This window comes from Nelumbo nucifera, chromosome 1 (assembly GCF_055504915.1).
Source record: "Nelumbo nucifera cultivar China Antique chromosome 1, China Antique-T2T, whole genome shotgun sequence".
Taxonomy (NCBI): Eukaryota; Viridiplantae; Streptophyta; class Magnoliopsida; order Proteales; family Nelumbonaceae; genus Nelumbo; species Nelumbo nucifera.
The window spans coordinates 140,365,855-140,437,943 of NC_142649.1; the positions used below are offsets into that span (position 1 = coordinate 140,365,855).

Consider the following 72,089-nt stretch of genomic DNA (forward strand, 5'->3'; position numbering starts at 1 on the left):
CCACAAAGCTAAAGGAAGCACAACGGACACGAACTAAATAGGGACTACACTACAGACTATCCCTACAAATTATTAAGGCAAACAAAAGGATTAAGCACCAATAAACAACCAGAGTTCTGGTTCTGGATATCAGTAGACAAAGGTGGTGTTTGGTGAGTCTTATTGGCGCATCTTTTGGTTTGTGAGAATCTCAAAAGACCAAAAAAGGTTTTTTTCCATTTGGTATTCTGTAAACGAAAGATGTGAAGACAAGTGCATGGAAAATAGTCTTTCCAACTGTTTTTAACAGCCTAATAGATCATGACATGAACCAAACAGTCTTGATAATACTCCAAAAGCTCATTGAGTCTCCTTGTTTACTGGGCTGTTGAAAGATCTAACTAGAAAGATATGCCAAATCGGTATATAGTCTAAAAATGTAGTATACTCAAGGTCTCTACTCTATGGAATGCCATGTTTGCGTCCCTTCCTACCCAGCTAAAAGAAACATCCAAAACTCTGCACAGAAACTCAATATCCTTTAGACCACTGTTTTGAAAATCGGACTGGACCAGATGATTGAACCACTTGGCCCAGGAACTGATCAAGTCATCCGTTTCATTTTGGCCTTGAACTGTTATTTTGCAAAAAAAAAAAAATTGCTGAAATGGCCAGAGAACTATTGCAAAAAACCATGGTGTGAATCAGTCCACGGGGTTTTGTTATGAAAGAAAACTTATGATATTTTGTGTTTCAAAATCTTTCACAAATAGTTTAAAAACACTCCACACTCCTAAAAGAACACAATATGGAGTGCAGTTACTTTTTGACACATCAATGATTTCTAAGTTGGACAGAGCATGTGACCAGCACCAGTTTCTTTTGTAACAATGTTTTAAAAGGCTTAAGCCTTTGAGGCGAGACACACAAATTTTGCCTCAATGATGTGAGACTTAAGCCTTTATCAGAATAAAGTGTAAGTCTCAAGCCTCAGGGCGTGAGGTGTAAAAAGGTATAAGTCTCAAGTATCAATGATTATTTAGCGATTTAATGCAAAAAAATATATTTTATGTATTTTTATAGTTAAAAATATATGGAAGAAGCACTTCAATAATTATGAGCCGAACAAAAATGAAAAACAAATAGGGGAAATCAAGTGCTATTAATTTCTGAGGAGTTTAACAACTGTCAAATTTGTAAAACTTAAACTGGCTTTTATACCCATTTACACTTTGCTGTGTTTGAATGATCAGTGTAAGAGTAACGTTAGACTTTTGTATGCGTTTGGAGAATACCTATCATGTAAATCTCCACCCCTCTAACTAAGTTCCAACTCTCTCTCCTCTCAAAGACGAGACAACTCAGAACTTAGAAGTCTGAACTTTGAGAAGTCGACAAAAGCATTTCTCTGGACAATCAACATTAAATGAAAAATAAAATTATTAAATTTTTCAGATTTTTCCATACATCACACGGGTAGCATAGTATTGCATAAAAAGGTAAGTCGTAAACGCTTAAAATCTGAATCCGCGCGCGCCTTGACATTATCACCAATTCACCATTACATTACATCTTTCCTCCTCGTTTATATCATCTTTCCATGCGTTTGTGAATTGTGATACTCCTCTGACCGGAACTCTTCATTCACTTGATACACCTCAACCTCATATAGCATTCATCAACACTTTCTTGCTCACACTTCACATATATACGATAATATTTAATTCACTTTCAGCAATTAATTAAAATATATATGGTCTTCTTTGCTAATTATATTTATATATACCTAATACATCATGAGTCGTGAGACGATATGTAGATTTGACAACCCAACCCAATCAAAGGCCTCACTGCCAATGCTGACTAAGGCCACATCCTTATACTGCTCAACGATGACAATTTATCATTTTCAACAAGTTAACAAATTTGACATCTAGCTAGGCGACCCTTAATTAGGCTGTGTTTGGTTTTAATGGAGAAGAGAGAAACAGATCGAAAGTGGAAAGTATAATATATACATGTATGTATTAACATGCATACCGATTGTTTTGCATAAGAGACACACTAACATCTTCCTTCCCTGTTCATTTATTCCTCCATTTCATTCTAAACATCTAATAGTGCAAAATATATCGCTTTCATGTATTCCGGTAGTTGATCAGTTTCATCCATCGACATCCCACCTGAATAGATCAGGTGATCACTAATATAAAATGAACAAGAAGGGATAGAGTAAAACTCGTAAGGCTTAGTTTGCAAGGAGTACAAATATAAATAGAATGCAAAACCATATCTTTTGTATTATTTTGTATGTATTTGCACAGTATATATTTGTATTTGTACTCATTTCAAACTGAGCCTAACTATTGAATAAGTTAATAGAAACTCAGTCGACAAATGATAATTCTTTTTTTTTAAATACCATTAGATATGTAACAAACCTTTCAATTGCATTTGTAAAGAGTTGGAGTTCTTCGAGTGTACCATATATATATGCAAAATCTAAATCTTCCCCTCCCCCCTGGAGGGATGAGAGATCCATTATATGGATAGCCAAACCCTGTAGGTAGGTAGGGCGAAATTTAAAAAATTTCTCTCTCTCCCATGTGGGAATCACATTCTCTGTTTTAGAAAATCTACATTTTCAAGGATCAATCTTGAACCTAAACCGAACCAGATCTGAAACCAAAAGGTAGAAGAGGGATATACCTGATAAAGAGTAGCAGTAACTCCCAATGAAGGTGTTCACACTCAAGGAATGCTCTAAAGACTGCTTCCACTAAAAATGACACAGCGTAGGGTGGAGCAGAATCAGCAAGTGGTTCTTCACAAGAACAGAATCCTTCAGTAAGAATTCAATGGAGGGTATGTGAGCACAACTTCATATCAGTTTTTCACCAAAAATGATATCAAGAACCCTTCTTGATCGTTCCTACAATGGAGAACGAATTGGCAATGGTGGCAGCAGGAGGAGGGCGCAAGAGCAGAAGATGGCGCAGTCTTATTGTTGCTGTCTTCTCTCTTTCTGTGATCTGAGATCTGATTGAGTTGAGTGACTGGAGGTTCGCCCTCCTCCTCCTTTTATAGCCTTAAAGAAAGCTCCTAATCTCATTAGGAGTTTCCTAATCCAAATCCTTATTTGGATCTGGACTTTCTTTAAGAGATAAGGATGAGCCCTTATCTTATCTGTAGATTAGATCAACCCTCCTAATCTCATTAGGAGCTTCTTGATCCAAATCTCTATTTGGATCTGGACTCTCTGAGTGAATAGGGATAACTCCCTATCCTATCTGCTGATCTAAATCCCAGAACCGCCCCTCTTTAAATAATCTAATTATACTAGTTCGAATTGGGCTTTACGCCCATTAAGTCAATGTGCTCACTAACCTTCCAAACTGTTGCCCAGTTGGGTTTTCTTGTATGGGTTCAGCCTAGCCTCTGTTACAAGGCTTGTCCGAATTCACTGTAATGGATAGTGAACCCCTAAGCCCATCACTATAGACTCTTAATGGGCCCAACACTTACACTAAGTGGTCCCTGGGCCAAGCCACCTTATAAAAACCCACGGACTATGGGCAGGTATTACCCTCAATGGTCTTATACTTAACCTCTCAGCCCATAATGATCAAACACTACCCGATAAGAGAGGACCTCTCCCTCGGCTGCAAGGAACAGTGTTGCACTCTCTACTCACATGGATCCCAGGAATTAAAACCTTTTGCAAACAATTTTGAAACCATAATATATATATCTCTATATAAATATATTTTGCAAAACAAATTTCAACGATTGAAATCAACTGCCGACAGTTTAGGTTTCCATCAGAGAGAGTGCATCCCCGATCATTACCTTTGTCCGACAAAGGGGCTGATCCTGTCACTATGATCACCCACTCAGATGAATTCTCGGACTGTCCCAACATACCCAGGTTTTGACCCCCTTTAAGGCTCTCAGTAATTGGCATATCAATGACAACCCAATCCGACACCTAGTGCAGTATCATAATCGAGTATAGGGGTCAGGTGTAACATTCCAGTTTTGCCCATCAATCTCCAAGGTCCAGGGCAATACTAGAATTTTAGTCCGGTTCAAGGTTTCAAGAAAACCCACACTGCATGTACCTTGGGTCTCACCCTGGCAGTTGAGACAAGCCACCCCAACCAACTTGGCGGCACATCAGTGTTAGCCTTGGCAAGATAAATCTCCCCAGATCTATCCAATGGCTGTGAAGATTCTAAACTAACACGAGTCTCATATGTGTCCAGTTTAAGGGTATTATACAGAAACACACCACAATAACATGATTCAAATATGTACTTTATTCATTTACAGTAAATATCATAATGTACATCATTCTGATTGGAGCTAAGGGCATACACTGTCTAACACCTCCCACACCTTTATTAAAGACATAGACAAACCCAGATTATATTAGTTGAAACATACATACATGCAACTAGAAGGAATAGATTGGGGAGTCGGAATTAGGAGTCTAGAATTAGAATCAGAATGGGCCATTCGGATCCCAACTATTTGGTTAATTGGCAGGAATTGGAATTCTACTCCCATTCTTATCTGAACCAAACAGGCTATGGGAATAGACCATTCTCATTTCGATTCTAATGAATTCCGAATCCATTTCTAACTGTGAACTAAATAGACCCTAAGAAACTTACTTTGATATTTGGCTAAGGTCCTTGAGATGTAATGACTGTAATCGATTGAAATTTAGGTTTGCCAACTGTAGCAAAACTTCATTATGTGTTTTTTCTTCTTGGTATATAGAAAGATATGTAATGCCTACGCCATGCCTCTAACTTCAGCATACCCCTGTGTAGGGGTGCCAATTGGACTGGTTTTGATTCAATTAATTCGGTCCAATCCAATTTGAGTCCATTACAAATAGACCAGATCCAATCCAATCAAATGAATAATTTGGACCAGTCCAATTCAATGTCTAGACCATCCAATCTGTTCAAATTTGTTTTAATTTAGATTGGTTTTAACCCAAATTCGGTCCATTGACACTTATATTCTTATCTTATATCAATGAACCAGATATTGACTTAATCCAACCGAATGCTATATAAATTTATTATGGACGGACTAAATCCAATCCACATTGATTTTTGACTGGATGGGGTCCAATTCAAAACCGATCCGGTCACTTGTTTCACAAGAGAAGAGAGGAACTCGTATTGGTGACCATGCATGCACATACGACAAGGGTGAGCTCTGCAAGGGCTTCATCTACAACTTCTTCTCCACGTAGTCCCAACTCCCAAGATGTGCAGCTTCATACAAACTCAGCATGCATCGTGTATCTCTAGTTAAGCAGCTATCTTTGAATTTGTTAAAGATATCTGCTTGACCACATTAGTTGTCAAGGGTTGGGGTCTTGGAGATTAAACTGAACCTGACCCAAGTGGGTTGACCCGGGTGGTTTTGGAGGCGAGATAATATATGAAAAACATTAATTAAATGAATTAAAAATGTAAAAAAAAATAGTATAGAAGAAAACTCAAAGCTTTATATGTACATAATTATATATTATTAATTTCTATATATATATAAAAAAATACCTAATGGCAATCCATGAATTGAATACTAACTCTCGAAGACATGAATTGAATCCCCACTTTTCTTTTTTTCGCTTTCTTTAAGTTACAAATTTTAAATATTGTATTATAAAAACTTAATAGAAAAACTCACCGTTCAGTTTTCTCCGCACATGTGAGGTGCCTATGTATCTGATTCTGATCGGAAGTACACCTCTGCAGGAAATCCAGATTCTCACAAACGGCAACCGACTACCCAATCCAACCGTGCATCGGGAGCATTTCCGGTTCCCCATGACAACTTAGGGAGATGATCCCAATGGACGGGTAGATTGGGCCGTGTGGCGCGTGTAAGGCGCGCTCTATGGTGAATTCGTGCGTTCTCGGTGAAGTAGCATCGTTTTCTCCATGGGCATGGATACTAAATGTAAAACGAGGTTGATTCACCCTGAGCCGTCGGATGGGGATTACACTATTTATTTAGAAATCGAACGTCGGAAGTCGGAACAACTCCAAACGCAAGCTCTCGCGTCTGATGAGGTGGTTTACTTTTACGTGAAATCAATAACGGAAGGGAAGCAGCAATAAGAGGGGAGAGAGTGGGGCACGGGGCACCGCCCCCTGTCCTGCTGTCCTCCTGTCCATCGCCATCTAGCCAGGCGATTGGTACGATCCAATCGTTCTGGATCGTGCAGCAGCCTTTAGACAGAGCGGGGCCTGCAGTGGTGGGACCAGGCACAACTATCAGCACGCTCACACTCACCTGGAGTACAAATGCGAGAGCTACACGTGTTAGGGAGATCACAATACGACAATACAGAGAGAGAGTGATGCGATAGCATAAAGATCGCCGCCGCCTAGGGTTTTATTTATTTATTTCTTGTGTGTTTGTGCTCTCTTTAATCTCGACTGTGAATACGATTGGAAGGAATATCCCTTGTTCATCTCTTCATTTTATTTGCCAAGGTTTCTGTATTTTCGGTTTTGTTGTCTATAACAACTGCGAACTGTGTGAAGTGTGAATAAGAAACATGGAGAAAGATATTTCATCAAATTCTGTTGTTACTAAAGCATCTGACCTTCTTTTTTCTACCGCCTTCACTGGACCGGGAAACGAAGATGGTTTCTTCAACCTCAACCTCTCAGGGGCGGCGGATTTCCATTTCTCCGCTTCATCTGGCATAAATCAAGGAATTACTCCATTTGATATCGGAATTCCGCTAATTTCGACGTCAGATCCTGTGGCTTTCAACTTCTACGGTGACTCTCTTACGCCTCCTCGAAACAAAAATATGATTGATTGCGATGCAGACGGAGATCAACCACCGAAATGCTCTATCAGCTTCATCAACTCCCAGAAGATAATACTCCCCAAACCCGAGCCATTCGATGAGCAACTGATGATGGACAATCCCATCGAAATGTGCAGCTTCAGATCAGGAAGCCTCGATCAGACTCTGCCTCTTTGCGACTGGAGATTTCGTCAGTTACCGGAGCTTCGTTCTATCGAACAAGCTTCTAATGATCTCGGAATTTCGATTAGTTCTCATATGCAGCAAAACGAGCTCGCCATCGTCGAATCTTCTTCTCAGGTAAATCTCCAGTCGTCGTCATCAACCGACTCTTATACACTGGAAGCTATAGTGAGAAACTTCGCGTTACCGAACCCTAGTTCCGTCGCTTGGCTACAGGCGCCAAAGCGAAGCCCTCCGTCATCGGCTGCAGTGCACATGAGCACATTGGCTAGGCAGCGACGGAAGAAGATTGGCGACAGGACGAGGTGCCTGCAGAAGCTGATGCCATGGGACAAGAAGATGAGCATGGCGACGTTGCTGGAAGAGGCGTACAAGTACATAGAATTCCTGAAGGCGCAGCTTAGAGCACTGCAGACCATGCCATGTCAGTCGAGCATCGAGTGGGAGGTGCTACCAGGAAATGTCGGTTTGGAGCTAGGCGGGTTGGAGAAACTGAACCGACAACAACTGCTGCAGGTGCTGGTGAATTCTCCCGTGGCACAGACCATGCTGTACTCCAAAAGACAATGTGTTTTTTCATGGGAGCAGCTGCTTTTGCTGAATAAAATCACTGAGAACAAACAGCAGACGTTATTGTTAGGTTCTTCTTCCTCTTCTCGAGATCCTTGAAGCGGCAGTGTTTCCAAACCGATATGCTCTCTCTCTCTTACCTATGTAGGAATAGTACAATATGACCCATTTGCATCCGAGTGTGCAATTATGACTTCGTAGGAGCTTATTAGTGTAACCATAATGGACTGCAACAGTTCATTGGAAGTTGTAAGAATTTGATCTCTTTCTTCCTTTCGTCCTTACTTTGCAATGTTCTGTTCATTATAAACATTAGAAGTTGGAAATTATCCTTTTCTCTGGTTATGTTTTTGATGCTTCAGAAAGAAATCCACTAAGAGAAGCAAGCTGGAAGGAATAAATAATTAAGATTAAGTAGAATTTGTTTGGATTTAAGGTATACTTATTTCACTGAAGTAAATCAAAGACAATAATTGTTTAAGGAATTAAGAAATGTTTTCATTCCGTATTCTTAATTATTTCACTGTGTTTTGGACGGGAACAAACAAGAAACAGTCCACCTCCTATCCATTCCAGGCCTGGAAAGCTTGCTCTCCGAGCTAGACTGGGAATCTGAAGGTTGATCAGTGGAACAGAAATTTTAAGCCTGGTTATAGTTTCCAGGTTAGAATAAGCCATGTCATTCCCTGGATCAAAATTTGAGTCTGTTCTATGTATGTGGGAGAGATCGATTCACAATTTTCTCCTTTATTTGCTTGCCGAGATTTGATGTTAATTGCAATTTGCCGGACAATTAAACATTATCAGAATTCGTGCAAAAAATACCACTTCCCGTCCTCTCTCAGAGCTAAAAGGAGGTATTAAATGCGATTGCAAGGAGACGAGAGTATCTATTGCGTCATGTTTTATTATGTAAGCTAAGCCAAATAGGGTACAATCCACAAGGGCGATATATGCCTTACAAACTAGACTATAGCTGTCAATGGGTCGGATTCACCTGACAGAACCGAACAGATCGAATCAATTATGTCGATTCTGGTGCTCTATTTTGTGTTCCAATTAATAACTGGACTCGGGACTCGGGAATGATTTTTGCTCTTGCAAACCGATTAACACCTCAGCTGATTACATAGTTAACAAATAGTGGTTTCCTGTAATTTTGTTATATTTAATGTCTAAAAGTGTAACTTACAGTATCTATATTCTATATAAAAGTGTGAATTCACTGTGACTTTTTATTAGATTAAAATTATTTTTTATTTTTTTGTTTGAGAAATGGTATAAAAGTTATTTTATTATATCTTTTGTTTAATTTTTTTTTATTATATCTTTAATGAGTAATAAAATAACCATATTTGTGTATTTAATTCATCTCTAATTGCAAGAGTTGAAAGTGTAATTTTAATTATTACTTTCCATCTCAATTAATCCCCTCTCGTTAAGTCTTATACTCAAGGTTTCAAATATCATTTTCTCTTATCAAATTATATATAATAAGTTATTTTTCACTAATAAATGCTACTAATTAAATTTATGTCAATATTTTTAATAGTAATATAAACCCATATATTTTAAAATTGGCCCAATTAATGAAAATGAAATACATAATTTAGAACTGACCAAAAATGAAATATAAAATAAGCAATTCAACTTTTGGGTTAAATGTGTTAACCTTTTATGTCATAAATAAATAATAAAAATTAATAAAATATAAAATACATAAATTTTGTAAAAAAAAAACATTCAGAAACATGTATAATATCATATATTTATCATATGAAAAAAAAGTAAGTATGCCATATCATAATTATTTTTACACAAAAAATACTAAAAAAAGTTATAGAAAAAATTGAACACATCTATAATTCTATATTTACATTACTATTAAAAATATGAATAAAATTGTGGAATTTTCTTTTGACTAAAATCAAGGTTTTAAAAATCGACCAGGAAATAAAATCGCTTTGGCTTTTGATTTTTGGGTTAATGGTTCAACCGTCCAGTTTGAGCAGGTCAAACCGATAAGATGTAAAATATATATATATATACATTATCATAAGAGGGGAATGTGAGCCTTGGAGAATGAGGCAACTAGTTAAAGTTGAGAAGTGAGAAAAAAAAAAGATAAGAAGAAGAAGAATAAGTAAAAGAAGAAACCGCCATTAGTGGCTATCTCTACATTCATCATCACTACCGCTACAACACCACTTGTCCTTTTTTTTACATTTCTCTAAATCTTTCTCAGATCCTAGATTGTTTGCTTTATTACTGTATTTTGTATTCCTAATATAAGATCGGTGTTTAATCTCTCATCTCTTGCATTGATTTTTTGATTTTTTTATTAGAGTTGTAATTTTTATGTTGTTACAACTTTAAAAGAATCATATAAATGAGAAAACTCAAAATCAAAATGAAAAAACTAAAAATCCTAACTAATTTTGGCCATTAGGAATAACCGAACAACATTATGAGATATGAAAGTTTATTTTTTTTTTCAAATTTTTATTTTCTATTTTATATTTTAAAATAAATAAAAAAATTGGAATTAATTTGAAAGCAACTTGATAACCATTAACTAGGTTAAACATTTTAACAGTTAAACCATCCTAGTAAGCGATTCTCTGACCATTTCAACATTTCTTTTTCTTTTTTTTTTGTAAAATAGTGGTTCATGGTCAAAATGGAACCATTGACCTAACCATTTCCTGAGCCAAAGAATTCAATCGTCTAGTCTGGTCCGGTTTTTAAAATAATGACTAAAATACTCATTTTTGAATTTAGTTTCTATTTAATTGTAAGGTTTAAATTGTAATTTGAATAACTACTTTTCACCTCATTCAATTTTCTCTATTTAAATATTATACTTTTTTGATAAATGAACAAAAGAAAAAAGATACACCAAAAAGATAAAACACTACAAAAAGAAGAGTCTATCTAAGCAAATTGGCCTATCAATGATACTTAAAACTTTACAATTTCATATGATTATAACATTTTTGGATGGGGTGTTTATGTAACCAGATTCGAATGTTGCAATCTGCATCTGATTAATAATGTGAAAAGAAAAAATAAAAAATGCATAAAGTTTATAGAAAATTTTTAAAATATTAATTATTACTATAATTATCATCATCTAGAATGATGATAAAAGCCATTTGGATGTTGCAATCTACAATGTGAAACTTTTTTAGACTAAAATTACCCTCTACATTTTTTGTTTGAGAAAGGGTAAAAAGCCATTTTATTACAATTTTCATGGCTACTAAAATGCTCATAAATGTGTATTTAGTCCATTTCTAATGGTAAGGTTGAAAATGTAACTTCAATTATTACTTTCTACCTCATTTAATCCCCTCTCATTAAGTCTTATACTTAAATTATTAACTCTCATTTTCTCTTATTAAATTAGATATGTGTCAATATTTTTAACATATAAACCCATATATTTTAAAATTGACTAAAAAACAAAACCATTTTTAATCCAAGTGGTGGCTAAGCAATTCAACCATCCGAATTGATCAACCTACAAAGTCATAGTTAGGTAATAAAATTTTTAAAATAGAAATAAATATAGACTTACAAAAATGTAGAAAAAATTAGACACATTTATGATATTTTTATTAATCAAATTAAAAAAAAATAGGTGTAATAAACAAAAATTATTTTACTGGTAATGAAAATGAAATACATAATTTACAACTAACTAAAAATGAAATTACTTTATTGTTTGAAAAAGATCAATAGTTCAAATTTTGGGTCAAACATGTTAACCTTTAATGTCATAAATAAATAATAAAAGTTAATAAAATATAAAAATACATAAATTTTGCAAAAAAAAAAACATTTAGGCACATGTGTAAAATCATATAATTATCATATTAAACAAAAAGTAAGTGTGAAATGTTAGAATTATTTTTACACACAAAAATATAGAAAAATTGAACACATCTATAATTCTATATTTACACTACTATTAAAAATATGAATTAGATTGTGGAACTTTCTTTTGACTAAAATACTCATTTTGGAATCTATTTCCTATTTAATTATGAGGTTTAAATTGTAAACTAAACTACTACTTTTCACCCCATTCAATTCCCTCTATTTAAAACTTACATTTTTTGATAAATGCACAAAAAAAGAGATGCACCAAAATATTACAAAAATAAGAATCTAGCCAAGCATGTATACCTATCAATGATACTTGAAACTTCATAACTCGATCCAATTATCATATATTTGGATGAGGTGTTTATGTAATCAAATTTGGAATTGCAATCTGCATCCGATTAATAATAAAAAACAAAAATAAAAAATACATAAAGTTTATAAAAAATTTTGGGTACATTATTACTATCATTATCATTATCTAGAATTACCTCGTGCAAAGCACGTGTAAGTTACTAGTATAAAGATAAGGGAAAATTATGGATACCTTGTAGTTTTGGGGTAGTCATGACACTTTAGGCTCGGTTTGGAAGGAGTGCAAATGCAAATATGTAGAGTGTAAAACCTTGTATTTTGTATTGTTTTGTATGTATTTGTAATGTACATATTTGTATTTGTACTCCTTCCAAACTGAGCCTTAGGGAATGTTGTTTTTTGGATTTTGAGAAGGGAAAGTTGGTCAATGGGATTTTGATTTCCATTCACCAAGATACTCATGTTTTTTTTTTTCAAATTTATGTGGGGTCTATGGAAAATTTATTTTCCTTTAGGGTAAGTGATATCCATTTCCTAGGTGGGTTATAAGTAACTTTTCCACCTAGGGCCCCGAGGAAAGTTGCCAACATTTGGATGGAACAAAATTGTCCATTTTAATAATGACTTCTTATTGCTAAAATAGTCATTTTCTTATTTACCTGGGGAATAAAAGAATACAGGTAAATGCACTTACCTGAGTAAGTAACTTCCTGAAAAGTGAATGAGGTGTTAAGGCCCTCAACCTTCAAGAGTGATAATTATTAATTACGTACTCTAATCTGTCATAAATCAATATTCAAGTCCAAAACCATTAATCAACGTTATGTGAACAGTAAAATTATCAAGTTGCTCATTTTAATTTCCTTTTATTAGGGTTGTCAATGGGTCGAGTTTGGGCCGGGACTAGCTAGAACCAGAACTGACCCGACATGAAATATTGAGTAGGGCTGTTCACGGGTCGGGTTGGGTCGGTTTACTGAGGTTTTTCCAACCGACCCGACCTGGTCGGGTTACCTGAGATGGAAACCGAAACTGACCCAGTGTTAAGCAAAACCGACCTGGTCGGTTAGAGCCGGGTTGGGTCGGTTTGGGTCGGTTTCGGCTCTAAGTTCATCCATGCCCCCCATGACCCATGTGCCTGTGTGGTGCAAGTTTGGGTTGTCAGATATTTCAGTTTTTATGTAAAACTGAAATATCTTTATTTAACAGTTTTAAATATAAAATATATTTAAATTAAAATTGAAATATATATTTAAAAATTTAATTTAAAATCAAAATATATATTCAGATAGATTATATTTAAATAGTTAAGTAGGAACTAAGTCGGTTTGGTTCGACCCGAACCATCGGTTTATGAATTTGTACAACCCGAAACCGACCGGTGCTGATGAAAACCCGGCCGGCTCGGGTTGGGTCGGTCCGGGTTGGTCAGTTTGGTCGGGTTGGGCCTTCTTATGAACAACCCTAATATTGAGGACACAAAACTGAGCTAGACTCGATAGGGTTTGTATTTTTTAGACCCAGAACTGAACCAATCGGTTCTCGGGACAATTGGGTCTGATCCAATGGACTCGATTATAGTATATATATATACACAACTCAGATTGGGTCTGAATCAGTTCAGAACTAGATGGAACCGGTTCTGAATCAATAATAATCGAGACACTATATTAGGACCTAGAACCGACCCACCAGTTCCAATTCCTAGAACCAGAACTGACCCAATCAGTTCGAGTCCATCAGGTTGTCGGACTCCACCTATTAACAGCCCTACCTTTTATCAGGTTGTCGGACTCCACCTATTAACAGCCCTACCTTTTATACAATCCTAATAATGATTTTGTTGAGCTGGTTTAAGAAAATGGCCAGATTCTGATGCAAGGTCAATCTTATAGAACTCTAAAAAGTCTCTTTGAAATTGTCTCAAAAATATGTGAAGGGTAGTTTTTGGATTTTGAAATGTTTAAAGGCACACTTGACATCACGTGCTGTCAAGTGAATGCTAACGATTAGATTTTGAGTGTTGATTTAATTTTTTGAAAATTCAGGGTACTTGATTGTTGCATTTGAAAGTTGAAACCGTTTAAGTGTCATTACCCCAAAATATAGGGTACTATTTTGTAATTTTATTAAGGTGACATTATCAAAAGTGAAGTTTTAAGTCATTATATATCTATCTATCTATCTATCTCTATATATAAAGTTATTAACATAGGCAATTCTAGATGTCAAGCATAATTGGGTCTAATCAGGTTAGACCCTATTACCTTGGGGGGTGTTTGGTATACAATGTTATTGCATTTTAGGTTGATCAAGAAAGATGTGTTGTTTTGCCATATATGAGTCATTTCATTAAGAGAAAATGCATCTGTGCTGAGACAAGAAATAATTTGGTGGGAATGGTGAAGAAATTGATATTTGGGAAAACTTGGTTGCCAAGCCTTCTCCTATTCGAAAGTTGAATCTGAAAAACCAACAAACTCTACAATTTCAAAGGCCTCCTAGTTGATTAATAGCTGTTCTAGAACTTGGATCATGAATATCATTCATTGCCTCTTCTTAGAAGAAGTTAGATGCATTCTACAGGTCCCTTGGAGTTGATCAATCTCTTAAGACCGAGTTGCATGGGGGTTAACAAAGACGGGAGGTTGATGGTAAGGTTCGCATATATACCATTTGGTAATTAGAGAAGTTATGAACAGAAGCATAGTAGAATCCCAAATATGGATCGTTACATTTGGAAAAGAGTTTGGAAGTCCAAAAGCTATCTGGAGAGTTAAATACTTCATATGGAGATGCCTTCAAAATTTGGTTCCTACCTTCACCAAACTGAAAGAGAGGCATGTATAGTATAGATCAATGAAGAATGCCCAAGATGCGCTTCCTTTGAAACCATAAGATCTTGTTTTCTTGTTCTAGAACTTCTAATATATATAATACAATTTCTAATTTTAGAAATATGATGAGAAATCGTATTTAAAGTGTCTTGATCACATAAATTTAAAATGTGACATGTACATCTAATATGAAATAATTTATCATTTAAATATGGTTTAATTGAGATTTAAAAATATTTATTATTGAATCATTATTACTAACATTATCAAAACTAATAGAAAAAAAGTTTATTTTCAATTTCATAAGTATGTAAAGCATTTAAAATAATTGTAACAATTGTGGGGCCAGTATGTGGTCATTCAAGTCTAGTAAAACTTAAAATTATTTTTAATAAAATTCAATTTCCATCAATAAAATGTCTAATAACACAAATATAACTTGTAATATATTTAGAGGTTCAAATATTAGAAGTTAGTGCAACTTTAGAATTAAGTGTTGATAAAGTAGAAATTAAATTATGTTTATATGTATAAAAAAATTTAAAGCATCTACTCTAATAGTATTTCTAGAAACTTTTATAAATTTGAGATTTACAAATTATTGTAAAAATCTTTCTAACCTAGTGTCTTCGGTTAAAAAAATGATTATTCGGCATATACAATATATACTTTCCTAATTCTTGTATCATTTTTTCTTGAGAATATTGAAAACTACCAAAAAAAACTACATCTAATTTGTGTTTGTGATGATTATTTACCATCTTCTACATTTTTCATGAGTGGCCATATGTCTGCCTAAATGGCAATAAACCTGTTAATGGGCCGAGTAGCCCGACGGATTGGCCTAGCCCATCCTACTATTTTTTAGGCTTAGACAAAATTTCAGGTTCATGAGCTCAAGCTTGGGCTTTAAATACCAAGCCTAACAAATATATATATATGTTTATTAATTTATTATTAAATACTAATTTACTATTCAAGAAATACGAATTAGTTTATTAATTTATTAAATTATTACCAAATTAGTATAATATAACATTAGCCATAGAATCAATAGCAACCAATGTTGTTGTATTGTGATTGAACATCATTGAAATTAAACATGTTGAGAAATTGATTTTTAAGAACAACCATTTTTAAAAATAATAGTATTAAAACTAAAAAAATAAAAAATAATTTAATTGTGATTTAACACGTTTGCATGCTTAGAATCTCAACTTGATTTCAACTGTTGAATCCTCCAAACCTCCCAAATTGCTAACTTGAGATACTTAAACAAACCTTCTTGTTGAAACTTGAATAAAGTTGAGAATTAGAGAAGTATGAGAGTGTATGTATATGAGTATTTGAGAGCGTGAGAAAGTATGGGTGTATGAGAGAGTATGAGAATTGGTGTAATGAGAATGATGGAGGATAAGGGTATTTATAGGAGTTGGAGTTAATTCAATGGACCAAAATACCCTAAAAATTAGTCATTTTTAGTTGTTGGGGAGGGTATTTTAGTTATTATAAAGCTAATTATCACTTTATCCAAATATTTCTCAAATTAGCTGTTGTATAGCTAATGGGGGCATTATTGTCATTTTATTTTTCCCTATAAAGCCAAAATACATAAATACCCCCCTCAAATGACTAATTAGGGGATATTTATGTAAAAAAATCCAAAAAAGCAAAAGCTAGCCGTTGGGACGATCCCAATGGCTATATTAAGCAGATAAGTCGATGCGGCCCACTACAGACCAGGTTGTACTGTGGGCCCATGCCAACACTACTTGCTTTATTGTATTGTTCCATATCGGCCCGCAAACCTAAAAGCCCAAACCTGACACTAAAGCTGTAAATTGGGCTGTGCTGGGCCAGCACGACACGACCCGCCAACGGCCAACGCAAAGAGTAGGCCATGCTTCCCATCCCTGGGATAAGTTGGTGGACCAGCCTAGCACGACCCATGGCCCGGGCCCATGTGGGCCTGCGTCGTACAGGGTTGTAGGAATGGGCTGAGCGGGCTGCAAACCATGCTGTGGGCCTGGCCCATACCATTCTAGGCTACGAGCTAAGTATGGGCCTGGGATGAATCGGGCTAGGCTGTTTTTTTTTTTTGTTTTGTTTTTTTTTTGACATTTTGATTTTGTTGTTAAGTAAAACTAAAATACTTAACTTTCCTTTGGGAACAATTGAACAAATTGAAAAAATAAAAATTCTAACAAAGAAATGAAAAACATACTTAACAAAATAAAAAATGTCAAATGGACAACAAATTGGAAAAAAATAGGAATTTTATTTCATTTAAATTTGAAAATTGAATAATACAATGGTAAAATATACTTAACAAAATGGAATAAAATATAAAAAATATAATAAAACTACAAATTGAAAATTAAAAATTACATTGTTGAAAAAATAACATATAATTTAAATAAAATAACAAACTTTACAATAATTTTAAAAAATGCTACGAAATTATTGAGTATACAAAAAGAATATTATCTTCATCATTTTTCTTCAAGTTCTACCTCCATCTTTATCTTGATTTTGATCATCTATTTCAGGTGAATCATCATGTGTAATGCCATGCCCTCCTTTGTCTTGTAATCTATTCTTAACATCTAGCCAATCTTTGAAGCAGATGCATATCTCCAAACTTTTATCATTCACACAACTTCTCTTGTCATCCAGCACCCTATTACCTGCATTAAAACAACACTCTGATGGAACTGTAAACACCAGAGGGGTTAGTAGATCGTGTGCCATGGTGGCAAAGACTAAATAATTTTTTTCATGTCCATTCCACCAAGATAAAATATCAAAAGTATTCATTCCTTTCGAGTCGAAGGAATCACTTAAAATAGAAAAAAAATATTTGTAAATAAAAATTAAGTTCAATAAATGAACGTGTTGATGAGGTGGCAACAAATTTATACCTCTCACTTATTAAAGACCAAAGTCTATCTTTTGCATTATTGGAACCAGTTGTTTCAGAAGTGGAAGTTGCACTTGAACAAGTTGTAGATTTTTTATACCCTACCATATTAGATTCATTTATGCTATACATTTCAAATAATAAACTATTAATTTTTTTCTTTTTGATTTCCAATTTCAATATTCATATTTTCAGAATATGATTCAAATAAAATATCTACACATCTTTTCTAATCTTAGGATCTAATATTGCAGTTAAACAATAAAGAGTTGAAATGTTCTCCTAATATATATATATTTTTTAAATTTATTTTCCATTATTTCAACAATACCATTAAATTGTGGTTTTTTCTATATTTTGCAAAACATGCACTAATCATGAATAATTGGTTAACTAAAAGACGACTAGTTGGGTAATAAACACCAAAAAATTCCTTAGTTGCATCATAAAAATTGTGTAAAAAATCCCGTATACAAATGGCCATTTCCCAATCTTCATCAAGTATAATATCATGTGGCATTTTTTAATTATAAAAATCAGAAAAGAATTGTTTATATGGAATACAACTCTCTAACATAAACTAAGTAGAATAACATCTATGTTGAACACCTAACATAAAATGTTTAGATTTTAAACCATAATTATGACAAAAATATTTAAATTCTTGTTTTCTTGCTATATATATAATACATCAATTTCTAATTTTAGAAACATGATGAGAAATAATATTTAAAGCATCTTGAATACATAAATTTAAGATATGACATGCACACCTAATATGAAATAATTTACCATTAAAATAAGGTTTTAATCGAGATTTTACAATATTTGTTATTGAATCATTATTATTGGCATTATCAAAACTAATAGAAAAAAGTTTATTGTCAATTCCACAAGCATGGAAAGTATTTAAAATACTTGCAACAATAGCTAGGTCAGTATGTGATCATTCAAGCCTAGTAAAATTTCAAATTCTTTTTTGTAAAAGCTAGTTTTCATCAATATATAAAATGACTAGTAACACAAATATAATTTATATTAAATTTAGAGGTCCAAATATCAGAAGTAATTGCAATTCTAGAATTAGGATTTGATAAAATAGAAATTAAATTTTGTTTATATGAATAAAAATTTTTCAATGCCTATGCTCTAATAGTATTTCTAAAATTTTTTAAATTGAAGATTGTTCAGCATGTACAATATATTTTGCCAATTCTTGCCTCATTTTTTCTTGTAAATATTTAAAAGTACCAAACCCCCTCCCAATTTGTGTTTGGGATGTTTTCCCTTCTTCTTGTTTCTCATGGGTGAGCAAATGTTTACCCAAGTGGCTAATACCACCTTTACTACACTAGCTAAAGTCACTCCTATATTTTTGGGATACAACCCTTTTTCCCTTCCCCTCAACCTCATCTATTTTAAATAGTTTTCAAATTGAGCTAGTCAATTTAGTTCTCTTCTTTTTCCTACCCCCCAGTAGTTGTACTAGTACTAGGGGTGGGAACTTCAGCAATTTCAGTAGCATCAATATCAATGCTAATGCTATCATGTTGTTATTGAATATCTCCGGCATTAAACATGCTAAGGAATTGGTTTTGAGAGGAGTCGATCATTTTTTTTTTAATTCTAAAGAATAAAAATTAATTTAATTGCACTCACCTGGATTGCCAGTTTAGAATCTCAACTTGATTTCAATGGTTGAAGCCTCTAAGCCTCACAAATTGCTAACTTGAGATACTTGGGCAAGCTTCTTGTTGAAACTTGAAAAAAGTCAAGACTTAAGAATTAGAAAGTAGAGAGAGAGATAGAGAGAGCATTCAGAGTATGATAGCTTGAGAAAGTATGAGAAGAGAATTACTGAATTGGTGCGGTGAGAATGCTGGAGAATTGGTCTATTTATTATAGCAATTAAGAATAATTCAATTGTCCAAAAATACCCTAAAAACTAGCCATTGTTTAGTTGTTGGGAGGGGTATTTTGGTCATTGTAAAGTCATTTTTCATTTTACCCAAAATACCCTATAAACTAGCTATTATATAGCTATTGGGGGGCATTTTTGTCATTTTTCTTCCCTAAAGCCAAAATACATAAATACATAGTTGTTTATAGCTGTTAGGGATATTTCTATAATCCCCGCCCCAAAAAAAAGCTAAAGTGTACCTCAAGTGGGCTATGTTTAGCCCGTTGCGGGCCCGTGGACCATACCGTGTCGTATGGACTCATGGACCTAAAATCCTTGGCTCAACATGAAACATGACCCACACGATCATGTTATACTTGGCACAACCCATATGCCATCGTTCTAGGCCACAGGCGGCGCAACTTGATTTACAATGGTCTGATTTATAGCTCTACCCAACACAAACCATACCCCCGGGTCGTGCCCCACGTGATATATAATAGGCCGATTTACAACTCTACTCACTTAACACTTGAATATCTCCCATGCCTTCAAAAAAAATCTCCCATGAATAACAATACACATGTACGGGAGATGTTCTCATAGCAAATCCGTTGCTTATCCGAACCAGAATTTGCTCTTCACGGGAAATTTTCTCAATGTACGACTGTGATTCGTCGCTGGTTTGAATTCCGCGTTTTTCAACTCAAGATTAGCATTAGTGTTAGTTAGGGGTGTCAGTGGTATTCAAAAATCCAATTTCGAATTTGATATTCAATATAATCAAATCGAATTCGGATATGAACTAATTCGATTCGATAAATATCCGAATTCGATCGATTATTTAATTCTTATATATAATATATAAAATATTTTATATAATTTATTTATAATAATTAAGTTATATAAATAATTTATATATTTATACATTTTATATTAATAAAATATTTATTTTATATATTTATTAATTATCTAAAATAATTAATTAATCGAATCGAATATTCAAATATTTAATCAGATTCGAATTCGGATATTAATTTTCAATACCTGTTAGATATCAAATCAAATATGGATATCGGAATTTCTAATTAGATTCGATTTCAGATATTGCCTGATCTAATTCGAATTTGATCCATTTACACCCCTAGTGTTAGTGTATGACTATTTGTTACGTAAATGTTAGCACGCTAGGAGGATAAGATGCACTTCGTGTAGTTTAGATTACATATGGATTGTACGTGCTATGATGCGCCGAATCTCAGTTTACAAGCAGGAAGGGAATGTTCAATTTTCGATGTACATATAGCATATTTCTATCAAATTGGGATCTACTACTCACAGATAGCGCCTCACACCGACTTCACACCCACATTCCATTCGGTACGAAAACATCTCCTATCTATATAATTTAATTAACTATTGGTATTTTTTCATTATTATTCAATAATTTGTGCAATAAAATACTGTTAATAAAATGGGTTCTGCATTTTAAATTTTCATTAAGGTCTCAACACATAAGTTATCTAATAATATTATTAAAACTATCAATTAATATTTTTATATTTAAATTTCTTATTTTTATTAGTGTTTATTAAGTTTGATTAAATAACAAATTTTATATTAATATATATATATATATATATATATATATATATAAATGTTATATATTTTTTATACTAGACTAGATTTAAATAAAAAAAATTAATTTGTATAAATATCATAGTCTTATAATTAACACAAGCCTCTTTATCAATAGAAAATGTGCAAGCCCGAGCCCGATCCGACCATCAGGCCTAGATCTTGAGCCCGAGCCCAACCCTTATATAAAGCCCGAAGCTCGATTTGTACACAAAAGTCTAAGTTCAGTATACTTTTATAAACTAATATTATATTAATTTAGTAATAATTTAATAAATTAATAAAGTAATTTATATTTCCTAATAGTAACAGCATATATATATTATTTATTACATATAACATAAGTACTTTTTTATATATGTAATAGTATCGGGCCATTCTAGGGATGAGGTGGGGAAATTTGAGGATTCCCCATCCTTGATCAGGAATGGGGTGCCTTGCCCATGAACTCACCCGACATTGAGGTGCGGTTGCCTTGCCTTGAACTCGCCTGACGTTGGGGATGGGGTAGGGATGGAGTAGAGTGTCTTGACTATGGGGCCAGGGACAAGGATGGGGTGCCCCACCCTGAACCCACCCCACTGTCATTCCTATGTAATTGTTAATTATTAGAGAAATTAATAAAAATGTTAGCTTTTGTAATTACTTTTATTTATTTAAAGTTAATCAAATTCATTTAAAAATAATAAAAATAATAACAATTATTAAAATTACTATAAATTATTAATAAAAATAAATTTATTAAGAAACATTTGTTCATATTAAATTAACAATAATTATTTTCTATAAATTAATATTAAATAAATATATATTTTATTAAAATTTTAGATATTAACATTAACTTTAAATACTTTTAATTAATTAACAATAAATTTTAATTATTAATTTAATATAAACTAATAGTAAATAAAATATTAAATAATTAAATCTTTCGGATTTTCTCATACATCACATTATAAGATGTTACCGATGTACGGCCAAAATATGCTATTAGTCCGGATTCAGTTATATTTACCAACTGAGCACGATTCCCTTTTATAAAACACGGACAACGTGCTATGAATCAGAGGTCCCACTTTTATGAACTAAGATGCCTGTGCTTGGTTGGTTATAAAATTTTTCGGTATCATAATCAACCCGAGATTCGAAAACATATTGACGTGTCCGATTCATATATTGAATGATGTAAAAGATTGAGCCAAGACCGTCGTTGATATGGCGTCTTCGGTCTTTCTCTTCAATGATGTTGATCGGTTGATCCTCAGTAACGCGGACGGCGAGTCAACGACCTTCTTTCTAGAAGGTAAGACGTAAGACTTAATAGCCTGTCTGGCGGCTCTGTCTCACTCTCTCTCACTCACACACAGTCTTACTCGGTCTCTGTATTTATAAAATCGTTCTCAGTTGGTAGTTCTTTTCGACCTCTGTCGTCTGACTTTGCCCCAAACAACCTGAAGGCTGAAGAATTTGAAGAAGTCCGACTCTGACCCTACCTGAAGAATTTGAAGAAGAAGAAGAAGAACACAACAAAAACTAGAAATTACGGGTAAATTTTCGATTGATTTCTTATATTCGTTTGAACATTTCTTTTAGAGATTCCTGGAATTTGGTCTTCAGTGATTTCCAATTTCGGTTTCAATTCATATAGTGGGGACTGGGAAGAAGATTTTCTTGTTTATGTGACGAAATTTTGTTTTTATTAGAAAAATCTGTTGCTTTGCGTGAATTGTATCTCTGAATCACAATTTCATTGTCTTGTTTGATGGTGGTTTAAGGTTTTTTCTTTCTATGCTTTTGGAGGGACATAATGTTTCTTTTTTTCATTTTCCTTTGCTACAAAGGGATTTTTCTTTCAGCATTTTTTTGTGTGAAAGGTTGGAGTTTTGACATTTCTGGAAGGGGGAGAATCTCTGAATTTGTTTATTGTGCCTGAAGGTTAGTACCTGTTGCATCCGCACAGTGCGCTTGAAAATTTTAGTCTTAGATTGTCAAAAGCTTCGGGAGATTTCCCCCCTTTTTGATCTGCTAGAGCTTCTGGAAATTTTAATGCCCAATTACAAAAAAAAAAAGATAAATAAGAAAATCGCTTTTGTATCATGATGCCCCCAAAAATGCTAGAAAAAATATCTACGTTCTTCTAATTTGGAGTATCATCTTCACTTTCTCAATTCCTTGTATTGCGCTGTTGCAGGTTGAACCTTCTCTTTCCAAGAACTCGAGAAGGTAGGCATACTCCGCATTTTTCATAATATTAGAGAACTGACCATAGTTCTTTACCTACATCCGTATTAGTCATCAGTAGAGAGAATTTCTCAAGCAAACAACCAATGGAAGACTCAAAGCCTGAACTCATACCAGCTTTTCAGATACAGTGTCAATGGTGCCCATATATCCTAAGATTTTTCTCATGCCACTACTGTAGCGCATTCTGAACACATGGTTGGGTCCGTGAAGTTCAACCTAGATAGCTCCCCTGATTCCCCAATTTCAATTCACTCTGACTGTGATACTTTTACTTCATTGAGCAATAGCCTGGAGCAGTACAGTTCAACAGAGAACCTTTCAGGGAATATTAGTCCTTCCCGTAATTCCTCACTTGAAATCAACAGCTCTTTTCCCAGGATTATCCCTTCTCCTGTCCATCTTCCAGACAGTGCAGAGCTCTATTCTGGTGGGAGTTCACTTTCAAAGGATGCAAACCGTGATCACAGTATGAAAAACACCTTACAGGAACTAGAGAACGTTCTAATGTGTGATGCTTATGAAGATGAGTTAACCACTTCCGGGAATAAGTGGTTGCAAATCTCGACTCAGAGATCAAAGGACTGGAGCTGGGAATCTCTCCAGAGATCGCATGTGATTCAACCTCAACCCTACCTTGCTTCCAGGAATCTGAGGTTGGGTGCTGGAGTTGATGCTGAGAAACGTCATAGGGCAACTGAGACATCCTATCAGGAAATTGTGCAGACTGATGTGAAGCAATTGTTAATCAAGTGCGCAAGGGCTCTCAATGAAAAGAGAACAGATTATTTCATGAGGTTGGTCCAACATACCAGGGGTGTTGTATCCATCTCTGGAGAACCAATCCAGCGTCTTGGTGCTTACATGTTAGAAGGGCTGGTGGCGAGAAAGGAGGCATCAGGCACAAACATCTACCGTGCATTGAAGTGTAGAGAGCCAGAGAGCCAAGATTTGCTCTCATACATGCAAATTCTGTATGAAATCTGCCCATACCTTAAGTTTGGTTACATGGCAGCCAATGGGGCAATAGCAGAAGCATTCAGAACTGAAGATCGGGTTCACATCATAGACTTTCATATTGCTCAGGGAACACAGTGGCTGACTCTGATACAAGCACTGGCAGCAAGGCCAAGTGGACCTCCTCATGTGCGGATCACTGGGATTGATGATGCAGTATCTAAGTATGCCCGTGGAGGCAGTTTAGAGTCAGTTGGGAAGAAGTTTGCAGCTATTTCTCAGAAATTGAAAATTCCTGTTGAATTCCATGCTGTGCCAGTCTTTGCAGCAGATGTAACACGAGATATGCTTGATGTGAGAGCTGGGGAAGCAGTGGCTGTGAACTTCAACCTGCAGCTCCACCACACACCTGATGAGAGTGTTGATGTGAATAATCCAAGGGATGCACTACTGAGAGTGTTGAAGTCACTTTCTCCCAAGGTAGTCACCTTGGTTGAGCAGGAGTCCAACACAAACACGACCCCATTCTTAACAAGGTTTGTGGAGACCTTGAATTTTTACTCAGCAATGTTTGAGTCAATTGATGTGACTCTTCCAAGGGATAGAAAGGATCGGATCAGGGTGGAACAGCACTGCTTAGCCAGAGACATTGTCAACATAATTGCTTGTGAGGGGAAGGAGAGGGTGGAGCGGCATGAACTTCTTGGTAAGTGGAAATCTAGGTTTATGATGGCAGGGTTCCAGCCATATCCCCTGAGTTCTTACGTCAACTCTGTCATAAGGGATTTTCTGAGGAGCTACTCAGAGCACTATACACTAGTGGAAAAGGATGGGGCCATGCTCTTGGGCTCGAAGGCTAGGAACTTGATCTCGGCTTCTGCCTGGCATTGATGACTTGAACAATTTACTATGGTCGAGTCGACTGTTAGACAAACTAATACGGAATTATAGATTAATTAGCCTATTTTTTATTAGATATATCTATGCTTCTTCCCTAATTAGTGATTCAGATTTTTATTTTTATTTTTTTTTGTCGTTACAATTTCAGGTATAGGAGGAGTTCATGCTTTTTATGTATTACTTAATTTGTCTAGAATACTTGCATTTTTGTAAAATAAATGTTGGTTTTGTATGAAATTTTTGGGTTAAGTATTTCATTGTTCTTTTCTTTGTGATGCATATATATTTATTTAAGTCTTGATGGATAATTGTCACGGGGCTAATCGGCAAGGCCCTGTGCGGCACTCGGATGGGGTGAGTAAGCCTATGCAACAAAGCAAACACATACAAAAGGCAACAAGAAGGCACATGAATTAGCAAAAGGCTACTTGTATTGCATTAATAGGCGGCAAGCACAAATACACAGTTCAGTGTCGAGGGGATCTCGTGCTTAACCTTTACACGCTTATGAACTCACTCGACTACCTACCACCCCTCAAAGAGTACGTTAAGCTTTTGGGAGAGTGACATAAAGATACATCAAAAGGATGACAAATCATACTAGGTAATTACAGAAATGCCATTGGCAATCCCCCCATACAAAATACATGCAATGTTCCACCCAAGACACACACTTAGACACTCGGATGGCATGTTGTGGGCGTGATGATGGCACTTGAAGGCGCGGCAAAATGGTCCCTTGTGACATTCTCCCCCATTCAATTTCGTCTTCGTCCAGCTTCTGCTTGAGGCTTGAACTTGTTGTTGGTGAAGGAAGGTTCTTCGACTGCTCCACGAATAGGGTTTCTTCCAAGGCCCGGATAGGAGGTTGGGTAGATGGCTAGTGGATGTTCTTGATGGTGGGAAAACCTATGGCTAGTCCCTGCCTGGCTGCTTCAAGGTAGGATTTTGGATGTTCCCCGATGGTGGCCAAGGCTGGGTCAAAATGATATTTTGGATTATTAGGGTATTGGTTCCCATGCATTTTTCCCCAAGGGTGACTTACAGGGCTACTACGGGATTTATCTTGAGGGATGATGTGAATGTGGTCCCTAAATGGCTTGGGTGGCACTTGCTCTCCCCGATGGTCGTGGTAGTAGATGTGAGCAAAGTTTGACACGACCTTGGGTCTTCTGTTGGGCCCATCAGTTGTGGGCGCGTGCGACTTCTGTTGCAAAGGTGGCTTCCGCTGCTGTTGCTGTGGCGGCATTGGCACTAACGCTGGCACTGACTTCTTCTTGGAGTTGCTACGATCACTTCTGGTTGCACTGGTGGTGGTTGTAGATCTCTCTGCCATCAATGGTTGAGGGTGGTGTTCGAGTTGCAAGGCTGAGACTTGCTTCTTCTTGGTGCTGGCTGTGGCGATCATGTTGACCATGCAAGGTGACTGCTCGTCCAAGATCATCAGGGTGTCAAGGTGAGGCACCAACGCCGCTTTTGCATGTATCATGAAGTCCATTCCAAGGACAACATCAAAATCATCTATGTGGATGACGGAGAGGTCAATCTCTCCAGCCCAGGTGTCGAGTTGTAGTCTTACTCGGCGAGCCATGTCTTCAGTAGGTTTGGCACCTGTGTTAATTGCTTTGAGCCAACCAGGCTCTTTGGAAACAACCAAATTAAGTCTCTTGGCCTCTGTAATAGATATGAAGTTGTGAGTGGCCCCCGTGTCAACTAGGGCCCTGGTTGGCCTCCCGCCAATGGTTACATCAACATACCTCAGTCCTCTCTTGATTGAGGTGGGCTGTTTGGAGGTAGCCCCTTTCTTCATCATGGCATTGAAAAGTTGGAGGGCACCCACTCTTGGCGCATGGGTACTTTGTTCCCCATCACTCTGCTCATCATCACTTAGCTTGGCAATGAGGGCATTCAACTTTGCTCGCTTTGGGCAATTCTTGGTCAAGTGCTCCTCCCACAAATGTAGCAAGTGGGAGGACGGCTGGGTCTCCCTTGATATCTGTTGTTGTAGTAGCTTTGACTTCCTTGTGGCTGCTTCCCTTTGTGGTGCTCGACTGGTTTGTGGTTGAAGGGTGACTTCTCCTTCGGGGGACTTGGTTGTCTATCTCCCCCACTCGAATGTGTGGTACGCAGGCTGACTGGTCTGCTTCCTTCGTCATCTGACAGTCTCCGTTCACTAAGTTGTTCAGCCATGGCCATGGCGGAGGCAAGGTCCTAAACATTGCGTCATTGGAGCCCAAGCTCGTTCCAAGGCTTTAAGCCATCCATGAAGTTGAACAATAAGTCTTTGTCTGACATATTGGTGACTTTTAATGTGAGGGCTGAAAACTCTTTGACATAGTCATGGAGAGAGTCGTCGTGCTTGAGAGTCTTCATCTTGCGACGAGCGAGGTACTACACGTTGTCTGGGTAGAACTATCTCTTCAGCTCTCTTTTAAAGTTAGCCCAGGTACGGATAACACACATACCACGTTCTATATCAACACACCTTCTACACCACCACAACATAGCGGCATCAGTCAAATACATAGTAGTAGTACGCACCTGAGTCATTTCATCAATCACATTGGCGGCGGCAAGGTACTGCTCCATTTGCCACATGAAGTTGTCAAACTCTCGTGCATTGCGGGTACCCGAATAGGGAGTTGGCTCCCTAATCTTGATGTGGGAGGGAGTATGTGCAAATGAAGTGTTGGCTGGATTAGCAACGACCCTCTTCAGGATTGCACATTTGGCTTTGAGTTCCTCTAGTTGAGCTTGGATGTCGGAGGAGGAGGCACATGCGGCGGACTTCATTGAGGCCCACTCCACTCTCATTTCATCTAGTTGGGCTTGGACGACCATTGATGTGGAGATGGTTCTTCTCCACGTTGCCCACTCTTTCTTCATCTCATCGAGCTGGGCTTGAAAACTGTCAAGCCTGTCTTGGACCTACGAGTTGGAGGAACTTGCTTCTTGTTGGCGTGTAGTGCTGCAAATTTCCTTGAGCGTGCCATTGATTATGTCATGGACCTTGTCCACGACTCCACTCAAGCGACCTTCAATCTCGACCAGTGTACTGTCCATGGCTTCCATATTTTGATGCAACTCGTCTATTGAGTCTCGCATCTCACCTACGGTGGCTTCGCAACGTAGCATGCACAACTCAATGGTTGCATGCTTGTTGGAAGATTTCTCACGTTTGCTGGGCTTCGGTGCCTTGTCCTTGTCGATGTCGTCAGCGGGCGCATCATCGGCCTCATGGGCTGTGGAGAGTCCATGCTCGATCTCCTCCACAATGTCCCTGTTGTGCTTCATGTTGTCACTCACGTCGCGGGTCAAATGGCTTATAAGGAGCTCTTGCTCTGATACCAATTGTCACAGAGCTAATTGACGAGGCCTCGTGCGGCACTCGGATGGGGCGAGTAAGCCTAAGCAACAAAGCAAACACACACAAAAGGCAATAAGAAGGCACATGAATTAGCAAAAGGCTACTTGTATTGCATTAATAGGCGGCAAGCACAAGCACACAGTTCAGTGTCGAGGGGATCTCGTGCTTAACCTTTACACGCTTATGAACTCACTCGACTACCTACCTCCCCTCAAAGAGTACGTTAAGCTTTTGGGGGAGTGACATAAAGATACATCAAAAGGATGAAAAATCATACTAGGTAATTACAGAAATGCTATTGGCAATCCTCCCATACAAAATACATGTAATGTCCCACCCAAGATACACACTCAAACACTCAGATGGCATGTGTGGGCGTGATGATGGCACTTGAAGGCACGGCAAAATGGTCCCTTGTGACATAATGCTAACTATAGAGGGGGAAAAATTCAATGTGCGATTGGATGGGTTCATTCATATTTGTGCGCACTTCATGCTTGAGGTCTTTGGGAGGACCAGAAAATAAAAAATAAAAACACCAACCTAGCTTGGGCTTGGGGTCTTTGGTGCATTGTCCAATATAAAGTCATTTTCTGGATGGGCCACAATTAAAACACGGGACGGCAGGAAGGCACACATAGGCCGGGCCATTCATTAAGGCTATATTTGGTTTGAAGAAAAAAGTAGTGAAAGGAAGGAAAAGACAGGAAAACCAATACAAGGGTTGTAAAGGTTTTTTTACCTTTCCCTTTCTTTCCCTACATTTTCTTTCAAACCAAACATAGCCAAATGGGCCTTAACATTAGACCCACAGGTGCGGAGAAATTCCAACTACTCCGTACTCCTCGATTAGTCCATCTACTCTGAATTTACGTTTGCATTTGAATCTGAGCACAGCTAACTTCTTGGAAACCACCTGTTTCAGCCCCAAACAGTTATCTTCTTATCAGAGATTAGACGGTCATCCAAACCGCTACTGCTGAAACTGATTCTTATTCAGCTGAGGTTGTGGAAACGGAAACGGAAAGCTTTTCGTTTATTCGATCGGTTCTTTGCGTGTTCCATTAAAACCATGGTTTTTAAAACTGATCCGGAGATTGAATCGTTCAGGGGTCAGGTTATCGGGTCGAACAGTCCGATTGTTCAAACCGAACGATGGCCTATTCTAACAAACAAAATAAAAAAATTAAAAAATAAAAAACGATTAAAACTGTTCGAACGATTAACTGTCCAGTTCAACAATTTACTGACCAAAATAAATGTTTTTTTTTGAGAAAATCTGGATTTTCCGGTCCGACCGTCCAGTCCAGTCCGGTTTTGAAAACCATGATTAAAACTGTTTAAAACCATGCTAGGTCATCTTCTTTAGCATAAATTGAGAATGGTTTTTAAGTCGTAATACAGTTTAAAATATCCATAATATTGCTTCAAAGTGTGTTTTTGGGGACGTGCTACTCCCGTGTTGTGGAGCCCTTTTGATTTTATCAAAAAAAAAAAAAAACACAAAATTAAACAACCCACGTTTGCTACGCCAGTATTGTAGCCCTATGCTTAAACAAGTAAATTAAAGTCTTTGATATGCTGTGATGGCTTCACCTTGAATTAATTGAAGTGACTTTTTGGTGGGCCACTGCAGTAGATCAAAGGCTATGATTTTCTATTTTAGCCCTGCGCCACGACAGTGTCGTTAACACAAGTAAACTCAAAATTAAGTAACGGATGCAAGAGGGGCCGAGTAGGTCGGGTTTGAAGTCAACCCTAACCCAACATGAGGTTCTCAAGCCCCAAACCCTAAACTTTTATGAGAATATTTTTTGTTAGTATTTTCTTTTTCAATTTTTATTGGTCATTTTAATACCGAAATAAAACATGAATGTTTTAAATGATTAGAGTCTATTATGAATTGTGATAGATTTAGCCTACGTTTGACTTGAAGGAAAAGATAAGGAAAGGAAGGGAAAGACAAGAAAACTTATACAAGGTTTGTAAAGGTTTTCCTACTTTTCCCTTCCGTTCCTTGCATTTTCCTTCAAACCAAACATAGCAATTGAATGGTAAAATTGAGTTTGGGTTAAGTCGAGTTGTCCGAGGGATTAATCCTAACCCAACCTGAAGTGAAGTTAGTTGGCAAAAGTCAGCCTGACTTAATCCAACCTGAAATGCAGCCGTTATTGGACTTATGTTTCTTGTTCATTCATAATATCCAGGGGTATTCATTATATGGTCCAAAATGCCAAAGCAAACTGAACCAAACTGAAATTGGCAGTTTGATCTAGTCATTCTTGAAAAATGGTCTAGTTTGCCCGAAAATTTTTCAGACCATAATTTTCTTACCAAGTTTAGTATTTTTGGAAACCAAACCAAAACCATAGAACCAATAATTAATAATAGGGCAAATTTTTTTAAAGTATCCCTATGGTTTAGGTAATTGAGTAACTCTACCCTTACTGTTTATGTATTGCCTAAAAGTACCCCAAGTTTGTTGACAATTGACATCATTATTAAGCACTAATAGAAATAAAGCCTGAACGGTTACCAATTGCTTTAGTTCTGTCTCCAAATAACTGACGAACAAAAATAAGGGAGAGAGAGAGATAAAGAGAATACAGGTCAAAGAGAGCTGCACAACCACTGATGGATGGTGAAACAAGGGAGAGTGGAGGCAGAAAGAACAAGATAAAGTAAGGAAAGAACCTCTAGAGTCCATACAAAATTAGAAAAACTAGACTGTTAGAAGTTAGAACAGAGTCTGCCCCCATGGGTGGTGCTGCTGGTGGCCTTCTTGACGCACCACACAAACTGTGAGCCACTTGCCTCCAAAACGGCTAGTGCCTCCACCTGCGAGTCCAGATCTGCGCCCCACAAGGTCCCACAGCAAATCTCTGCCATGTATTAGAAACATCTCCAGATGATGACATCATCAATTCTGGTACTATCATCAGGAGATGTTACCAATACACGATGAGATGTGCTGTGGGACGTTGTAGGGCACCTCCTTGTGGGGCGCAGATGTGAATTCTCCACCTGCTAATTATTCAACATGATTCGACTCCCAAAGCACATGTAAACCACGGTATAATACTCACTTCTATCCAGCCAAGTCATCACATCGCCAGCTGCAACAGTGTTGGATCCACCCCTTTCATTCGGTCGGTGAATCATCATCAGGAGGGAGCATAGGCTCCACTGCCCAAATCCAATGGTGGCTTAACTCCTCTTTGGTGTGATTCAACATTCAAGTAGATCCCTCTAACTCGCTGAACGAGTTGAAAACGATTCCCCAACTAGCCAATTTGGCTAGAAAGCCATCTTTTATGAATTCTAAATCTGGATCAGGATCGTAAAGCTTCTCCAAAGTGCAGTACAGCACCATCGAGGAGCTGAGTGGAAGGTCCTTGACGTTCTCGACGCCAACGGGTATAGTCTATAGAGGGGTACGGTGAGGCGGAAGAGGTAAGAAGGTGTCACTAGTATGGTGATGGTTAAGCCCCAAATTGCAAGTTGATGCATAAAATCAAGTAGCAGTAATATGAATTCCTATGTAGACCCCATTTTTTTGGCTTTTGTCGTAAGACTCCCAAACTATAGAAGAAGTTGCCGACAACAAGAGATTTATTGTGCACTCAAACGGTCAGACCCCATTTTCTGTGGCAGGCATTAGAGATAAGTCGAGATGAGCACTCAGTTTGCTCGATTGAGTTTCTGATGATGGTCCAACTGAGATAGAAAATTTCTTATGAGAAGACTTTAGATCGACGGAAAGTTATTTGGGCAAAATGATGTTTTTATCTCCATCAGGATATTTGTCTATAGAAGAAGAGGTGCCTAAATTGGTATTCCTCCTTAGTGTGCTAGTTATGATTTATGCCTTGAATTCAACAACCTAGCACTGACAATTGATAAGTGTTTGGTATTCAAACTTTGTGAATGCAGGGATCTCAAGCTTTCTGGAAAGAAAATGGAGGATTAGAGACAAAATTGCAAGGTCAGAATCACTAATTGCTGACCGCAGTCATGAACATGGAATTGGAGATGGATAAGGAATTGGAGTCGGAGTCGGAATCAGAGAAGGAGATGAAGATAGAGTAAGAATCGAAGAAGGAGACGGAAACGGAGTCAGAGTCGGTGAGGGACAGGAACACCGAGTAGAAGTGGATTTCATTGTAAAGGGAGTGTGATAGTTTTCAAAAGGGTATTTTAAGAATTTTTGAAAAATACATCAGTCACGTGATGTCACATGTAAACTAAGTGTGATGAAAAGTTAACGGCAAGGGAGATTTTTTAAGAAAAAATAATATTTTGGAAGATAAAATATAATTTTTTGTACTTTTCAAAAATTTATTAGATTTTTCCAATTCTGAATGAATTATTTGTGTAATTTCCATTGTAAATTACTGAAACTTATTTTTTGAAATTAATAACCAAATTATTTATTTCATCCAATACTTAAAATATTTTTTTCTGTTATTAAGATAGATTAGTATAATTTTAGTGTAATTTTGGAAATAATTTTTTAATAAAAATTTTATTTAAGTGTAACTTAATAATAATTTTATTTAACCGTAGGTATTCCAAAAGTTTACTTCTGATTACATTATTTTAATAATTAATTTCCAGTACTTTTGCAGCATTTTACTTATGAAAATAATACTATTTAATGAATTTAATTAACAGTATTTATTAATAAATTTATCTGTATTTATTAAATACATCAATTATGGTATTTATTAATTGATTTTTGATTATTGAAATACCATATTAGTTAAAAATAAATTACTGTATCAAATATTAGTAATTCATAAATTAACAGTATTTATTAATAATTATGGTATTTATTTAATTGATAGTATTTATTAAAATATTGTATTTTAATAGTACAATATTTTGAAATATTACAGTGTTATTAATTAATCAATAGTACTTTATTAAACTCTTGAATTATTCAAAACAATATTTTGAAAAATTACAAAATTTTAACAAATATTGTATTTTCAATAAATATAGTATTTTCGTAAATACCATGTTTTTAATATTTACTGTATTTTTAATAAATACATTATTTTTAGTAATTACTGTATGATTAGTTAATTAATTAACAGTATTTATTAACAAAATATAGAGAAAAATATAATATTATTCCAAATGTACCCCTAATACTTTTTTTTTGTATAGAAAACAAAGTTTACCAAATAGAGAAAAATAGAGTGTGCATTATTGTTTTATTAGGAGCACAAATGGTATTTTTATTTTTAGTTTATTTTGATTACATTAATAAAGTCTATTGTTTTGCTACATTATTTTATTTCACATTTTCTTAATAATAATAATAATAATAATAATAATAATAATAGTAATAATAATAATAATAATAATAGTAATAAAAATAATAACAATAATAATTATATAACACCTGCTATAGTTTCACAGATTTACTTAAACTGAACCTATAGTTTGCATTTTACTAAAACACACCTTATAGTTTGCAACCTATTTACTTAATGAACTTTCATTAATAACTATTTGATTTGCCATCTGAAAAAAGTATAATGATCACCTAAGATAAGTGGAAGATGTTCAAGGGCATGGACCCATGGTTGTTTATTCTAAAAGTGCCCATAAACTAAATGGAAAATGTTCAAGGGTTAGTCCATGATTGTTTATTCCAAAAGTTCCCTTAATACTTTTTTTGTATAAAAAACAAAATTGACCAAATAGAGAAAAAGAGAGGGGACATTAGTGTTTTATTAGGGGTAAAAATGATATTTTATTTTATTTTGATTACATTAATAAAGTCTATTATTTTGCTACATTATTTTATTTCACTTTTTTATAACAAATCCCATGCATCGCACGGGTCCCCGCTAGTATATAATATAAGGTATAAACCTATACAATATGATTATATATACAACATAGGTATTCATTAAACATTTTAACATATTATGTAACTCTTAATTGTATAAGTATTTTATACATGTTGTTGATTATTTTATTTTTTAATTTGTAATTTGGTTAAGTCTAATAGAATGATCCAAAATATATCAGAAATCAAACCAAACTATAATAAAACGGTTTGATTTCAATACTAGAATGGTTTGATAATTTACTGGTTTGGTCTGAAATCTTCCCCAAATTGAACCATGAACACCGTTAAGATTGATATTAGCATTTTGTGTATTTAATCTTGCAATGTTCTAGTCTCACATGAAGTCTGATTGCATGTATGATGAACTAAAACATTAAAGAGATAGAATTGGAAATAGCACTTACACATCTTGTGGAAAACATGTCAAACTGACAAGTTCCCATTCTTTAATGGCTTGCCATGTAGCACACCAAAGCTGAACATATGTGATTTATCTGCAAAGCTATTTCGAATAAACATCAAAGGTTGCAATAACAACACATATTAAGAGGATTTGTTTGACAACCAAAAAGGGTAGAGGATTTATAGGTGGAGATATTTAAATAGTTTTTTTACCAACGTTTATAGAACTAGACCAGACATAAAACCAGAAAGGGTAGAGGTTTACATGTTAGGGGTTTATTCATGGTCATATCGGATATTAAATCATAACAACATATATATATATATATATATATATATATATATATATATATATATCACAAATCACATAAATATTATAATAATATACTAGCGGGGACCTGTGCAATGCACGGGATTTATTAAACGAAAGCTAAATAATAGAAAGAGTAATTTACTAAAATACCTCTTATAGTTTCATGGATTTACTAAAATTTATTCTATAGTTAGCATTTTACTAAAATGCCACTTATAATTTGCAATGGATTTAATCAATCTTCTATTAGATGACAGTGGAAAATGACAATGTTGACCCTAATGTTCATTTAAAAAAAATTAATCAAAAGAAAATAAAAATAAAAATATCATTTTTGCCCTTAATAAGACATGGGCAACCACTCTATTGGCTATATTTGGTCAATTTTGTTTTTTTGTGCAAAAAAAGTGTTAAGGGTATTTTTGGAATATAAAATCATGGGCCTAATGGCAAAACAAACACTTCTTAATGAAAGGTTGATTAAGTAAATAAGTTGTAAAATATATGGGATGTTTTAGTAAAATGAAAATTATAAGGTAGTTTTAAGTAAATATGTAAAACTATAAGGTGTGTTCTAGTAAATGACCCTAATAGAGACACATAAGAGTATACAATTGTTTTATATTTTCAACTTTTTAAATAATTAATAATTATTCATATTTTATATACTACTTTTAATAAATTTTTTATAATACAAAAATAACAACAATTAATTTGAGTTAGGTTTATTCATCAAATTGATGAAATTGACCAATCCGATCAATTCGACGTGAGGTGGTCGGTTTTCAAGTATTTTAGGTCGGCTTTGATTAAAAATTTCCCAATTCGACCAAGTTAGATCAGTTTCACTTTGGCCATTTGTAAATCGATCAAAATCGAATGACCTAATTATGGATATATAATATTTTATATTTTAAATATAATTTTTAATATGGAAAAGTGAGAAATTTCCCATATTTCTTAGCCTAAAATGTTTTATATCATAAATCTAATTTTTAAATTTATTTTTTAATAATTGCACTGTAATTTTTAAAATTAAATTTTATTTGTAATTTTAAATCTTTTGAACCGAGTGACTAAACAAAAAAATTGACCCAGACAGATACAACTTGAGTGGGTCAGTTTTCACAAAAGGTTAGTCGGTTTTAGCTGACCAACTCCCCAACCTGACAGATCAATTTGGTTGGCCAAATAGCATACGACTGAACCGAACCAACTAATGAACACATAAATTAAGCTAAATTAATAGTCTCATCTCTGATATATAACAATAGTTTAACCTCCAATAATTATTGAAAATTTATAGCGAGAAAACACAATTATTGAAAATATAATAATAATGAAAAAACACAATAAGTACTAAAAATATATTAACTTATTCAATAAAAAGTATAATCTCAAATAATAGTTTAAGCTCTAATAAATATTAATCAATAAGTTATAACAAAAATACAATAAATACAATAAGTATAATATTTAATAATTTAAAATTTTCAATAATAGTAGTTTAATCTCCAAAAATTATTCAAAGTTTTCTATTAAATAACAAAACAAAATAAATTTATACACAATCATTGAAAATACATTTATCACAAAAGTATTAAATAATTACTAAAATAACATAAATATTTATTATATAATAAATACATATTAAGAGTTTGAAATTATTATTAATAACTATTATTTTTTTTAAAGTTATTTTCGCGTATTACTATTTGGTATAAGTGAAATTAGTTATTTACAATATTAAGTAAAAATATTAAATTATTATTAATTTAAATATTATGTTATAACTATTTTTCTAGTTTTCAGAATTTTTTTAAAATTTATTACATAATTTCTTTATTATAACTATTTAAAATCTAGCTATGTTAAATATTTTTCTATTTAAAATATTTAGTTAGTTAAATACTTAAATAATTTGTACAATATTTAAATTTAAAATATTAATTATTTATTGAATTTAATTATCCATAAAATCATAATTTATACTATAATTACATAATTTTGTTATTAATTTTCTAATATATTAAATTATTATTAATTTCAATATTATGTTATAAATATTTTTTTACTTTGAAGATTTTTTTAATTTATTACATAAATTCATTATTTAACTATTTAAAATCTAGTTATGATAAATATTTTGTTATTTAAATATTTAAATAATCTATAAAATATTTAATTTTTTTGTTATTGGCATTTTATTTATTTAAAGCTATTACATATTATTAAATATTTAAAAAACATTTAAATTGATAATCAGGAAAAAAACATAATTTAAATTGTTAGTACATAGTTTCATGATATACTTCATAAAAATATAAAATTATTTTTTTTGTGTTTTTTAATAAATATTTTAAAGTTATTATATAATTTTGTTAGAATATTTAAATAATTCTTAAATTTTTTTATACAAACTTTCTTTAGATAGATATAGATAAAAAGTAGGGGAGAGGATAAATAGGAATTAGAAGTAATTTAGAAGAGAAACTCTCTACTAAATTAGAGATAATTTTGGAATAAAAAAAAAAAAGTTCAAAAAAAGGAGAAAATTTCTTGACAGATATATAGATTTTGTAAAAAATTTAAATTATTTTTAAATTTAATATTATATTATGTTTTTTATTTTTTATTTATTGCATAATTTTGTTATTTTAACTATTTAAAATATAGTTAAGTTAAATATTTTGTTATTTAAATATTTACTTATTTAAATATTTAAATAGTATATAAAATATTTAAAAATACTCATTATTTGAATTTAAGATATTTAGTTATTGAAATACTTAAATAATTAAATATTTTTCTATGTAATTATTTAGCTATTTTTAGTACTTTATTATTCAAGATATTTACTTATTGAAATATTGAAATAATATTTATTTTTATATTGTTAGTACATAATTTCATGATGAATTTTGTAATAATATAAAATATTAATAATATGAATATTACTAAATCTATTATAATTATTTTTTGAGTTTTTAATAAATATTTTAAAGGTATACTATTATTACAAAATTTCATTATAAATTTTGTAAAAATATCAAATTATTATTAATTAGAATATTATGTTTTTTTTTTATTTTATTGCATAATTTCGTTATTTTAACTTTTTAAAATATAGTTATGTTAAAATTTTATTTATCCCTAAAATATTTACTAAAATTTTATCAAAACACCACTTATAATATTAGTTGTTTATGGAATTTAATTATTCATAAAATCATAATTTAAACTATTATTACATAATTTCATTATTAATTTTGTAATATATTAAATTTTATTAATTTCAATATTATGTTATAATAATTTTCTGCTTTAAAGAAATTTTTTAAATTTGTTACATAATTTTGTTATTTTAACTATTTAAAATATAATTATTTAAATATTTAAATTATCTATAAAATATTTAAAATTTTTTGTTATTTGAATTTATTTATTTAGAGCTATTACATATTATTAAATATTTGAAAAACATTTAAATTGATCCAGAAAAACATAATTTAAATTGTTAGTACATAACTTCGTGATATATTTTGTAAAAATATAAAATTATTTATTTGATAATTTCGTTATTTTAACTATTTAAATTATAGATGTGATAAATATTTAAATAATATATAAAATATTTATTTTTTTGTTATTTGAAATTTATTTATTTAGAGCTATTACATAGTATTAAATATTTGAAAAGCATTTAAATTGATAATCAAGAAAAACATAATTTAAATTGTTAGTACATAATTTCACGATATATTTTGTAAAAATATAAAATTATTTTTTGGGTTCTAAATAAGTATTTTAAAGTTATTATATAATTTTGTTAGAATATTTAAATAATTCTGAAAATTTTTAATCGAAACTTTATTTAGATAGATATAGATAAAAAGTAGGGGAGAGGATAAATAGGAATTAGAGATAATTTAGGAGAGAAACTCTCTACTAAATTAGAGATAATTGTGGAGATAAATAGGAATTAGAAATAATTTAGAAGATAAATAAGAATTAAAGATAATTTAGAAGATTTCGTGGAATTAAAAAAATAAAAAAATTCAAAAAAATGGAGAAAATTTCTTGACCGCTTTATTTTAATATATATATATATATATATATATATATATAGAGAGAGAGAGAGAGAGAGAGAGAGAGAGAGAGAGATTATACAAATAATAAATGGATAGGTTTTTAATTTTTATAGCAACTAACTAGGGTACAAACCTCCCAACTTTTTCTTTAAAATATATGTGTACAAATTAGAGATTCATAAACCAATACAGGTAATAATTAAAGTGGATTGGTGGTAACAAGATTGATTGGTTTTTTGTTTAAAAGGTCATGGGATCAAAACTTTTCACTTGCATTTCAAAAGTTCCACACATTTGAGGGCGGTTTTAGGAAACTAATACTGGTACATTGGTTTTCCATTTAAATGGCCCGATAGGCTGGTTTTGATTGGTTTTCTACCTGTTCTAGTTTCTATGGTAGGACAGATTCTCATTCCGACTACGAACCGAATGCACCCTAAGATGCCAATTCCTTAGTATCTTTCATAATTGGCCTATTTCATTGAGATTTGAGCTGGTTAAGGAAGTGATTGAATTAATAAGCTCTTTTGAGTTTGATGTGAGGATGTGATGTTGAACTCCAATTCTTAGGTAGTGTTTGAGAACACTTAAAATAATTACTTATTTAAACAAGTACTTCTTTTAAGACATGGGACCATACATTAAGTGGTTTTTAAGTACTTATGGGTGTTTGGTAAAAAAGAGGGTAAGAAGTACTTTTTTAAAAAAGTGACATGGATGTGGCTTTTTTTCAGCACCTTTTGAAGAAGTGCTTCTTCATTTGAATGGGACAAATCTGTCCCTGTTTTTTTTACTTTAGTGTCAAAACTACTCCCACTCAAGTTTATCATCTTCTTCCATTCGAAACCCTATAACAACAGGCAGCGGCAGCGTTTGGTTGTAGGAGCCAGATTTTCGTATAATTGCAGTTTGAAAGTAGGGATTCTGAGGGAGATAGAGGATTGATTGGATTTATAGGAAGATACAGTGTCAAAATGAGCGGTGATGAATCGCTGAAACTCGATGATGAGCAGATTGTAGAACTGAGGGAGATCTTCTAATCATTTGATCGGAACAATGATGGCAGCCTAACCCAGCTTGAGCTTGGGCCATTATTGAGATCACTTGGACTCAAGCCGTGTCATGATCAGCTCGACGCTATAATCCAGAGGGCTTATATGAACAACAATGGTTTTGTTGAATTCTCTAAATTCGTCACTCTGGTGTTGCCGGAGATCCTCACTACGAAATCTTCGTACACGGAAGAGCAACTCCGGTAGCTATTCCAGATGTTTGACCATGATGGCAATGGAGTGCACATGGAAAAATTATTTACTTCTTGTCACCATGGCATGTGATCTACTAACCTTTCTAGTGTCTATAACCATTGAAGTCTTATTTTAGTGCAATTACTAGGGTGTTGGATGAGAAGAAAAGCTGCATGAATGATGAAGGCCTGGAGATGTGCATATACTTAAAAGATTGGTTGGATGCTAAGGATAGACTACAAGATAAAAGAGGGCATGAAACTTCACCCAATGTTTCATTAGAAGTAGATGATGATCAAGGTCAAGGAGATAAAGGTGGAAATTGAAGAAAATGATAAAGTCGATATCTTTTTTTGCATACTCAATAATTGTATAGCATTTTTTAAATTATTGTAAATTTTGCTTTTCAGTTTTATTTAAATTATTTGTTATTTTTCAATACCATTGTAATTTTTATTTTTAATTTTATTATACCATTTTTATATTTTATTCCACTTCCAATATTCCACTGTATTTTTCAAATTTAAATAAAATAAAATTTATACTTTTTTTTTCAATTTGTTGTCTATTTTGTGTTTTATTAAGTATTTTTTGTTAAATTTTTATTTTCCCCAAAGTTTGTATAGCTTTACTTAGCAAAAATGAAAAATAATAGAAATGTAAAAAACAAATGAAAAGAATGGCTCGGCTAGGTCCAGGTCCATGGCCCGGCCTAGGCCTAGAACATGGCACGGCCCTACCTAGGCTTGTACCATGGGTCATGTTGCGCCTGACCTCTAAAGGATCCCAGAGGAGGCAGGCATAGCCCACAAAAGCCCATGGGCTGGCATGGCATGGCCCACTAAATCACGGGTGATCCACAAAATCATGTCGTAATATAGCCTAGCACAGCTTGATTTATACCTTTATATGTGAGGTCGGTGTGTGGTGTGATTTGTGAGGAGAAAATCTAGAATCTAGTCCCAACCCCATTCCAATTTCCAATAAAAGCATGGAAGTAACAAGGAAGTGGATTTGCTCCCTATAGCATTCCAACAAGAGTAGGGTTTCAGCTCTGCATTTTTTTTCAAAAAATCGAAGGTATCGATTAATTATTTAATTAACTATATAATATATAATATCTATATTATATATTTATATATTTATTTATAATATAAAGAGAATGAAGAACGAAATAGGTAAAAAATTGAACGATGGGGACTCTACATGTCACATTATCACCTGTCCTATTGAGACAAAGACTCCCATTGTAGCCGGATGCTATGTGTATAAGGTTTTTGCTTGTAAGAGATATGGGCTCTAGTTCCCATCTAGAGCTGTCAATGGGTTGGATCGAATTGATATTAGTTCCAATATTTGCATCCATGGATTGATTTTGTTTCCTAATATTTTGTCATGATTATTATCATTCGAGGCCGTTCTACTCATTCCTAAATTGATATATATATATATATATATATATATATATTAAATATTTAATATTTTTAGTAGGTTTATTACAATTAGCCCAAGCCTGATTGTTTCAAGACATACCTTATAGGGTCTGGTTTGATTCCGAGACTTTGATATTTCTTGATAGGTCAATTCTGATTCTACCATGTCCTGACCAATAACCAATACTTTGGTTTCCCTATCCCCATCCCCTGAAAAAAAAAGTGATTACAGTTCCTTTACCTTGAATTCTATGAAAGTCAAGGGTAGAGCTAGGGGTGGCAGCGTACATCAAAGAACTATGGAACATCCTCACTACAGTTTCAGTTAAATTTATTGACAACGGCAACATTGAATTTATTTTTGAACAACATGCAGACAAAAAAGTAGCCTTGGAAGGAGGTCTATGGTTCTATAAGTCAAGCTGGATTTTATTGGAAGAATGGTCAGACTTTGCTACCGGGGCAGTAGAGAAAGTATGGACCCAGCAAGTCTGGTTGCAGACTCACATGATCCCACGAAACTGATAGAAGACACAAGAATTTGCTTCCTGGCAAGCTTTGCAGGGAAAGTTGTTCCAAATCAGGAAAAGATCAGCTCGGGCCATCTTACGAGAGGCCTTTATGTCCGCAAAAAAAATCATCAATTTACAGGAGCCCCTCTACACAAGTCATTTCATTATCTTCTCTGGGAAAACTATCTAGCTTCGCTACTGCTACGAGTAGCTACTAAGGGTATGTGCAAACTGTGGTTTAGTAGGGCATGTTTGGTACAACTACAAAAGAAGAGTTCCAATAATCAACAACTACAAAGTCTTTCTAGAAAACCGCACAATAAACCATCTAGGTGACTGGTTATGAGCGGAGCACAAGCAAAATGCTCCCCTAAAGATTCTGACCTTCTCTTCGCAGCTACATGCCCCGGAACCTTGCAAAACCAGACATGGAGACCATGGCTCCGATGAAGATACTAAAGATGAAGACCGATGTCCCCATAAGCGCAGATGCCTTAACACCTCTGGCGAAGGTCACCAACAACACAACACAGTTGAACTGAACACTTGGTCCGAGTCACACCCTCAACTCAGCTCGAACACCCAAGGCTAGATGGACTTGTTGTATGCACAAGCTCATCCAAGCCACGTGTGCCACATGCAGAACACTGTCAAAACCTAGCTGAAGGAACACTAGCAGTGCCAACTAGTGAAGCTTCTTTTCAGCACGTTTCGGGAGGTGGCCACGTTTCTTACTATCTCAAGAAATCTGGCCGACTCGGGGCCTACAATATGGCAACGGGAAAGAGAAAGCGTGGACCTTCTTTTAAATATGTTGTAGATTCCAACTCAAAGCAGCTAATGATAATAGTTAAAGGACAAATATCACTACTCCACTAAGGATTCCCGATGGATGGAAAAGAGTTCAACAATCCCACAGTGGACCAGTTTCAAAGCTCTTTGATGAGCCCAAGAATTCCAACAGCGGCTTCTTATCAGCATCAATCAACAATCCTGGATAATCTTGCATTGGACCAATACATGACTAATTTGATGGCTTTCAATTCTCACTCTAACAACCTCTCACTTGTTCAGAAAAACACGCCATATCTTCATCAAGTACCTCCTTTTCTTGCCTTCAGCTTCCAATTTAAGATAGGTTATTTCTTTTATGAACTATTCTTTTATCATGATCTTTCTGGCATGGAACATAAGAAGAGCAAAAAGGCTCCAAAAAGGTCAGAGATCTCCAGAGCTTGAATGCCACTGAGAGACTCGACCTATTTTTTCTAAGTAAGACCAAAATGACTAAACAAAAAAGTGAGGATTTGATCAGCAGCCTATACTTACAAAACTTAGTGATTTCCGAGGCTCAAGCTCAATCTGGAGGTTTCCTATGTGGTTGGTCAAACAGTCTACAAATCAGGGTTATATCAGTTAGTAGACACTTGATCCATCTCGTAGTAGAGAATGCTCCACCAGGCCACCCATGGAATCTTCTGCTATTCTATGGCCATCCTCAAAAAAGCCATAGGAATCTCCTTTGGAAACAAATATCATCACTAATGGATCAAATGCAGCAGCACCCTTGTCTCCTTCTAGGTGACCTAAATGATATTTACCAACTTCATGATCAAAAAAATTTCAGAAGTGCTCCTCCAAAACTCTCCAAATCCCTGCAATAACTAATCTCAACTCACCAACTAGTGGACTTGGACTTCTTTGGTCCTTGTTATACATGGACAAATGGTCAAACGAGACACAGTAAGGTTCTAGAAAAACTGGATAGAGCCCTAGCATCCACAGACTGGGTAAGATTGTTCCCAAATGTTGTTTCCTTCCATCTCCCAATCATTTCCATAGACCATGCTCCAATTAAGCTAAACACTTCTCATATCCAATCAACCTTTATATCTCAATTCCACTTTCTCCCATTCTGGTCAGAACATCTAGAGTGCTCCTCTATCATTGAGGAAGCTCGGTCCAAGCCACTCCAAGGAAGCTGGGGTTACAGGGTGACACAAAAACTCAAATAATGCAAAAAAACCCTGAAACAATGGAACAAAGAGAGTTTTGGAAACATCAGAGATCATCTACAAAAGATAGCTCTCAAAATATCAAATTTTCAAATGTCATACAACTCTACTGAACACATGGATGAGCTAAATTTTCTAAAGAACCAGTATCACTACTGGCTCCAAAAAGAAGAACAATTGTGGAGACTAAAATCTAGAGAGCTTTGGCTCAGAGATGGAGATAAAAACACAAAATTCTTCCATCAATCAGCAAAACGGAAATACTTAAAGAATACAAACCTATGGCTACAAAAATCAGATGGGTCATGGGTGCATGAGAAAAAGAGCACCTCTAAACTTGTTCTGCAATCCATACTTCAAACAGGGGACATACCAGAAAATTTTGATCCCAACTCCTTAAGTCATTTGTCAATCCCATGCCTAAAACCACATCAGATAGAATCCCTATTACAAGAGTCAACAATGGAGGAAATTCACAGCATAGTGCAGAAACTACACCCGCACAAAGCTCCAGGCCCCGATAGCTTCAGAACTTATTTTTATCAAAAGTACCGGAATATTGTGGGGGAGGATATTTGTGCCTTGATCAAGGATTTCTTTCGATCAGAGCAACTACCCAAAGAATTAAACAACACAAATCTAGTCTTCATACCAAAAATCAATGCTCCATCAAATGTGGCTCATTATAGGCCAATCAGTTTATGTAATGTCATCTACAAGATCATTTCTAAGTGGATGATAAACAAGATGCAACTGTTACTGCAAGACCTCATATCACCAACCCAAGCGGGTTTCCTCAAAGATAGGAAAATAACAGATAACATACTCTTAATGAAGGAAGTCACCCATCTCTTGAGGACACAAAAAAAAGGAAAAGGTTATGTGGCAGTCAAGCTCGACATGTCAAAGGCTTTTGACAGAATGGGTTGGCAGTTTTTGAAAGCAATTTTGGGAAAAATGAATTTCCCAACAAAATGGTGTAATCTCATACATCAATGCATCTCCATCCCCACCTACTCTATTAAAATTGGAGGGGAAGCCTTTGAACATTTCTCTCTACATAGAGGACTACGTCAAGGAGATCATCTGTCACCCTATCTCTTCATCATTGGCTTGGAAGTTCTCAGTAGGCTTCTGGACCAAACAAACATGAATGGAAAACTCAAAAGCATAAAACTGAGCAGGAATGGACCTGAAATTACACATCTGCTATTTGCAGATGATGTAGTTTTCTTCTGCCAAGAGAATTATCACAAGTTAAAACTCTGGTAGACACCCTCAAAACTTTCAAGTTACTTTTTGGTTAGAATATAAATCATGGAAAATCGTCCATCATGTTTAGTAGTAATGCGGCAAGACACTACCAGAAATTTTATCTCTGCAGTCCTACAAGTCAGAAAACCTATGGTTGGTTCAAAATACTTGGGGTTAAAGATTGGTACAAAGGATAGAAAATCTCCTCTCACCAAGAATTGGTAGAAAAAGTCAAATCAAAAGTAAACTTGTGGAGCTTAAAACTTCTCTCACAAGTTGGTAAGACCACTTTAACAAAAACAGTGGCGCAATCAGTGCTAGTCTACCCTATGTTGACCACCACATTGCCAAAAACAATTCATAACACACTAGAGAAACTCCTTCGGGACTACTGGTAGAGTAACTCGAATACAAAGAGCAAACACTAGATAGCTTGTCAAAGTTATGCTCAACAAAAGACCAAGGAGGATTAGGACTCAGGAAACTCTGTCAAATGAATAAAGCACTCTTTAGTAAACAGGTATGGAAGTTGTTACAATCTCCAAATTCTCTTTGGAGCCAGACTATCAAGGGCAAATACATTCCAAGTACAAGGCTACTCAGAGCTAGAACAAAGCAAAACAACTCCATCTGGTGGAACCAAGTTCAGAAAATTATTCCAAAACTGAAGGAAAGCATGCTCTGGCTAATCTAGGATGGAGCAAAGATAGAGGTCTTCCCTGATCCTTGGGTTCCTACTTTAACAAGAAGAACCCCAATGCCAATTAGTAATGGCTCCTTACACCATATGGATCTTAGAGTAGCAGAACTGCTAAATATTGATGGCTCATGGAACTAACAATCTCTTGCAGACAGGTTGGAGTCCAGTCACATTCCACATGTTAAGGAAATAAATACAAATCTCTACTAGGAGTCCAATACCCCAATATGGTTGAAAACCTCAAAGGGAACCTTTTTCTGTGAACTCCATGTACAGAAATCTAACAACATCCTTGGCTTCAAGATCCTCAGCCTTCTTTGATTGGAAGTTTCTATGGAAACAAAATCTCCTTCCAAGAGTGAAAATCTTCGTGTGGAAGTTCTTATAGTAAGGGCTGTTAACCAAAGACAAGTGCTCTACGTGGCTGCAACCAGAAATCTAACAACATCCTTGGCTTCAAGATCCTCAGCCTTCTTTGATTGGAAGTTTCTATGGAAACAAAATCTCCTTCCAAGAGTGAAAATCTTCGTGTGGAAGTTCTTATAGTAAGGGCTGTTAACCAAAGACAAGTGCTCTACGTGGCTGCAACCAGAAGAACTAACTTGCTCCTTCTGTAAGCAAACCAAAGAAACATTTAAACACCTCTTCTTCACATGTCCTTACGTGTGAGCAGTATGGCTTCAAAATCTCTCAGGCCTCAATCTAGACAAAATCAAAGAGAAACCACCCCATGAAATCATTCTGAATTGGTTAAGGGCAATAAAAAGATTTTCAACTCTCACTATGGTATCCATTGTCTTCTGTACAGTCAGCATAACTCTATATCTGCTTTGGAAGGCTCGAAACAACCTAGTGTTTAAGAATATTTTGATGAGCCCCTTTCAACTGCTGAACAGCTTGCAAAGTTATCAGCTCGACACCTCCACGCAAAACAACAATACATGTATTGCTCCCTCTAGCTTGAATCTCACGCAAAATGTGTTATAGGTTGATGGATCTTTTGACCCTTTAACAGGAACTGCAGGAAGAAGTTTCATCTTCAAAAGAGCAACAGGTGAAACCATTGTTGAAGGGAGGTCATGCTGGGCGGTTTCAAGCTACGATTCAGAGATAAAAGCTTTAATAGCGGGTCTTGAAGCAGCTTCTACCTTAACTGACCAAGACATATATATATATATATACAGTGACTCCGAGAAGTTAGTACATTTTCTGAGTAGCAAAGAAGCACCCTCTGAATGGATTGAGCAGCTCCACTGGCCAAAGCTCAGAAAGCTTATATCACTTTTTGCTAAGACACTTTTTGTTCATGTAAATAGAAGTCTAAATAGAGCTGCTCATGTGCTGGCTTATTCTGCTTGTAAAGACAAATGGTCATAAACTACAATCCTAATCAATCTGCCACTGTACAGATATAAGTGAAGCTGCTCTTTTTGTGAAATAAAAAACACTGCCAATATGAATGGCAACAGTATTTGAAAGAATAAATACATGTCAGCCACTAATCTACATTACAACTTTATGAAAACTGTCATATATTAACTACAGGTGGCACAAAACTGCCGTGTGTTATTTGTTTGAATGTTTCTTACCAGTAGAGATGGGTTTGTGTTTGTTTTGTCTCTGTTAAGTGGGTTTGGTTCTAAGAGTGATAGGATTATGGTTTTATTTTGACTGGCTATTGCTCCTTATTGTATTTGGTCTACAAGGAAGGCTCGGATTCCCCCCGACCCCGATGTTGGCTGTGGAATCTGAAACCAGAAGTCTTCTTGAAGGCTTGAAGTTCTGCCTAGAGTTGGATATCACTTCAGTTGTAAATTGTAATTGAGGAAGACGTAAAAAACGTAATTCAGGCTTTGTTGGAGAATACTATTTCTCCTCTGTGGCAAATCTAGCATCTAATTGCCAATTGCAGAGCCATTCTCAGCTCTTTCAACCTGTTCTCAGTGTATTACACACATGGTCTGTTTGCCCTGATTTTCCTTCTGATTGTATCTCTTCCGATGTTTCACTGAGTTATCCTTAATGAATCCGCTTACATTGGCTTCAAAAAAAAAAAGAAAAAGGTCTGCCTTTTTATTTTTTATATTTTTTAAGGTATAAGTTGGGTTTGGGTTGTTTTGATTTATTAGAAAAATCAGACTTGTATGTGTTATGAATGAGGAATCTTCGTTTTCTTTTATTTGTGATGGGGAGGGGGGGGGGGGGGGGGGGGGGGTGATTTCAGAGGTGTCTGGGTTGTTTTGGTTTTATTTGTTTGGCGTCTAATTAATGGTTCTTGTAGTGATGTTGTAGGGAAAATATGTAATTTATACTAGTGCTTTGGAAGCTGAATTATCTTCTATTTTGAAGGTTGTGGATTTTGCTCTTTCCGAAGTGTTTTATAAATTTTTTGTAGTCACAACGACTTGGTTGCGGTGCAAGCTCGATCTTAATAGTCTCCAAGTCTTCAACCTAAAATCCCTTGATTTTACCTGGATATTGTGCAAAAAAAAAAAAAAAATTTGTCTCCTAAATGAACTTTTCTAGGTTATGTTTTTAACATTTAAATGGGTATTTGTCTCTTTCACCCTTCCTTCTCATGTTAATGCTTTAAGGGTGAAATCTTTTTAGGTGGGAGTTATGTTGGGAGAATGTGCCTCTCTCTTGGAGGTTGTTTGTAATGGTTCTCTCTAATTTTTATGTTTATTAGAGGGTGTTTGGTTTATGGTTGTAATGATGTTTTATTTGGTTTACAAACACAACTAGGCATTTTGTATATATGCATGGTTCCAAAATTAATAAAATGATTTTCTTTTAATACAACTTTTTATAACTTTCTTAACTAAATAAATATGCTATAGCATGACATGGCAGCAAGTTTCAAGATATCAATATAAGGCACCATGCATGCATGAATGTATCCCTGGGTCAGTACTGGTACATATCTCACTCACACACCAATATGACTAAACGGAAAAAGTATGTACAAGCTCAATGTAGATTTTTTATTTTCACAGTAGAGTTATAAACATTCAAAATGTCTAAAAACCCAGATTTTATACACCAACGCCGGTTCATGAATTAACATCAATTCCGAACTGCCACCTACCCCAACAGTACTTTTAGCCTATAAATTCTGACCCTAGCCCAAAAGTAAATGGTGTACATATAAACATCAATCATCCCATCAATGCTCAATTATCAAGATTAGAAGAAAGAACCATAAACAAAATAGTCTCTGTAGTTTATATATATAAACATACCATCCTTTTTCAGAAAATAAAAACCATTCTTTTTCAAAACCATATCTTCCACGTGGTTAAAATTTTATAACTTTGTTTACTTTGTTTGTACAGTTTAATTTTAGGGTAAACTCCATATATCTTTTATTTCTCTCTCTGTTAGACCTCTTTGCAAGTTAGGCTATGCCAGGATTTATCTCTTTATTAGCAGAATACATTTAGGCCTGAGCCTTCTATAAAGCCCAAAGCCTAGTTTGTAAATTGGGCAAAAGACTTTTTGTTTTTTTTACTCAATAATTAAATTGATTTATTAATTTTAAATGACCTCAAAACCGAAAAATATTGAAAGATCTCACTATATACCATATGACTTGAAAAAAGAAAAGGTGAAATAAAAAGCAAACGTACATTATATATTTTTCGCTTTTTATTATATAGAATATTATTAGAATGAGGGCCCAGCCTGATAAAAAGTTGGACTTAATATTTTAGGCTCAAAACCGAAGCTTGCAGATCTAAAAGTCGGCCAAGTTACTTGGCCATGAAATACTAAACCTGACAAAAGAATAAGTCGGCCAAGCTAGTTGGCCCATGAAATTGCCTAGAAAACAGAAATTGCCCATTCTTTATGTGTGAGTGATTGAGATTTCATCAGTCTTAATCATTTAACTTTTTTTTAAAAATTCTAGAAAATGTAGGATGTAAAATGAGGTACCAAATAATATCTAAAACGTGGGCTGTCAATTATTACATCGCACCCAAACTTTGAATATCCCTAATGGTATTAACCATTAGTGAGCAATTATGTTTTCTCAAAGGAAAATAAAATAAAATAAAACAAAATTGTCCATTATATCCCTAATGGTTAAGTGTGTAAATGGATGGAATTCGAATAGAATCAAATAATATCCGAATTCGAATCTGATTAGAAAAATTGATATTTGATCGACATTGAAAATTAATATTTGAATTTGAATTTGATTAAATATTTAAATATTTAATTCAATTCGAATTCTACCAATTAATATTTTAGGTAATTAATAAATATATTAAATAAATATTTTATTTATATAAAATATATAAATATATAAATTATTTATATAATTTAATTATTATATATAAATATATAAATATTTTATATATTATATATAAGAATTAAATAATAGATCGAATTCGGATATTTATTGAATCGAATCAGGTCATATTTGAATTTGAATTTGATTAACTATTCAGTATGATCAATTATGTTGAATTTCAAATTCGAAGTCAAATTTTCAAATGCCGTTGACACTCATACTAATAGTGTTAAGCAATTATGTTTTCTCAAAGGAAAAAAAAAGAACAAAACAAAAATTGCCCATTCGAGGATGTATGAGTGATTAAGATTTCCATCCGGTCTTAGTCATTGAACTTTTTATGGATAAATTGCCAAAATCTCCCGTCTGACTATCGCTGAAATCTCACCACAAGTTTGGTAATTGTCTAATCTCTCCTGAAATTTCTAACACAGTTATAAGTAGATTCTTCACCAATAAAAGCAACTATGCAATGTTGGTCCTAATCATCTGGGTTTTGGGAGGGGTGGACTGACGATCCTAACCCTTGTCATTTTTGTACAAAATCGCCACCCTTATACTTAAACCCACATTCACTTATAAAAAGATAAAAAATAAAAAATAAACCCACATTCTCTTATATTTGTCGATTTTACCATTGCATTACGTAATGGTCCCTGATATTCTTTATCACCAATACTACAATCTTAATATTGACCATGTTAAATTTTGTTGATTTAATTGAAGCACCCATTTACAGCTCAAACGTGATGCTCTACTCCAAAGAACGGAATGTTCCAAGCAGGGTGGGCCACAAAATCTTAAGCCCGGTCCATTACTTCCTGAAATCTGGGGAAATAATTGATAGTGCAGAGAAGTGGAATAGAGTGGTAAAGAAGAGACAGAAAATTGAAACAGCTGATCAGAGAATGTAGACTGAGCGCCCCTTATTGGATCCTTGGCAATAACAACTTCCTAATCTTTCTTGCTTCCTCTGTTTCAAATCATGTGCCATTGCCTTGATATCTAACGCTTACTTCAATAGGGCACAGGTTTATTGGTTATAGTTTCCCTCTCTAGATGACCTTTTTTTTGTATTTTGCTCTGTAGGGAACTGATAAACAAAGAGTAATGGAAGCTGCTCAGTGAAAGCATATATAATCTAGCACTGATAAAGGTCATCGATTTTTTTGTTGATTGAGCTATTTATAGTTTGCATGGGAAATAAATTTTGGCATCGATCCCATACATTGATATCCTTTGGCCTCGAAATACTCTACCAATCCGCTCTCATGGAAAAGGGTTTAGACTTGTTAATTAATTTGTTTGCAGTGCAAATGTGAAGCAGATAGTAATTTTGCACCCAATTCAATTTTGAATCCATTTGTTTGGAACTATGGTATGTATGCAAGAATTGCATTTTTTTTTTTTTTGTCTGCTTTTATGCTTATTAGCAATTTAAGTCTTGCATATATATATGTAAGTGTGATGCAAAATTTATAGACCTTCCCCAACCTTGATTCTTTCTCATATAAAGTGGGGATTTTTTTAAGCACCAAACGAATACACATCACTGGGAGGAAGGGGATTAAGGGTGGCGAAGCATGTGCACATGAGATCCACTAACGCTATGTTTGGTTTGAATGAAAGAGTAGGGAAATGAAGGGTAACCTATACAAGATTTGTAAAGATTTCCCTTCTTTTCCTTTCCTTTCCCTACTCTTTCCTTCAAACCAAACATAGCCTAAGTCAACTTCAAAGCAAAAAGTAAAGCAAAAGTTACAATAAACCCATTTGCATAAAATTAATCTTTCCTCGCCCTGATCACAACATACTTAGTCCAATACTTGGACGGAAGGAAAAAGACGTCCTAGAGAATAGAATAGCGGGGATGTTATTTATAACATAGATACGATGAGTGCTTACATCTCAGGCTGAGCCATATTCATAATTTCATACAGCACTAATGAACCAGCCCTTTGCACTCTTGGGCAAAAGAAAATAACGCAATTTCCTCTCTTAGTTTAGTTCTGAAGTAGTCCTTTAGTCTTGAAGTAGTCAACGCATTGATCGTAAATTTCTTCAATTCCATACTTGAAGCTGAAGCCTTCTTTAATGAGCTTCTCGGAAGAAAGGATCAGCTTGGCTTTTGTAGGGAAATCTCCAAAGCTGCAAGCAGTTATTAACATGAGCAACAAAGTACGTAGTACTGCCCTTGGACGGATGATTAAAACTTAAAAGTGTGTAAATAAGATGAGGGTAGGGACTCACTCAGTAGGTACTTTGTATTGGGGATATCTTTCGCTCAGGAACTTGGCAAGCTGAGTAACACTTGTGTTGATGGGGCAACATATGTATCGACCAGAAGCCATTTCATTCTCAGCTAAGAATATGTGGGCCCGACAAACATCTTCCACGTGTGCCATCGATATTGAACCTGATAGCATTTGCATGCCTTTCATACCGTTGATCAGGAACTCGTTCCCTGTTTTAAAATGACAAACATGCCACTGTGGTGAAACTGAAACCTTTCATTTCATACGAAATTAATGGAAACTAAATGGGCTTGGCCCAATCCAGATCCAAGCTCATAATGCTACGCAATTTAGGCCCAGGCTCACTACAAGAGAATCAGTGTCAGTGTCAGACTCAATTAAGGTCTGGTTGTGGTTGGGTAAGACAGACACAGCTTAAATTGATGATGGATCCATGGACTGCACTAACATTTGCATCGTAAGTGCAACTCAGTCGGAATTGGACAAGAAGTTAAGACAAGAAAAATGTTGACTCAGCTACAGACCTGTGAGCAAGGACATGGCAAGACAAGCACTGCTGGGTACGTCCAGGGTAAGAGATGGACCAGCCATGAGAGAAGGGATGATGGTAACGAGATCAATCTGGTTTTCTTGGGCGAATTTCCATGCTTCTTTTTCAGCTAGTGTCTTTGACACTGGATAACCCTGTAGATGCAGCAGAGGAGGTCATTAGCTAGAGTTCCTTTAATTAATACAAGAAGAAGGAACATAAGACAAGACAGAAAAAAATACCCAAGTCGGTGGCTTCTCTGACGTCAGGAACTCGGTATCACTCCAGCAACTCTCGTCCATTACGAGACCTGTTCCAGTCTGCTTATTAATGGAAATAGCGGCTGCCGACGATGTCAAAATCACTCGTTTCACGGACTTTGATTTCTTGCATGCTGTTAAAACGTTTAGCACCCCTTGAATTGCTGGCTTGATCATGTCATTCTGTTTCAATCAACAACATTAATTTGGGATCGGAGTTTTAAACAATTCACTCTAAAATCCTTAATTTGTTATTAACTTGAGAAAAAAGAAAAGCAATACCGTTTCGTCATTGTTGTTGAGACAGAGCAGCTGTAAGTTGCCTCAAAAGATATATATATATATATATATACAAAGAAAATAGCCCTAATCCAACGGCATTACATTACCTCAGGATCCGGAGAAGCAAAGTGGACTGGAGTAGCAACGTGGAAGACAACGTCGCATCCGGAGACAGCGGCATCGAAGCTCCCTTCATCAGTTAGATCTGCTCGAAAGAGTTTTAATTCTCCCAAACTTTGGAGCTCCAGGAGGTGAGAGACCTTCTTCAGGTTATCTACACAGTAACCCCGAAATTAAACAGATAGATAAGTAAAGTGTACATACATTAGTCTTCATTGTACCGTGAAGAACTTTTTAGTCAGAAATCATCTGTAATCAACGTTAAACCTTACCGGCCGAGACAGCCAAAAGACCACAAGAGCATGGAACTTCCTAGTCACTCTTGTGATCAAGAGAAAAGGAGAAAAAGCCAGAAACAGAGGAGGAGAAAAAAGGTATAGAAACTTCGAAGAAAGGAAGAGCTAGAAAGAGGAGGGGAAGGAAGAGACGAACCAGGGTCCCTGACAGTGGTGTTGACAGAATAGCCCTTCTCAAGCAATAATTTAACAAGAAGAGAGGCGACGAAACCGCTGCCTCCGACGACGCAGGCCGTCCTTTTTAACACCGTCTCCGGTTGCGTGGCCATGTTTCTACTATAATATAAATTTGTTTTTCTGTAAACTCGTGGACAGTTTAGACAACAAGGCCCAGAGATGTCTGCATCCTCGATACCACCAGTGTCCTTTAAATACACGGAATAAAAGTTAGGAGAAAAAGAAGAAAGAAGAAGGTGAGCACGTGATCTGCCAAACCCACCCGTAAATCAAAAATCGAAGTACTTTTGGTGATCAAATAGAAATTCGTAAAGATGCTCTGATTCTAATAGGTTACTCCAGGAAGTGTAGGGGAAAAACATGAAAGAACAAATCTCAGCGAAGAATAATATTTGTGTTACTATGTTAGTTGGCTTGTTGAGAGAATCGTAGTTCATCACGTGTCGCACCTTCTCAGGTGACGGTTAGGTGGTGCCATGTTGTTTTCAGGGCTCGTTTGGGCTGATCATGGGCGGGCCGGGCTGGAATTTGGGCCCATATCACTAAAAATTTTATAAATAATAATCAAGACTCTGGCGATTATTGTTGGAGTGTTGATGCTCGGATTTGGATTGGTCGAGGAAATCGGCTTCCTAACGAGTTGGCTAGCAGGAGGGGCAGAGGGAAGTACAAAGGCTGCTGACGCCGAGGACCACTGGAGTCCGAAGTGATGGAGGCCGAGGACTGGTGAGGTCTGCTCGAGGTTGGCCGAGGCTGAATATTTGTGAGGATGGGAACGTCAATGCCCCAAGGCGAGGACTCCAACGGTTAAGTTAGTGAGGGCGTAGCTAAGAAGGCGGACGAGGTTCGAGTAGTTCGGATGAGGTCGCCAGTAAACTAGTGAGCTAGAGAGCTTGGAGAGATGAGAATTTGGGGGCCCCTTACCTTGGGGGAGTCATGCCCTATTTATACTTGGGGTCGCTTGGTGGCGGACAGACGCGGATGGTCAGGATGTGATTCGGCCCTGGGCAGGCGGTCATTCGAGCTCGCCGCATGTGGTTGTGCCATTGGTCCCACGTTGGGGGCGCCAACTTCGGCCCTACCAGGCGTGCTGATTGGCTCCACCCTCAACCACGTGTCGACATGCTAATGGTCCTGCCTAAAGCGCCTATATCATTTGCCCCTCACTCTCGAGGTTATGGTGGAGGTCTTAGCTAAGGACCTCAGCTTTGGCCGAAGAGAGTGTCATTCTTGCTGGAAGGTAGAATGGCAACGGAGTGGGCATGGGGCGGGGCACCCCCTCCCTGTTCCCGCCCCGAAGTCAAGATACCTTGCCCCATCCCTAGTGGCGGGGACGGGTTCAGGGTTGGGCATCCATTCCCCACCGGGGAACGGGAATCTCCGAGTTTTCCCTGCTCCAAGGCACTTACTTAAAAATTATCTATTTTATGGACAATTTATACATAGGATATATAAATTTGGGGGTATTTTAGAATTGAACTATAATACTTTAGGGGTAATTCAAAAGTAAAATTATGGGATCCTAGGATTTTAAGAATTTAAGGAAAATTTAGATATATTTTAAATATCAATATTAAACTTAGAGATATTTTACTAATTTACCTTCAGGTTCGAGGCGGGTTCTGGCATTTATATACAAAACCTGTCCCCACCTAGTACCCGGTTCGGGGAAAAATTATTTTACCCGTCCTCGCCCCGGTTTTATGGGGTAAATTGCCATCCCTACTGGGAGGTGCTGAGTGGCATTCTAGGGCGAGGACTTCGGCTGTTGCCAGGCTAGAGAGAGCGGTCTTCGGGCACGAAGGTGCTAGTCCCGATTTTAAAGTTGCTGAGGATAGCCTGGCCTAGGTGCATGGAGACGTCAGCTACGACCGAGGCCTCGTTAGAGGTGGTCTAGCCTATGAGCATGTGGACGTCATCCTCGGCTTTGAGGGTTTTCATTAGCTGTTGTGCTGATTCTTCTCATTGAGGAGGTTGTGGAGGGCCTAAGAGCATGGAGGTGTTGGCTTCGGCTCTAGGGAGCTCAATACCATGTTTTCTATGAGTATAAGGTGTGTGTGTCCCCCAGTCGTGTGCTTCAGATGAGTTGATGAGTTCGTGCGCTGGCCAGGCATCGACTTCTGGCCGGTCACCACTATGTGAGGTGTAGACTGCAACTGGGCGTGCCGTGGCCACACACGAGACGAGTTCCGGCGTCAGGTGTTTTTCATGCGCATGAAGGATCTCGACGTTGAAGGTCTGGACCGTACCCAAGGTGGGCATCAGGTCGTAACCGTATACGAGACGGTGGTGGTGTCCCTTTGCATCCGGTGGAGAGGGCTGGCCATTCAAGTCAATTTGGTGGGGAGCTGAGTTGAGCCCCTAGCGGCGGAGGAAGTTTTGACGCGGGCTGGCCTCGGCTCCGATCACCTAGGTATGAGGATTCCTATCAGTTCGACACGTTGGCTCTCTTACCTGTTGATAAGCATCGGTTAGCTTGTGCTTGCACAAGGGTGTCACTGAATGCCAGGGACTTGTTGCTTGAGAAGGCCCAGTTGCTGGAGAGGGCATTGGATGGGGGCCCGTTCGACAAACAGGCGTCGAAAGGGTGCCTCAGCCAGGAGGGCGCCTCGACCAGGAGGACGCATCGACGAGGAGGGTGTCTCAACCAGGAGGACGCCTCAACCAGGCAACCCATAGGGGTGGCCAAGGTGGTTACTTGTTGCGTTGCTTATAGGATTCTTTCATTACTATTGCACTTCCACTACTGGTTACTTGTCATGCCGTCAGTTGGTGGCTTTTGCGTGAGGGTGGCAAACGTGAAGTTGCAAGCATCTGAGGTGGTACTGCCCTGAGCTGAGGAGGTGAGATCTCTGGCGAAGAGGGGCATGCATTCGTCGAGAGGTGGGCAAGGGGGGCCGCCAAGGTGTGGTTGTCACCCAAGGTGATGTAGCGAAGTGAGCCTGAAGAGTCATCGGCGAGCGGCTGAAGAAGACATGTTCGAGGTCTCAATTGCCTTCATCGAAAGTTGAGGTGTTACCCGCCGAGGAGGTATGACTGTCTAAGGGTTTACTTGCCGGGCAAGAGTGGCCGTGGTGAGCACTTTCTTTGAGTTGCCCGGCGTGGAATTTTGTGTATCTTGTGCCTCTGTTGTAGTTGCATTTCTTCTATGTGGGGTTCAGTGCCCCCTTTTGAGAGGTCACAAGTTCCAAAGATTCCATCGCTCAATAACCCATCTGTTCGAGCACCCAGGTGGGTAGGGTCGAGGCTGAGCTTCACTGCCATAAACATGGGGCCCCCTTCCTTGGTGAGAAGGAAAGGGAGGCGCACGCCATAGCTCTCCTGGACACCCTTCTTATGGGGGACAAGGCACTTGAGCTCGTGCGTAGCCAAGGCTGTGTGGAGCCCGCCGGTGGTAAGGACCACCTTGGCCTTAGCGAGGTGGCATTGTTCCCTTCAACATGTCTATTCTTTCATGAATTGTGCTAAGCGGGGGGCCGATGCCAGCTCTTGAGCCTAGATGAGAATTTGCTCGCTTAGAGGGTCTCTCCGAGGTTGTGGCCAAAATCAAGGGCCACCCCGTTAGCTATGGTCGAGATCCAATGGGTCCCTATCAAAAGGGGTGAGCAAGCATGTGACCTCTAGTAGGCCATATGCCTTGGGCCGACATATGGTCTGGGTGTGTAACCTCAATGAAGGTTGTGTACCATGGCCAAGTGGTCGTCCGAGGGCTTGTGGCCTCCAGAGGGTCGTATGCCATGGGTCATCGTCCAGTCCGAGTGTGTAACCTTGGTGAAGATTGTATGCTGCGGCTAGCTAGTAGACTGAGGTGAGGGACCTGGCGACTAGGCGTATGACCTCCGAGGATTGTGTGCCATGGACTGAGGTCCAGTACGAGTGTGTAACCTTGGAGAAGGTTGTATGTTGCGGAAGGTCGCTCGACCGATACGAGAACGTATACACCGAGGGTTTGAGACGAGGTAAGAGAAACTTGCTTTGTTACAAAATGTTTACATGGTCAGCCGAGGCTGAGCTCGTGGCTACATGGTCCAGCCTGCGGGCATGCCCAAGGCCGAGGTGTTGGTGATGAGTGATTACATCCGCTGTTGCTGTGGCGAGGTGATGAGGTCACTGTCGACGTACTGCTTCAAATTTCCACGGCGGATGAGAGACTCGATCTCGTCTTGGAGGTTGTAACAGTCCTCGGTGTCATGGCAGATGCCACAGTGATACGTGCAATATTTTTCTAGGTCACCCCTCTTGGGGTTCCTCTTTCTCTTTCCAGGCCACTTCATATACTCCTCCTCTCCTACTTGCATGAGGATGTGTGCTCGGGTGGAGTTGAGTGGCGTGTACTAGTCGTAGGATAAGGCCGGCAGTTTCCTGTTGTCGTTAGCACCGTAGTTATCTCCGTTCGGTGGTCGCCATGGTCATGATCGGCCTCTCCACCTCGGGGCTCGCCCGGCCAAGTCTTCCTTGGCGGCAATGTACTTCTACGCCTTTCTCAAAAATCATGCGTTGGTTATGAGCAGTGTCTTGTTGATAAAGACCTTAAGGGTCGATCCAGGGAGGAGGCCTTGGATTTCTGCAAGCATGGAGACCATGGGATCGAGGTTGCGGACCTCGAGCTCTTATTTCTTGAAGCAGTCGATGTAGAACAGCAGGCTCTCGCCATGTCGTTGTCAGACGGTCATGAATGAGATGACACACTTCTGGCATCGTCGGCTTCTAATGAAGTGGGCGAGGAAAAGATTGGCGAATTGGTCCCAAGAGCTGATGGAGCAAGGCGGGAACCCAGAAAACTAGCGCCAAGATACCCCCTTGAAGGTTGCCTAGAAAGCTTGGTACATTAAGGCGCTGGAGTACCCGTAGAGGAGCATGAGTGCCCGGAAGCTCTCCAGGTGTTTGTCTAGATCCGAGGTTCCATCACAAGTCTCCAGTGTGGGAACCTTGAAATGAGGTGGAAGAGGTTCCAAGGTGATGGCGGCTGTGAAGGCGTCCATCTTGGTGGAGGAGTGTTGACTTGCTGAGGTGTCACCTCGGCTCTCCTTGACTTGCCAAATTTTGTCTTTCACCGCGCCGAGTTATGCCTGTAGGTCGGCGATCTTCTGGCCAATAGGTATCTCAGCCTCATCCTGGTCTCCTCAGCAGCGGGACGGGCCATCTACGTCTTGGTTCTTTTTGGCCCAGAGGGTTATGGTGGCCCGATCGCCCACCTTCGTCCCGAGGGCTCTCTTGTCTGCGATGGTGTTCTTTGCTTTGGCAGTGGTCACAAGACCGTGCTGAATCGTTCTCCCTTCAGTTGGGAGGTCAGAGGGTCCTTGGCAGCTAACCCACACTTTGGCTGCTCCTGCCGAACTTTGAGGGGTTGGCCTGGGTAGGTCTGATAGGTCGTTGAGCTGGTGGAGCTCGCGAAGAGCGTCCACGGTGATACCTTATGCTTCCTGCAAGGTGGCCACCTTCCGAGCGGCCTCCTGCCGGTCGCCCCACCTTGTCTAGCCTTTGCTCGATGTCATCGAGTCGGTGAAGGACTTTCTAGACTGTTGTTTCTAGCCTTTTGCGGAAGCTGAGTTGTAGATTGGGGGAAGTCTTAGCGGTCGTTCCCACAGATGGCACCAATTGTTGATGCTTGGATTGGCCGAGGACAACATAGAGTTCGTTCTACTTCCTAGATGAGTTGGCTAGTGGGAGGGGCCGAGAAAGTCCAAAGGTTGTTGAGGTCGAGGACTGATGAGGTCGGCCGAGGCCGAATACCTACAAGGAAGGGAACATTAGAGGCCCTGGGTGTTAACCCAAGATGGGGACTCCGACGGTCAAGTTAGTGAGGGCGTAGCCAAGAAGGCAAACGAGGTCGCTAGTAAATTAGAGAGCTAGAGAGCTTGGAGAGATGAGAATCTGGGGGGCCCTTACCTTGGGGGAGTCATGCCCTATTTATACTTGGGGTCACTTGGTGGCGGACGGTCGCGGATGGTCAAGATGTGATCTGGCCCTGGGCGAGCGATCACCCAAGCTCATCGTGTGTGGTCGCGCCATTGGTCCTGCGTTGGGCACTAACCTCTACCCTACTAGGCACGCTGATTGGCTCTACTCTTGTCCATGTGTCAACACGCTAATGGTCCTGCCTAAAGCTTCTACATCAATTAGTTTTGAATCTGGTCATTTATGCGGCAGAGAGCAATTCACAAGTCACAATATAAAGTCCCTCCTAACAAAAGTTGTCCCAATCTTTGGCAGAGCCATGATTTTTTTTTTTTTTTGAGGGGGTGGGCAAGTTAAACAAGAAAATGAAATAGGAACCAAAAGAGTGAAGAGAAATGGAGTGGGAATGTTTTAATTTATTATGGATTCTTTTAAAGAAAACAATAAACAAATACTTTTATTTTGGGAGTTGGAGCGTTAGAGAATTGGGGCAAAGGCCCCACTTTACTACATTTTTAACCCAGACTCCACTTAATAGCTATATAAATGATGGCTTTAATAAAAAGTTTGGGGGCTAAGGATCAAGGACCCCACCAATATACTTTGCTCTGCCCCTAGTCTCAATACTCTTCAAACATGACCTGTGTCCCCACATCTCACCATAAATCTGGGATCCACCCAATGTTTTAAAAACCGATCCGGTGGTATATATGTATATATACATGTACAAATATATCTTTTACCAATAAATAATGTTTTAGATATGATATATGTATTATTTTATATTTAATTTATGTTTTTAATTTAGTTTCATTTTTTATTTATAAAAATATTAAAAATTATGTTTTATACCAAAAAGGGTTTTTTTTTCACGAAAATAGTGGGGCAAAGCACCTACGGCCCCTTGGGACACTGATCATAAAAAACCCAAAATAAAAAAAATATATATATATCACATCAATCAGACATCAAAGTGCAAGGTTATGGCCTTCCGAATTTTGCATACATAGTTAGTATGCAACCCACGACCTGATCACTGTGTTGATCGGGTCAACGGTCCAATCATTCAGATCGAATTGCTTTTCACATTTCTTTAGGTTTTACTTGAATCGAACCTAAAATCTTGACTAGATGATGGTTCGAGTGGTTCAAATGGCTAGAAAACAGTAGATTCAGCACATATGAGATGTGGGGATGTTGCACCACACATTGAGATTGAGATCCCTTATCATGGAAGTCTTCCATTTCCATTGAGTTCATATTGGCGCCCCACATAGACACCCCACATGCACATCTCAGCATGCATTGGGAAGAACGGGATCTGTTCCTCACACATGGGTGCCTCACAGGCACATACACTGTGCATTGGGAACATTTCCCGTGAATAATAACTTATAAGTACGAGAGATGTTCCAAATGCATGGTAGGATGTGCGTGTGAGGTCAGTGTGAGATGTCTTGTGAGAGGAGCAGATCCGCTCTCACATTGGAAACATCTCTTATACTTGTCATTGGGAGATGTTCCCAATACACGGTTGGGATATACTGTTAAATTTAAAAATTTAAATAATAGTTGTTTAATCTCTAATAATAATTCACAATTTTTTTGTTAAATAAAAAAACAAAAATAGATTTATAAATAATTATTGAAAACATATTTATCAAAAAGTACAACAAATAATTACTGAAAATAAAATAAATATTAATTTTATTATATGTAAATATATAATGAATATACACTATTATTGTAAAATTATTACTTATAAGTATTAAATTTTTGAAAGGTATTTTCTATAATTTTATTTTATATAAGTTAAATTAGTTATTTACAATATTATTTAGTTATTTAAATAATATTGTTATTTAATTTTTAAAATATTAACTATTTATTGAATTTAATAATCCATAAATTTAGAATTAGTACTATTATTACATAATTCATTATTAATTTAGTAAAATATTAAATTATCATTAATATGAATATTATGAAATCCATTATAATTATTTTTCTACTTTTAAGAAATTTCTTAAATTTATTACATAATTTTGTTATTTTAGCTATTTAAAATTTAGTCATGTTAAATGTTTTGTTATTTAAATATTTAAATAATATGTAAAATATTTAAAATATTTATTATTTGAATTTTATTACGTAATATTAAATATTTTTATATAATTATTTAGCTATTTTTAATGTTTTGTTATTTAAGATATTTAGTTATTGAAATATTTAAATAATGTTGTTTTTTATGTTAAACTTTTATTATTTGAATAACATTTAAATTGAATAGTTCAAAAAATTATAATTTATATTGTTACTACATAATTTAATGATGAATTATTTAAAAATATAGAGTTATCAATAATATGAATACTATTAAATCTATTATAATTAATTTTGTGTTTTGAATAAATATTTTAAATTTATTATTTAATTTTGTTATAATATTTAAATAATCTGAAATTTTTAATTGAAATTTTCTTTAGATAGATATAGATAAAAAGTGGAGGATAGGATAAATTGGAATTAGAAATAGTTTAGGAGAGAATCTCTATACTAAACTAGAGATAATTTAAGAGATAAATAAGAGTTAGAGATAATTTAGGAGAAAGTGAGGGAAAGTGGCGCCACTTGGCTAAACATTAGAAAAGCAAAGCCCTCTTTTTTAAGGTTGTTAGAAATAGTTAAGCCTATGTGATTTCTTTGTTTGCTTAATGGGTTGATAATTATGTGGAATTAAAAAAATAAAAGATTCAAAAAAATATACACACACACACACAATAGATAGATACATAGATATAGATTTTCTTTTATTACTAAAAAAATAAGGAAAATTCTCGATTAGTGCCCTGTACATTGGGTGTAGTGTCACTTTGGTCCCTGGACTTTAAAATGCATACGACAATTCAATACCTGAACTTTCAAAATGTGACAAAGCAGTATCTGTCATTAATTAGTTGTTAATCTACTATTAAGTGACATTTTAAAAAGACACAAATGCCCTTCGAATGTCATCTAATTTTCTTGATCAACTATCCAAGACAAAAAAGTTCATAGTCCCAAATCCTTGCCTCTTCTATTCAAGAAAGTTGGGGTCACCATATGCCTCTCAAATGTAACCCCAACTTTCTTGAATGGAGAAAGCAAGGATTTGAAACTGTTAATGTTTTGTCAACGTTTGGATGGTTGATAAAGAAAATTAAATGACACTTGAAGGGCATTTGTGTTCTTTTCAAATGTTACTTAATGACATTTCAAATGTCATTAACTGCTGGTTAATGACAGGTATTAGATTGTCACATTTTGAAACTTCAAGTACTGAATTATCATATTTTAAAATTCGAAGACCAAAATGACACTAAGCACATTAGTCTATCGCTTGGTTTTAGGTCTATCGTTTATGTCATGTTGGTGAAATGAATCCCTATGTTTTTCTTGTACAAATGAAAGGGAACAAATTAAACATACAATGAATTCTATATGATTCTAAGTAATTAATAAACATTATAGGAAAAACCTTGATTTCCAACAATATACATGCTCAATGTAAATGGATAACAAGTAGGAATGAGAGAATTGAGAGAATAACTCCAATAATTCAAATTTCCTATTTCAAAAAGGAGAGGGTACTCCCAATCCATTGAAAATCCGGTAACAAGACAAGAATTCGGATTTTCTCCTCATAACACTGTGCAAGTTGCAACCATGGTTTTCAAAATTGGATCGAACTGGACAGTCGGACTAGAAAAACTGGGAATTGGTCATCTGATTAGTTCTGTTTTTTTCTAAAACTGCTTTTTTTCCCCAAAACCGTTGATTTTGGTCAACAAACCGCTGACTAGGCCGGTTAACTATTTGAATGATTTTAACCATTATTCAAATTTTTAATTTTTTTTCAAAACGGGCCAACCCTTTGGGTCGAATTATCTGATCATTCAACCTGGTAACCGGACCCTCACCGGTTCGATTTCTGAATCGGTTTTAAAAACAATGGTTGCAACTGCACGACACCTGTATTTGTATGTTTTCATTCCATGGGAGATATTTCCAATGCAAGGCTTTCAAGTGATATCAAGTGGGTGGGATTCGGCGAAGAGGAAATTGGATTCACAAAACAACTATGGCTTCTTTTTATTTATTTATTTCTGTCATTTTAGTTTTCTTTTCTTTATGTTTATTTGAGAGCCTCTCACCTCGTGAAGAATAATACTACATCGGATTTTCTCATATAATTTGTCCTCACACCCACATCAGCCCTTGTAGCCGCACATTGAAAACATATTATTCATACAATTTTGTGAACCCACAACGTCAATTTGCCATTTCATCACAGGCAACTAGATCCTTATCGACATTATGAAAGTCGGAAATGCTAATAGGTTCAATCTCAATATCACACGTAGAAGATATTTGCCGGGCCCACATTTTCTTAGCCGAGAAGGAATCGGCTTCTGGTCGATACATCTGTAGCTCCACCAACACAGGCGTCCCTCAGCTTGTCAAATTGCTTAACGAAAGATATCCTCAATATCGGGCGTATCGTATTGTATCTTTTGAAAAGATACGGCAGCCGTTTCGGATCCCCAACTTTTTTTAATAATAAAAGACATCTTATAAGCTTCCCAAAAAACCAAACTTCGAAAAAAAACTAAAAAAAAGTGTGTATCAGCTGTTTCTAACTACTGATACGATACGGCCAAAATACGTATCGTATCGATACTTTGAACCTTGACTGAGAGCTGCCAGATCACACACCGTCAGCACTACTTTAAGCCACTAAGTTATCTCGCCTTTTGTGTTATTTAATGAAATAAAATAAATTTTATTAACTTTTGTGTTCATCAAAACAATCAATACATATATATGATTAATAGTTCCAATTAAAAATAAAAAAAGTAATATTTAAAATTAGCATTTTATAACCAAATAAAATAAACAATCTATCAAATCCAAATTTACATCAAATTATGATTTTAATTCCAAGAAATTTGTACAAAAAAATATTAATAATAGTATAATTATTTTAGTACTTAAAATTTATAAATTTGTGCATGATATATAATATGATAGGTTCATATTTATGCATCCTGAGTATCAAGTATCGTATACCTTAAAGTCAAAACCCAAACCCTATAGGGTTTTGATAAACGGGTCCTATTAGGGTTGGGATGGGTCGGATGCCCAAAAATTCCCGTGAAATTGCCATCCCTAATCTTAGTTTTCCCTAAAAAAATACAAGTTTTAAATATTATTTTTAATTGTATAATAGCATTTTAATCATTATTTCAGTGATTAATAGATGTTTAATAATCATTTATATATGTAATAACTTTTTAATAAAATTTGTAATTTTCTTTAGCTGAATATTGAATAGATTTCAATATATTTTTGTTATACGCAAATCTGTAACCGCTAGATTAGAACATGTTTGTGCATCCTATGCACATGCATAGCATGGGATAATGTGAACCACAAAAAAACACTAAGGAGAAACGACTTGCATTCACAGTCGATTCCAGATGAAAAGTTTTACAGTGTTGATGTGGCATGAAACAGAACCAAACAGATTGGGTTGAAATGGTCTCAAAACGTTTTTTGACTGTTAGCCAATTCTTTAAAAAACGAATCGGCCCTTAAACGTACTTATGCCAAATAGCCGCTTAGTTGTTTAATCAATGTAAGAAGTTGGATGCAGAGAACAATTTAACCACTGCTTTCATTTGGGTATATCTTTTTATTGCTTTGTTCTAAACTTCATAGTTCAAATATAACAAAATCTGAACTTTTCAAAGGCTTTGTTAATATATTTATTTGATGGTTAAGTACAAGAAAATGGATTATGTCTTTCCCTCATGATTCCTAATTTTGGAAGATGAATTATTTTGTTTTACCATGACCTGACTTAAGTATTTGTCATCACGTGCAACATTGTTTTATTTTTTATGAAATTTTTTATTAAGATTTGTAATTTTAATTTTAGATGGTTGCATCATTTATCCTTTTTATAATTCATTCAACTTCCTGTAAATTAATCAAAAACCTTTGATAGTGCTTTTTGCTATGCATTTATTACATTAAGGGTATGTTTGGTTTGAAGGAAAAGGTAGGGAAAGGAAAGGAAAAGTAGAGAAACCTATACAAAGTTTGTAAAGGTTTCCTTATCTTTTATTTCATTTTCTTACTTTTTCCTTCAAACCAAACACAGCCTAAGAAATTGGTGTGGATTTATAAATATTCATGTCCCAAGTAAGTTTGTGAGCAACCCTTATAGACGTCATGTCAAAAAGTAAAGTCCTCTTTGTTTTTCACATTTGCATGAGTTAAAAATAGACAATTCTAAGTTATCAAATTGGTAAGTAATAGATAATTTACATGTAATAACCCTATCAACTTTTACTTAACAATTTATTTTATCTCCCACTCCTGTGGTGAGCACAGGTTACTTCTCTAGTTTCAATCTATAATAAATAACATCTCTGTTTGATAGGACATGCATCTCCTCTTCTGTACCCCACAAGGTCTGGACTGAGTAGTCACGAGAAATTTAAGCCCTTCTCCATGAGACCAAAAAGTTCACATTGATTTGTCGTATTTATTGTATTTTTTGTTATAAATTTATTTTTAGTAATTATATATTTTTTATAATTTATAGATTAACATTTATTATAGATTAAACTGTTATTTGAGATTACACTATTTATTGGCTAATTTAATATATTTTCAGTATTTATTGTATTTTTATTAGATATCTATTATATTTTCATTATAAATTTATTTTTAATGATTGTCTACTTTTGCTATAAATTTTCAATAATTAGTAGAGATTAAACTATCGTTATTTATTAGAGATTAGACTATTAATATAGTTGGAATTAGGAGTGTTTAAGTATTGGTTTAGTTCAGTTGCAGGTTGTTTTGGCAACCAAATTGACTTGGTCAAGTCGAGAGTTTATCACTCGGATCCGGTTAACCATTAGTAAAAACCTACTAACTCAAGTTGTATCGGTTTGGGTCTATTTTCGGTTTGCTTTGTTTGTTCGAAAGATTTAAACTTAAAAAAATTAAATTTTAATTTAATAAATTACAATGATATTATTAAAAAATAAATTGGAAAACTTAAATTAATGATATGAAATATTTTAGACTAAGAAATGTGGGAATTTTTCCACATTCCCATATTAAAAAAATAAATTTAAAATATTATATTTATGGTCTAGTCGGTTCAGTTTTGGTCGTTTTATAAATGGCCAAATTGAAATTGACCTAATTTGGTTGGGTTGGAAAGTTGCTAAGCCAAAACCTGTTGGAAATACTAGAAAACCGACCAATTTGGGTTGAGTTCAATCGGATTGGTTATTAAAAAAGTTAAAATATAAAACAATTATATACTCTTATGTATTTCTATTATTTAACTTTTTCTTAACAAGGCTTGTGCATCGTACGGGTCCTTGCTAGTATATACTAAAGTAGAAACATGTCACGTCATGGACTGAGATTTCTCCCTTATCCTAGCGGAGAACTCTTAGTCCCTCTTCATTTTAGCCTTCCTTGCCTCCTCATGAAGTCACCTTATAAAAATTTAAAATTAAAAAAATATTATTTAAAAATTTCAATAACTAAATATTATAAATAACAAAATATTAAAAATACTTAAATAATATAGATAAAAAATATTTAATATTATATAATAACTTTAAAATAACTAAAATTTAAATAATGAAGATATTTAAATATTTTGCATTTTATCTAAATATTTAAATAACTAAATTTTGAATAGTTAAAATAATGAAATTATTTAATAAACTTAAAAATTTTAATTAAAGTAGAAAATAATTATAATAGATTTCATAATATTTGAATTAATAATAATTTTGTATTTAACAAAATTAATAACGAAATTATGTAATAATAGTATAACTTATAATTTTATGGATTATGAAATTCAATAGATATGTAATATTGAAATAACTAAATAATGATATTATTTAAATAGATATATAATATTGTGAATAACTAATATTACATATTTTAAATATTAAAAAATTAATAAATGAATCATATTTTAAATATTATTTAGAAACAAATAAGAAATATTAAATAAAGAAAATAATATATTTAATAATATTTGATTATAATAATATGAAATATAAATAATTTAATTTTTTTTAAATATCATTGAAATAATGAAAAATAGATTAACTTTCAAAAAATGTTTTTAATAGATATTAAAAAAATATAATAATAATTGCTATATCACTTAATAATTCTATAAAATAATTTTAGAAAATTGATATTTGTTCTAATCCTTTTAAAATCTTAATCTATATTTGTTATATATTTTATATATACTAAAATTTATATTTATTATATTTTTAGTAATTACTTATTATACTTTTGTGATAAATATATTTTCAATAATTATGTATAAATCTATTTTTGTTTATATTTTTAATAAAAATTTTCAATAGTTATTGGAAATTAAACTATTGTTATGCATTAGATATATATGAAACTATTAGTTTATCTAAAATTAGGAGTGTTCACAGGTTGGTTCGATTCAGTTGTACGTTGCTTGGTCAACCAAATTGACTTTGCTAGGTTGGGGACTTGGTCACATGAAGCCAACCAAACATTAGTGAAAACTATCCAACTTGGGTTATATTGGTTTGTGTCAGTTTTTGTTTGGTTCAAAAGATTTAAATTTAGAAATTCTAGTGGTATTATTAAAAAATAAATAAATAATTTTAAATTTAAATATAAAATATTTTAGACTAAGGAATATGGGAATTTTCCCACTTATATATATATATATATATTGACCCTCAACCCAACCCAATCCACTCAATTTCGATTTGGCCATTTGTAAACTAACAAAAACCAAATTGATCCCAAGCTCAAGCTTGGTCCAATTTAAGGTTAAGTTGAGGTTATCAACTTAGGCCCAAATCAACCTTAACTAAGCATCTCGGGCTTAGGGATGTCAATTTTTACCCTACCTGGTGGGTATCCACACCTACCCACCTCAACGGGGCGGTTTTTTTTTTTTTATTTTTTGAAGGATGTGTTTTGGGGCAAGTCAAGTTTTGGGATTCCACAACCCGTACGTTACAGGTAGGGTATGGTATTAAGCTAAACCCAATCCCCTCAACCGGCATATTGTTTGAAAGAATATAAACTTCGTGTATTAGGTGTTGAATTTAATAATGTTTTGAATTAGATATAAAGGATAATTGATGGTTTTATGTATTCTTTTACATTTTAATCAAATAATTAGTCCGCATTCTGTGCATCCGTGCGTGCATTGGACGCGTGAACCTGCGAATTAGAAAAGTACATGTCGATCATGCTAACGTTAACGTGTCACATCTGTTTGGGTGTTAACATGGTCTGATCGGTTCAATTGGATAGAACCGGTTGCGACACCAAAGCTCACCGAACCCTTTTTCCATTGGTGGCGACATCCTTTCTTCTCCTAAAAACTTCATACAATACCAAGAAAGCGAGCCAGCGTCACCATCTTTGCAACTTGGTTGCCATTCTCGTCGCAATCCCAAAGGCGGAGGACAGGAACAAAACCTCCAAAACAGAAAAACACTACAGAAAAAACCAGCTAAGCCGGCGGTTGTAAGACGGCAGTCATAAGAAACACTGGCCTTGATGCATCAATGGTGGCCGTTTTATCATAAGTTCATAACTGCCACCATTGAATTAAACCGAAGAAATGGTTAAAACAGGGTGGCGGTTCAGTGAACTAAACCGGCGGTATTTGCATTGAACCAGCCGATTCAGTGAATTAAAACTGGTCAATGCTTTCCCTCCATTTCTAAAATCACATGGAGCCGCGCGATTTCTACGAGCAATATGACTCTACTTCCCTACTTTCTCTCCTACACAACTCTACTTCTCCACTTTCTCTCCCACACAACAACAATGATATAGAAAGTTTCCTTCGTTGATCGAGATTCTGAATCATTGAGGTCGGATTTATATTCAATCGACGCATTGAGAGCTGTGAAATTCAACAAATAGTCGAGAAAGGTACGTTCATCGACCCCTGTATTTTTTATACCCCATTCGTCTTTCTCTATAAATTATAAAATCCTAATCTTGCTTTTTTTTTTTTTTCATCTTAGGGCGAGAACAGCTACTGCTCTGCACTCCTAGTACGCAGAAGTTCAATCTATATTTTCTTTATGCTCGTGGTTTTGATTTCTTTCCCCTTAGTGGTGACGAGGCTCTTAAACTTTTTCAAGAGGATCTTGCGCTATTAGATATTGTAAGATCCTATACTCCATATTAATTTATTTACGCTATCTGCTTTTCTTGCTTTGGTTCTTATACGAAGATGAGTACATGTGTCGTAGATCAAGTAAATGCAAGTTTTTTTGTTGCATTGGTTCTATACTCCTAGCACCAAAATGATTGCTGTTCTTGTACGTTTTTTTGTTCGTCAATTGTAAATTTCGGGTTTTTGTATGCTGATGGATTCTTGAATTAAGTGCATTGTGCATTGGTAGGATCAATTATACTTGTACAGTTCTAGTTCTTGATAGTTTTGATAACACTTAAGTTGTAGTTAATTCTGCTTCAATATAGTCCTTTCTTCAGTGAATTTGATTTCTTTGTAAATATATGATTCACCAAGAAAGTCCCTTTTTTGGGTTTAATAGCGAATTATTTTTAGTGAATCCTAGATTTGATAGAAAAGACATGTTAATTTTGCTTTGACAATAATGCTTAAGTGGGTTTAGGATGGTCTGTTAATTTGATAGGGTGAAGCGAAATTTGTGCTTAGAAAGCCATGTTAATCTGTTGAACTTAGAAAGCCATGTTAATTGCTAAAGGTAAGATTGTTAAAAGGAGATTTGCATTAACTTAATATTGTACAAATTCACATATTACAGTCATTTGGGCAGGCCTATTTTTTAAACCGGGAGAAGAAATTTCTATGAGAAGGCTAACAGATTTCCCTTATGTAATGGTTTGTTAGGACATCTTCCCATGAGTGAGTCTGCTCCATTTGTTGCAAATAGTAGGTTTCTGTGCAATTAAAGCACTTCCCTTTTACATACTGTACAAATTGTGCTGCTTTTTCTGGCTTTTGCAAGTAAATCAAAATGTTTGCATATTTGAACACTAGCACATGGAAGGATAATTGATTGGCCCTTGCATTTATAGTCAAAAATGCCAACAATGCTTGGGCTTTCTTTCAGGGACATAAGATCTTTTTCTATATCAAATTTTTCTGAGAATGTTTAATAGTTTTTCCAGCTAAGAATTAAAATAACACTTCAGTGGCGTCTCATGGAATTAATATCTGCATCATGATAGTAAGGAGAATAATGAACTCTTGTCCCCCATATAGCCATATGTGCTCTCTGTGCAAGAATGATAACACAATGATGGCACAACAAAGGATAGATGCTAAGAATCATTTAGAAAATCAAAATTAAAGACTGAGGCCACTATCTCTAGTGAGTTTAAAATAGTACTTGTATTACCTAATCTTGTATGTCAGGATTGTTTAAGCTCTCTGGTCTCTAGGAAGAAAATGTGATTAATGTATATTCTAATAGGTCTTCTATTGACTATCAATT

General features: G+C 35.5%; 3 protein-coding genes and 1 long non-coding RNA gene across 10 annotated transcripts in view; 3 read left to right on the top strand and 1 right to left on the bottom strand.

Moving 5' to 3' along the window:
- Window positions 1–6,440: 6,440 nt before the first annotated feature.
- On the top strand, window positions 6,441–7,959 carry LOC104585742 (basic helix-loop-helix (bHLH) DNA-binding superfamily protein). Its single transcript, XM_010242717.3, has one exon. It carries the CDS (start codon window positions 6,569–6,571, stop codon window positions 7,679–7,681), a length of 1,113 nt encoding a protein of 370 aa, XP_010241019.1. The 5' UTR covers window positions 6,441–6,568; the 3' UTR covers window positions 7,682–7,959.
- A 14,469-nt stretch (window positions 7,960–22,428) lies between these two features.
- On the top strand, window positions 22,429–25,415 carry LOC104585743 (chitin-inducible gibberellin-responsive protein 1-like). 2 transcript variants are annotated; one of them, XM_088894471.1, is made up of 3 exons: window positions 22,429–22,626; window positions 22,922–23,015; window positions 23,272–25,415. In XM_088894471.1, exon 3 carries the CDS (start codon window positions 23,517–23,519, stop codon window positions 25,167–25,169), a length of 1,653 nt encoding a protein of 550 aa, XP_088750597.1. In that variant the 5' UTR covers window positions 22,429–22,626; window positions 22,922–23,015; window positions 23,272–23,516; the 3' UTR covers window positions 25,170–25,415. The 2 variants fall into 2 exon arrangements, with proteins under 2 accessions (XP_088750597.1, XP_010241020.1); XM_010242718.3 differs by lacking the exon at window positions 22,922–23,015.
- A 27,018-nt stretch (window positions 25,416–52,433) lies between these two features.
- On the bottom strand, window positions 52,434–54,770 carry LOC104585744 (anthocyanidin reductase ((2S)-flavan-3-ol-forming)). Its single transcript, XM_010242720.3, has 6 exons — window positions 54,554–54,770; window positions 54,109–54,275; window positions 53,702–53,902; window positions 53,455–53,614; window positions 52,926–53,139; window positions 52,434–52,823 (listed from the first exon to the last, which is right to left on the bottom strand). The coding sequence occupies exons 1-6, from the start codon at window positions 54,684–54,686 to the stop codon at window positions 52,679–52,681; spliced, it is 1,020 nt and encodes a 339-aa protein (XP_010241022.1). The 5' UTR covers window positions 54,687–54,770; the 3' UTR covers window positions 52,434–52,678.
- A 15,562-nt stretch (window positions 54,771–70,332) lies between these two features.
- LOC104585745 (uncharacterized) overlaps window positions 70,333–72,089 on the top strand; it is a 10,396-nt gene continuing 8,639 nt past the window's right edge. For all 6 annotated transcript variants that reach the window (XR_016080271.1, XR_002023583.2, XR_016080273.1 and 3 more), the window contains exons 1-2: window positions 70,333–70,530; window positions 70,626–70,768. This is a non-coding gene — a long non-coding RNA (uncharacterized LOC104585745). The remainder of the gene's footprint in view (window positions 70,531–70,625; window positions 70,769–72,089) is intronic.

Coding starts and splice junctions, on each gene's coding strand:
- LOC104585742 (XM_010242717.3), top strand. CDS start 6,569: ATGGAGAAAGATATTTCATCAAATTCTGTTGTTACTAAAGCATCTGAC.
- LOC104585743 (XM_088894471.1), top strand. CDS start 23,517: ATGGTTGGGTCCGTGAAGTTCAACCTAGATAGCTCCCCTGATTCCCCA.
- LOC104585744 (XM_010242720.3), bottom strand. CDS start 54,686: ATGGCCACGCAACCGGAGACGGTGTTAAAAAGGACGGCCTGCGTCGTC. Junction 53,615..53,701: donor CAGAGAAGCCACCGACTTGG/GTATTTTTTTCT, acceptor CTGCATCTACAG/GGTTATCCAGTGTCAAAGAC. Junction 53,140..53,454: donor TGCCATGTCCTTGCTCACAG/GTCTGTAGCTGA, acceptor ATTTTAAAACAG/GGAACGAGTTCCTGATCAAC.